The 72,089-nt window shown below is 36.8% G+C and overlaps 4 protein-coding genes and 1 pseudogene across 8 annotated transcripts in view; 1 reads left to right on the top strand and 4 right to left on the bottom strand.

Annotated features, from left to right (window-relative positions):
• LOC105053796 (uncharacterized) overlaps window positions 1-1,651 on the bottom strand; it is a 5,873-nt gene extending 4,222 nt beyond the window's left edge. The window contains exon 1 of the mRNA XM_010935085.4: window positions 1,099-1,651. Within this exon, the coding sequence (XP_010933387.1) occupies window positions 1,144-1,596 (453 nt within the window). The 5' untranslated portion in view covers window positions 1,597-1,651 and the 3' untranslated portion in view covers window positions 1,099-1,143. The remainder of the gene's footprint in view (window positions 1-1,098) is intronic.
• Window positions 1,652-3,338: 1,687 nt separating this feature from the next.
• Window positions 3,339-29,820, bottom strand: LOC105053797 (uncharacterized). Of its 5 annotated transcripts, none has more exons than XM_010935087.4 (7): window positions 29,554-29,820; window positions 15,134-15,224; window positions 11,397-11,512; window positions 10,681-10,740; window positions 10,523-10,588; window positions 3,715-3,918; window positions 3,339-3,624 (listed from the first exon to the last, which is right to left on the bottom strand). In XM_010935087.4, exons 1-6 carry the CDS (start codon window positions 29,608-29,610, stop codon window positions 3,724-3,726), a joined length of 585 nt encoding a protein of 194 aa, XP_010933389.1. In that variant the 5' UTR covers window positions 29,611-29,820; the 3' UTR covers window positions 3,339-3,624; window positions 3,715-3,723. The 5 variants fall into 5 exon arrangements, with proteins under 5 accessions (XP_010933389.1, XP_010933390.1, XP_073101395.1 ...); XM_073245294.1 differs by lacking the exon at window positions 3,339-3,624 and adding an exon at window positions 6,713-6,841 and having other exon boundaries at window positions 3,780-3,918; XM_010935089.4 differs by lacking the exon at window positions 3,339-3,624 and adding an exon at window positions 4,024-4,154 and having other exon boundaries at window positions 3,780-3,918.
• Window positions 29,821-32,547: 2,727 nt separating this feature from the next.
• On the bottom strand, window positions 32,548-37,397 carry LOC105054304 (protein NRT1/ PTR FAMILY 8.3-like; annotated as a pseudogene).
• Window positions 37,398-42,516: 5,119 nt separating this feature from the next.
• LOC105053798 (uncharacterized) lies at window positions 42,517-46,441 on the top strand. The gene is made up of 5 exons (XM_010935090.4): window positions 42,517-42,674; window positions 43,342-43,455; window positions 45,389-45,468; window positions 45,623-45,747; window positions 46,107-46,441. The coding sequence occupies exons 1-5, from the start codon at window positions 42,622-42,624 to the stop codon at window positions 46,176-46,178; spliced, it is 444 nt and encodes a 147-aa protein (XP_010933392.1). The 5' UTR covers window positions 42,517-42,621; the 3' UTR covers window positions 46,179-46,441.
• A 17,336-nt stretch (window positions 46,442-63,777) lies between these two features.
• On the bottom strand, window positions 63,778-68,910 carry LOC105053799 (probable WRKY transcription factor 14). Its single transcript, XM_010935091.4, has 4 exons — window positions 68,033-68,910; window positions 67,112-67,252; window positions 65,463-66,141; window positions 63,778-64,116 (listed from the first exon to the last, which is right to left on the bottom strand). The coding sequence occupies exons 1-3, from the start codon at window positions 68,599-68,601 to the stop codon at window positions 65,586-65,588; spliced, it is 1,266 nt and encodes a 421-aa protein (XP_010933393.1). The 5' UTR covers window positions 68,602-68,910; the 3' UTR covers window positions 63,778-64,116; window positions 65,463-65,585.
• Window positions 68,911-72,089: the final 3,179 nt, after the last annotated feature.

Here is a 72,089-nt window from a genome sequence, read left to right as displayed (position 1 = left end):
ATGAATTATTATTGAAATTAATTGTTATGGATGTTAAGGTTGTAATGTTTTATTATGGCCTTGCATATTCTTTAGGGCTTGCTCTAAGGAGTGTGCGGCCATCACGTATCCGACCCGGATATTGGGTTCGAGGCGTGACAGAATACTATTGGGAATGGAAGCAGTGTATCATAGGCATGATGCCAATCCAATTCTTAGAAGAACAAATATCACAAGTTTCTCGATGACAACAATTGTGAAATGAGGCTGGGAGCATGCATCCATAAATATTACAATAAACAACAGTTATTTTCCTTTTTTGACAGAAAGTACGGGCAGATTAAAAAAAATTCCTGTCATGTTCGCTGGACATGCTTTAAAAGTATGCTTAATCTTTTCCATAAAATGTTTTAGAACCAATGATGGCATCGGGGGATAACACTTGCTCTTTTGTGATTTGTATAGGAAACGGAATCGACATCTTGATGGATCTGGTGTCAAATAGGTGCTATGCCAGCAAATGATATCTTTTGACAGTACCATGGTGGAGAAAAGCCTGATCAATTGGTGATATACTTTCGAAAAGCCCCTGGGAACATCTTCTTGAACGATATAATGTGAAGTTGGTGTTCAACAGGATGTGGGATTACCTCAAGAACATGAGGGGAGGTCTTGGTTCAACTATTAAAGAAATCTTCCTCAAAGAGAACAAAATCATTTAAATTTAGCAATCACAGGTCCCTTTTCTTGCCCAACTGATGAAATGGAGAAAAATCATTATCATGGTGATATCTTCGCTATAGCCCTTTCTCAAACTCAGACTCTCTAATATCCATTATATCCTTCCAAAAATTGCAACTTATTGCCCTTCACATGATTAGCCAACCCTTACATCATCAATGCTACCAATCTTGAAGGCAAAATGCCTTCTAACACAATCCCTACCAATGCTTCACATCAATGCAAATCATGTTCCAAGGTAGTGCATTATTGTTAAAGAAAAAGAAATAAAAGCTGACTTATTTGAATCAATGAACATCCAAGGTCGTGGATGCATCAAGGTCAACAAAGAGCAAAATTCCATTACAATTGATCAAAGACTAGGATTTGATTTGTTACCTCAAGAAGGGAAGGGCGGAAGTCATTCAGTAGCGGGAATGGGGATCAATCATCACCGTAGGCACGGAATCGGTAGCGCTCCTCGTAGGGCCCGTCGAAGAAGAGGTCGGCCTCGAACCACTTGGGATAGCGGACGAGGTCGCCGGCAACGAAGCGCATGAAGCGGTCGCCGGACTTGGCGCCCTCCGGAACAACGCGGACCTCGCCGGAGACGATGTAGACCTGCTGGTCGACGTGCCAGTCCCAGGGTAGGCAGCAGCGGCCGGTCTTCCACGTCGACCACCGCTCGACGCTCAGCTCCTCCAGCCGCTCCTTGGACACCCTGCGCTCCACCCGCACGTTGTACACCTCCTCCAGCGGCCGCTCGAACCGCCCGTAAATCCCCTTCGACGGAGTTCCGCGTCCGCGCCGGATTCGCGGCAGCATCATGGTCCTGGCGGGAGGGCCAAGGGAGGTGGAAAAGCTGAGGGAACCGATGATGCCCGTGGCCGCCGGCATCTAGTTTTCCCTCTCCGTCGGTTCGGTCGGGCTAGATCTGACCCTTTATCGCCTTCGTTCAACATGGATATGAATATCTAACTATTCTATCTCTCTAAAAAATAAATATGCATTTATGTTATTTATTTTAAATAAGTAAAAGAGGTGGATATGTACGGATAAGCTTTTATCTGGTTAAAGCTATATAGCGCTTGGAGATGCGGCTGTTATTTTGTTAACAAACCTTATCATCTAATCCTCTTTACAAACTATCCATGGTTTGCATTCTTGCACGGCGGAGAATTGGAAAATAGTCCTCTCCCACAATCTCTCTCTTGCTGTGCATCTCAGGTCCCTAGTTTGTGAAGAACATCTAGAACTACACCGTTATACCTTGATCCTAACAGCGTTATACCTTGATCCTTTCCCACAATCTCTCTTTTACTGAGCGTAGTTTGTGAAGAGCATCTACAACTACACCGTTATATCTTGATCCTAACAGCGCATTTTTATAGGCTTTGCAGTCTTTCCTAGAGGGTAGCAAAAAGAAAACTTTGAGCGTGTTGTCACCAACGTTACAAATGAAAAACCACGTTGTTGCCACCATCAATTGCTCTGTTTTTCAGTGACATCAAATCTCTGTCTTCAATTTGATAACATGAGCATATTTTGTCCGCAATACTCTTCATGGAAATTTCATAAAATGAATGTTAGTACTCTGTTTATTTGGCAATAGCCGTTAGCTACACCAAAGGGCCTTCTTTCTCGTTTGATTGGTTGGGTGAGGTTTAAGGATTATCATATTTGAATGGTTTACAAGGTGCGGAAAAACAAGTGCCCGCATGTAAAATAAAGTCAGACAAAAGGATTGAAATAGAATGTTAACTTGGTGGACCATTGAGATTTGGCCGTAACATCAAAACATCAGAGGCTCATTGCATGCACCATATGAGAAATTCTTTATATACTACAGACGGTGTAGAAAATCCAACATAAAGAGCACCATCTTATTTAATTGATCTACGTGATCATTACTTTCAAAAATACATTTATTATCTATAATTTTATCTTTTAATTTAAAATTTTGAATGACAAAAATACATATACTTTTTAAAAAAATTTATGATATCTTATATCCATATTATAACTTCTTGCACGATATTATGATATCTTATGCATAAAAAAAATCATAATTTGATATAAAATATCATAATATATCACAAGATGTTATAATTTTTTTCAAAAAATAAGAATATTTTCATCATTCAAAATTTTCAAATAAAAAAAATATAACTACAGACATTAAATCCATGTTAGAAAGTGATTGAACAAAACTACCTCTCCCATATGATGACATCTTTGATCATATTATGATATTCTATATGCAAGAAGTCATAATTTAACGTAAAATATCATAATATATCATATGATGTCATAATTTTCTAGACCGTATGACATCTTAGATGCAAGAAGCCATAATTTGATACAGAATATTATAATATATCACAGAATATCATATTTTTTTTAAAAAAATATTTTTATTATTTAAAATTTTAAACGAAAAAATAAAACCGTAAATATTAAATGGCCACGTGGACCAATTGGACAAGACAATATACTTCAAAATTTTTTACACGATCTCCGATGCACAAAGAATTTTTACTGCATCATGCACCAGTTACCAAGTGTGCTCTTTGCTGATACCCGACGAGGCCAATAAAAAATGCAGTAGCACCCCTCGCTCATGGCACGTCAATCCAGGCTTCTACCCAAAATATTGCAACTTTCTTTTATATATATCTGTATACTCAACGAATAGGCAGTGGGAAAATCCCAAGCCATGTATCCCACCAGATACAATATTTACATGAAGTATGTCTCCCCAGAAGCGAATGTTTTAAGCTGGCAGCAAGAGATTACTGGATATTAACAGCTGTTAAAACAATGTGGAGTAATCAGATCTTGCCGATAATACAGATTGTGAACGTTTGCAACATAACTAAATGAACACCAGCAATTCATAGGTCTGAGGCCCTACTAACCGAAAACCTGAAAAAGGAAACAGATTATTAACAACGAAATTAAAGAAAACAACAGAGCCTTGAAAAAGAAAAATCTTAGACATTTTAAGGCATAAACCTTTTGAGATCAGAATGATGAGGTGCCAACGGAGGTAGCCCGTCCTGAAGCTTGCAGTTCCTTCAGAGTACCGGCCAGCCAATCCAAACCCTCATAGAGGCCATCACCTCTGAGAGCACAACTCCCTTGGATATGCCATATCCGGTTCCGCAGATCATACAGACCAAGCCCCTCACACACTTCCATCGGGGTCATTGCACCTCTCTGCGTGAAAGAAAATTTATGCATTAGATTTGAGAACTGATATAACCATGGCACACATTTTTACACCCTTTCTATTCCTTTCTGAGAGATGATGCTCATACATACGTCAAATTTTCAACTTGCCTGGGTCAACGCAAGAAGCTATTCAAAGATGGGTACAACACAGTGCACGTCCAAAAGTTGGTCGACACGCAAGTCCATGCAAGTACCCTCTCTAAGTAAAAACTATACAGTACCTTCCAACATATCATAAAATATACATGATGTCAGAGCCCATGCCTCATCACAAATTCTTGGCCAGTGGAGTCAGCAGATTATAAACAAGAGAAAAATCAAATATCGCTGGTCAGCCATGATCTTAAAATGGGACATGCTGAATAGCATGAATCTGTGAATGGAAATTACCACCAAGCAAAACTTATGGAGATCGGGAGGGATATCCTACCTGCCTGTTGGAGAAAAGAAGCACCTGGGCTGGTCTAAGATGCAAAACCAGGGTTTGCACCCTGGAAATCCTGGAAAAAATTGCTTGGAGGCAAAATCTTGAGAGGTAACACCACTCAAGCTCGAACCTTTTTGAGTCCCACCTGGGAGCAGGAGGGTATGACCACTGAGCTGACTAACACTCTGGTCATAACATGTTTAAAATTAACATGGACATCTCCTTGAAACGTCACTGACATATGACCATCACATACATAAGTTTAACCCTTATCAGAAAGAAACTATTCACCTGATAAATTTCAATTTGTTAGCTTACCAAATGAAATATACTCCAACAGAGGTCTAAACTTACTAGTTAAAACCACTTTGCAGACACCTGTTTCAGGAGGAGGGGAAAAAAAGATAGGTTTAATTCATGACATATAAATTTAAACAGAATCAACAAAATCAGCTAGATTCTGTTTAAAATGTGAAGCACGAAAATCTGGGAATTAACTAATTATGACCATAGGAAATTTAACTACCAAATACAGCTAGCCACAATAACTAGGAAATGGAACCTTCATTTAAAAAAAATAAAAAAAAAAATGTCCTGCTGCATGGATGTTACTTTTATAGATGGGGACCAATGCTATAAAACTCAATCTCCAAGGTTGCATGTTTCGAAGCAGGGATGCTTTGACTTTGAGGAAGCTGGCCTTGAGAGGCCAAGGAACAAGCCAAAGAAATAGTAAGGGTCACTCGGCAACGAGAAGTCCTGGAGAAAAGTGAAGAGATGGAAAAAAAGGTTAGGGTGGAAGAGACCACAAGGCTTATATGGGTCTTCATGGAATCAGTAGTGTTTTCTAAGGATGAGTTGGAAGAGATTAGACAGCACCAGATGTATTCACTGATAAGGAATCTAAATGAAAGAAACTAGTGCCAGAGTTCATCCATAATGAACTGAAAAGGAGATAGACAGAAGAACCAGAAGCCAGAGAAGATTGGCAATTTAAAGGAGTTATATATTATTCATTTTGAGAGGCCAAGATAGTTATATTTCTGAACAATGGACCATGAATTGCTTTAAACACCAAGTTTTGCATTAAAGGTCAAGTCCCTGCCTCAAATCATCCACTAAGATGATTCCTAGGATAATCAATTATGTTTTGGAACCAAAAATGCTAGATGACAAACTACAACTACACAAATTTTCATTAGCCAATAAATTGACCTAAGCTTGAAATATAAAGAGTTTCAATTATTGACTAACCTGGATCTGATTGTTTCTGATAACCTCCCCAAAATTGATATTTCTATACACAACAGGCGAAAACAAAGGTCGGAAAAAAATAGGTTATTAGCCTAATTTTATAATAATATAGTCCTCCATACCCTTTATGAACAACAAAGAAACCAATCACCACGCTATGCAAAAACTGATAACATGGGAAGATGTGGCATACTTCAATATATTAGCTGTTACTTTAGAGATTATAGATATATGCTCCTATGATAACAGATGCCCTGACCATGTCCTTCCCCACAAGACACGTACAAAGAAAATGGGGATAGCTACTAGACAAAGTGGAGTGTTCATCTTCCCCCTTAATATAATATTTTATATAATTGAATATAAATGAGAATTGCTGAATTCCCTTGTTAGAGTATGCAAATTCTTTTTCCATCTCCTCCTTTCTTTTTAACCAGCAACCCATGAGCTTCGTGCAAGGACAATGTGCAAGGTCAAAGCAAAAACTAATCAAAGTTTAAGGCCCTCCTCAGGTTTACCATGATTGCAGTACAGCAGACTGTCTAACCAAATGTGAACATCAACTAGGTCAGGTGAACAAGTGCCACATGAATTGCTCCAAGTGAAAGAGAAAGATTCATCAGAGAGATACCACATGCCTGCACAATGGTATAATGATTGTCCATAATCCCTTCGAACATCGTTCTTTAAATCAATAGGCTAGTTCCCCAGCAAAGTAAGGTTCATTTTGTCAAACTACTGAACATCTGTACAACCTTTTTTGTCACTTTTACAAGCACTCTCCAACTGGCCAACTATATCTGTTTTCTACCTTTTGTACAACCAACTCAGAAAAAAATGAATTCTAAGGATCAAATCTAGTGTTCCATTCTAGAGGAACTAAGAAAAATGCACAAAAATATAGCACAATGTAACATCAACATGACCATACAAGAGAACAACACCAAACCCCAATCAAAATAAGCTCTCTTTATTATCCAGAATATCTTCGTAAATGCTCTCACAAGGTACATTCTAGTTAGAAATGCATCATATACCAAGAACGCTGGGCCAAGTCTTAAATATATGACAGTGAACAGCAAAAACTCATGAGCTCACCAGCATGTAACATATTTGACATGCATTTTGTCATAAACTCTCTGAGTTTGCAAACTCTGCGATGAGTGCTCCTTCGTTAAGGATCAGCATGCTATTAGTTTCCCAGACTGGCATGCAAACATGATTACGCTACAAAGATAGGGCAAAAGCTTGAATAAGCTCTGCATCAGATTTCTTCTCCTATGTTTTAAATTTAAAGGTTTATATGTATAAAAATCAGATAATAAAAGAATGAAGATAGAAGAGAACATGCTAAATTTTGACAATGAAGTTCCGCAATATACAACATGGGGAAGAACAAATGGTAAACTACAAGTTCTGTAATATACAATATCTAAACTACTACAGTATGGAAAACAATACAACAAAATGGCTAAGGGTTGTAAAGCACTGAAAGAGAGATCTTACAAAGGGCCCAAATGAAACTTCAGGCAACTCAAACAAAGTGCAAATCTGATGATGCGACTAAAAAACAAAATTATGTTCAATATTGGAAGGGGATTGATCTTTGTTGCCCAAACCTTCACCTTAACTGCCACACCTGCTCTAAAAACTGTCTTGCACCCAACTGTACACTTTTGAGCATTTTTTTAGCTTTTTATTTTGGTAGTGATATTTTTTTTACTTAAAGCAAAAGCCATATTCACAATTTATCTCATTAAAATTAGTTATTAACTAACACATACTGTGCTTCATTTTTATATGGTTCCCTTTGGAATATAAGATATTACAATTCAATTATTTAAAGAATTAAAAAAAAAATCTTGGCCAAAACTTTTACCTATCTATTAAGCATATTATGAATCTCTGACACATGTTCATCATATGCATCTGCTTCCAGCTGAATTTTGGAACTACTGCAAACTAGCTCATTCTTGTGAAACCATATCAGCAAGCATGGACAGAAGGGTTTTTCAATGAAGGCCCATGGCCAAGTCTCCTACATCAATGATAGATTAAAGAATTGTGGAGCCATCATGCTCCAATGCAACATTTGATGTCTTGGTATTGGACCTCATAGTGGTAACTTATTGAAGCAGGTCAATCGGTAACCCCCACACCCACACATGATTTGGTGTTGGGGTAGAAACAGCACTGGTGTAGGTCCTGTACCATGCGTCATTATGGGGGCATACCAAGCCCCTGTACCATATTGTTACCAAGTCAGATCAATACAGTAAATTCCATATCGGTTGGTAAGAGTTGATACATGAAACCATGCTCCAAAAACTAATGACAACTTTCTTCCTAGATAATAGATTTATAAAAATGAATGCAGTAGAAGGGATAACCCTTTTACGTCTAAGCATGATCCACGGAAAGATAAACCATAAAGAAACAAAAAGCATACTTTATAAGCTGGAAATCAGTTTTTGACAATAGAAAGAGCAACATAGTAAGAGGCAGAAAGATGAAGCTAAACAAATGATCCTTAAAAAGCTTAGTGGCATTAATCATTAAGTTATGATGTCAAACCTGTTCCAAGCCATGTTCTGACTCTCTCCCTTATGCTACATTAAACTTAAATAAAGACATTCATCTATCCCTCGAATGAACCTTAATCCCACTTCCACTCCTAACCTCACTCTTGGATTCTAAGCTCTGGGAGCAGACGGGAATCACAGAAATTACTCTGCGCACCAGAGGATTTAATAACTTGCCTGGACAGCAGCCAAAACAAAGAGAGCAGATTTCAGACCCATTAGTTGCATGGAGTTGGATTCCAGTCCTACCAACTAATGGGGAATAGATCAGAGATCAGGTTAAATGGTTCCATTAGAATATATTCAAATTCAATGGCAGATAAATTAACTTTTAGTGTCCTTAGGTTTTTATAGGTGCATTCTTTGCCAATCATAGAGATACAGTGTTTTGGAGTTTTTCTCTGATTTGATAAGAAAGTTCTTGTGCATAGTAGTTCCACAAAGACTTGGAAAAAGAAAGCAAGAGGAGAGAGATGGAGACCATACATGAATACTCTAGATGAAAAGGTTAGTTAATCAAAAGTATCAATGCAGGTGATTCAGTGAACCAAGGTTTCTTTGTACTAACTTTGATTATATCAAAAGGCAGATTTTTGGCCAGAGATGAGAACTTAAGGGCTATTCTTTTGATATTTTCTGCATGACAATCAAAAGCCAGCACTTCTCAGGTTAAGAATTCATCAGTGAATCAAGATTTCTTTGTGGTGGTCTGACGGGACAACTGCCTCTTCTTGTATTCAAACCACCATAAATTCATCTAAAAGAAAATGTTTCACTAAAACTTAAATGACTATTCTTTTTACTTTATCAAGACCCAAAAGTTGTACTTGGCCAACATTCATTCCAGAATCGTAAATTTGAGCCTTCCACATCACAGATTCCACATTTTTACAAAACCAGATTAAAGCAAGGAGTAAAAGTTCACCTTAAAATCTGCTCCCCAGATCTGGAATTACATATCATATGTGAAAGAATGAGGCTTAAACCTCATTCCGGAATCAGGTAGCAACTTTGGAAAAGCCTAAGCGCCACTAGGTAATTTAGTGGAAACTTTGAAAGGCATGATAAGAGACAATCGTAAGAAATTAAAAATATGTATGAGGTAGCAGCGAAGGTTTGTTGCTAAAGGAGAAAAACTAAATACAAGGATTCTAAATTGTGTCAGTTCATCCTTGGGTCAACCTCAAGGCCTTGAACTAAGCAATGATGTTGCTAATGTGGTGGTGCTGATCGACCGAATTAGTAGATCAAGCCCTAAAAATCAAGTAGATTCCCCACCCCCCAACCCCCAAAAAAAAAAAGAAAGAAAAAAGAAAAAGAAAAACATGTAATGATTGCAAGCCAAATGTGAACACAAATATAAATGAAGCTAAACCAAAAGCGACAACAAGGACATGCTAAATAAAAAAAACAGATAGAAATGACATTTGCAAAGAGAATAGACAGAGACAAACAATTGGAGATATGCATGCATAATGGCACGATTTAGTTGATCAAGGAATCTACAAACTTAAGCCAATATTTACAGGTCATGCCACATATAAAATGTTATATAGGTCAGAGCTCTAGGCAACATGGAAGACGTGTGAAAGTAAGATGAGCACAGAAAATATCACATCATTAAGGTGCTTGTACTGGAAAGGTTGAGCAAATTAGGCAATACTGTGAAGGTCCAAGAATTTAATACATAAGTCAAAACCTACTTGTTGTACCAACAACAGAGTAGAACAAAACCAAAAGACAGGATGGTCATGAGAAGACTAATAAATACGGATGAGATTGTAAGGAAAGGACCTTATATTACCAAGTACCAATGCATTTAGCTACGGTAGGAAAGATGACAAATGCGGACCCACAAAGCTAACTTAGTCTTAGGAAAAAGATTCATAGGACACCACAATATTGCATGTTTGTCTACAATACATCAACCTGCGTACGTTTTATATTGACCACTCCAAAGAAGCCCTTCTCTGAAATTTTTTTGGAGCAGAACCCACCAACTTGATTCAAAATGATTTGGTCTAACTTTTAAGCATCTTCTCACTTCATGATTGCTTGAAGCAAAATTGGGGCACGCATCAACTGAGCAACAAAATTTGAGCAAGTTCCATTCAGTCCCTCACAATGCTAATGAATTATGAAGGAAACATGGCAGAATGCAATACCAGTCTTCCAAAGAAGAAAAAGAAAGAAAAAGGTAAGCCCTTGAAGTGTTATGAAACTAGCATGAAATGTTAGATGTTAGGATGGCATGGCAAATGCATCGAATGTTATTTTATACAAGCAACATGCTCTTGTGATTCTTTGAGTTGCCAGTTTAACTTACCATATCCTGTTTGTTTGCAAATACCAATATGACACTGTTAAGCATGAAGGGATCGTTGATGATGGCCTGATAAAAAATATGAAGCTGTAACCTACATAAAACAAACAAAGAAAAATTTATTTATGCAGCAATAAATGCTCAAAAACTAAGATTGAAACCTGAAACTCTGCTTTGGCTTTCCCAATTCTTTCTCTGTCCAAGGAATCAACTACATAAATCTGCAAGGAAGAAAATGAACAGGAAATTTCATTATTTACCAACAGAGGGACCTGCTTAATTGCACAAGCACCATATCTATGTAATATCCCCCCAAAAGGCAGGAAAGGCTGAAGAGAACAGGCTGAATCAGAGTGATTGGATGCTGTCATCCCGCGATGACACGATATTGAAATACCAGGGATCACTTTTTAGATGGATCTTGGCATTTCAATAACATGAAATGTGGGAGATTGAAGCTAACTTCCCCTGATCCCTCCCATCTCTCTCTATTAGCCTTTATTCAGCGACTCCCACTCATGTAGGAGATAAAACAGGGGCATCCAACCAGGGCTAGAATATATTCCAGCTTTGGTGACAGTGACAACCTTCATGTAACACATTTTAAAAGGTGACTGGTTACTAACCTATACAGTTACTCTCACACAGGACTAGATTTTACGTGATGCAAACAACTTCATTTTCAAGAATGTATCTTAGTTTACTAATATGCTTGTAAAGTTTATGCCAAAAGGATTCAAACTGAAGATACAAAATTCTTTCAGGAAGGAAGATTTCCAGAATTTTGAATGCAAAATAGAAGTATCTAGATTCCTAGAAGTACTAGAGGACAAACGGTAATTATAATTCATCTGTGACATGCAACTAGATTATTTACCAGACCATCAGTGTTGTTAAAGTAATGCCTCCACAATGGCCTCAGTTTCTCTTGCCCACCAACATCCCACACTGTAAATATCACATTTTTATACTGAACTTTCTCTACATTGAAACCTACATAACAATAAGACAAAAGAATGAACCATAAGTCCACTTTGAAGTCTATAGATGAGTCAGAAAGCAGTCATAAAAGAAACTACGAAGCACAATACAATTATAATGAACTAAGTTTAATGACTCATTAAGAACCATATGATTTCAGCGGTGTATAAGAATCAAAGAAATAGATAGATAAATGCTCATGTCCATATATTACATATTAAAATGATCACCATTATTCTTGATTGACAAAGTTATAAAGATAAAAAAAAAATAGGTATGAGAGAGAATTGGGCATGCAATGGTCACATGTTCCACATACTACGTTACCAGAAGCGAACAAATGCATATCTCAAAACCTCTTTTCTGGTCCATAAATGAAATGCTGTGACTAAAGCTGCATTATTCTTAAAAACATAAATAGTTTGCAGTGATTCAGAGATTTAATAATTCCTAAATGGAAAACAACTCCTGCCAATAAAAGTAAAAACGGAGTGACCATAAGGTGGGAGACTGGAGCAGAAGGAAATTTTATATGCTGGGGAATTTTTAACAGAAGCATGGTAAGTCCATGTTTCTACAAGATTTTGAAGGATATTGCCAACTCGCTACAATTACAGCGCAAACCAAGAGTCTTTTAAAACAAGATGTTTTGAAGGCATCCACTAAAATGTTCTCTGCATAAAGATTAAGTTTAGAGGTGAGGAACAAGAAATTACTCAGATGTAAGTAATACAACTGGTTAACAACTATCCCATAAAAAAATCAATGTACACTAGCAATTCATGGGTTTACCAGAAACAAATATACTTCAATAGAAGATTTTTTTGAGAAATAAGTATAGAAAAACTGACAGAAGGTTAACTGATAATGAGAAGAAAACCAGAAAAAAAAAAAAAAAAGACCTCTTTAAGTCTATACACACAAAGTGGAGATTGACATTGGCACTAAAAAGCAATCTGCATATATGCTTCCAGGATAAGGTTAACCATTTATTCAGTTGGAATACCAGTTTAGGCACACCATCCCTTCTATTGGTTCTTTAGGCATTGTCCTGCAACATGAGACAGTGCATATATGAGCAAGCATTAAAGCTATTGAAAGACATTCCTGCCTACCCTCTTCAATGTGATTCAAACTGGTTCCCTTTCATGTGCTTTGGAAACATTCAATGTGATAAGAGAAGTGCTTAACGGTTTTTGCTTAGCATTGACACCAAATTTTCTAGAGTAGGTGTCCACTACTTTCTGGATTTGGGATTTGAGGGAGCTCAAATCGGCAGATCGAACCATTTATTGCACTCCAAACTGGTACACAGATACTGTCATCCAATAACTCTAGCTCTGGGTTGGGCCATTGTCTTGTTGTAAACCCTTTGGATTTCAAAAAGTACAGTTGGATTAACTCTATAAGAATGATGTTGATGGAAGTAGATTGGCCCAGAAGCTCATGCAAACTAACCAATACTTATGTGAGGAAATTCTTACTAAACTACCAATCTCTTAAGAAGAACCACTTATTTCCAGGAAGTCAATCATGAGCTTGTTCAAAGATGTAAGAGGTCAAATTAGAGGAGAGAAGATAAGTATAAAAAAAAAGTGATTGACCATAACAATTGTGCAGCTGACTTTTATCAGTCTAATTTGTTTATCTCGTAAATTTTATTTAAAGGTTGTACATCCCTACAATGATGCCTTTTTCTACAAAGAAAAAGAAAAAAGAAGAGATACTCTATCTCTACTTGGATACTTGATTATACTAGCTAACAGTTAGGCTACAAACAAACCCCATATGCTATCATAATCATACAGCCTACTTTATAAAAGCATGGAGGCCAGTGATTTTAGGGATTTGATTTGTTCATGTTTCTTAATATTAAGTAATGGCTCACTAATCAATATAACGATATTATTTTAAAAAAATTGATCTATAGTATATATCCATAATAGGAAAACAAAAAATGATAATTGCCATCCATAAGGCCATGAAAAGGCCCTAGATGTTGTAAAATTGAAATTTAAGAAGATTATTACAAATCCTAGGTTTTTCCTTTCTGTTCTAATACATGATAGATGGACAAGATTCTATGTATATTTATATAGAACAATGAAATGAGATTGCTGAAATTTTAAATAGGTGTCTATCATGTATAGACCCATATAAACAGGTACCAACTTGCATCGGAATGATGCAAAATTATACAAGTCAACATTGATAACACAGCTAGGTGATTAGCAAAATATACGATGGAATATCTCCAAACTCCCTACAAGTACCATGTGCATGAGAAAGAAGCATGGATGGTTGTGATCATAATGACTTGATAAACACACTAAAACTGTTAGCTGGTGCTTTCCTCCATTTCTCTACCCAAGAGCGCAATAAGTGAATAGAAGGTATAATTACCAAAGATGGAGATGCCCATAAAGGAGGGAAGATGTGTGCATTTAATTTTGTCTCAAGGCACATGGAAGCACATGATTAGATATCATCTCCCACAGTTATGGGCATCCATGGTCACCATGGCCAGATGCTAAATAGTAGACAATTTTAATTTTTCTCATTAAAAACTAATATATAAGTAAATAGTTTTTTATTTAAAATTTGTGCTTCTTGATTATATTTCGAATTTCTCAAACCTATATTCTGCTAATACCTGTTTGTTTGTAGGTTTGATCTCCCTAGAAAAGGTGACATAATTTTAGACTGTGTTCATTCATGATTATTTATGTAATTAAATTGCTTAAGAGATAAGAATACTAAGTCTGAATTCTTATTCATATGTTTAAATCATGTATATCTCAATATGGAGTCCAACTAAAAGAAGATGAAATGCCAAAAACATGAGTTTTTTTCTGTGTCTGCTGGCGTATCGATAGGATAAAAATATCAGCCCCTAACTAATACAACCATGGTATACAATACTAATCCTTAAGGACAACATGCTGTAAGACTGGGAACCTTGATTTCAAGAAGATAACAACACCCCCCACCCTCTTCCCAAAAGACACAAGAATCTTTTTCTTAACCATCCAACATACAGATTAGTCATCACATCATGAGGTTTGTCAAAATTAAGCCTTTATGAACTGTGACGCAAGAGAAATAAGCCCCTGAATTTAGACACATTCAAATAAACTGTTAAGTTTATTAGCTGTTGATTTTCTTATTTTAGTTTTATATTCTCTTTCTAGTATCCTTTATAGTTTATTATCAGTTGATTTTCCTAGTTTAGTTTTATATTCTCTTTCAAGTCATCATGTCATGAAGCTGTCAAAATTAAGCCTTTATGAATAGTGACGCAAAAGAAATGAGACCCTGAATTTAGATGCATTCAAATTAACCGTTATCAATTGATTTTCCTATGTCTAGATCTGTAGCCCCCTTATCATCTTAAAAGAAGATATTGACTCTTCCTATTTCATATAAATTACTTTGAACTTATAATATACCTTCGTACTGCTAAGAAGTCTAAACATTTTTTTCTTCATTAAGTTAAAAGTTCTTAGAACAGAAATGTCATAGATGCCCAAAAATAAGATTCTGGCAACAAATTTCATTAGCTTATTTTATGATCACTGAACTAGATAAGAGAATCTGCATAGAAGATTCATGTTATCATTCTAAAATGCATACCAATTGTTGGCACTGTTGATAAAACTTCTCCAATGTGCAGCTTGTACAAAATAGTAGTTTTACCCGCTGCATCCAGTCCCAGCATCACAACCTAAGGCATATTATTTCAGAGTCATAATAAACAAAATGAGAAATACGTAATTCACTTCATTAAATTAATACATAGTTCACTTTATTAAATTTTAAATAACAAAATTATGGCAACAAAAGAAATTTGTTTTTAGATCCTATCTACAAAAGCAAGAAAAGTTGAGCATCAAGATTTAGGCATCATCAGATATGAGAAGTGATAAATGTGCATAAAATATAACTGATACTCCCTTCTTATTTTGGCATTTAATCTAATAAGACCCAAAAACATAATCAGTACATACAAGTATCTATGCAATGCATGATATCAGAAGGAAATTTTTTCATACCAAAATTCACTGAGACAGAGTTAAAAACTACATAATCTGAAATTCAAAATGCATAACTCCCTAGCCTATGAAAAAACAGGAAATTAAAGTTGAAAATAATATTTATTTGATAGACAATGACAGAACCCGAGTACAACAAGGACTAAGGTTTGCGACGTTGCAGCATGGCATATTCCAGGCTGTAATAACAAAGAAAGAATCGAAAATACAAGCAAAGATTATACAAAGATGGTATGTGACCATTACATAGCACCCCAACTGGCCTGAATCAACCCTGTATTGTAGCTGCGGGTGATATGGGCCTAGCACAGTACATACCATATCAATCTGTGACCATTGCAGGCCCGCATCGTGGTTTTTAGGACCTTGAATAAAAGCAAGGGACAGAAAAATGAAATGTAAGATCAAATAAAAGGTATTTAAGAAACATTTAGATTACAAAAATAATATCCAGTATAATTAGACAAGTTCAAATACTAATTCATGTATCATCCATAAGCTTTGTTATAAATGAGCATAAAATTTACATCTTTAATAAATTTGAGGCAAGATCAAAAGGAAAATTCTGATGAGTTACTTGAGAGCTACAGGAGAATCTATTATTTAGAAAGAATGTATATCACAGTGATAAAGCTAGACTGGCAATTAGAGTTGCTGGTAGATTGATAAGTCAAAGCATCTGCCACAATACACCTCTCTCTGATGAGTGAATGAATCAGTTAACTTCAAATCGAGAATCAGATGAACTTCAAAATATTATAGAATGAGTTTGGGTCAAGAATCAAGTGATCATCAGTGGTACATAGATGACCCTTGAAGACTGGAACATTTATTATTCTGATTTACCTAGCACATTGTACAGGGCAAGAAACGTATGATTTTTAAACTTTCTTGCTACTTTATACGATTATTCCATCTCAGCTACAACGAAACCCGAACTTAAAGCCATGAATAGATATTTAAAATCACATAAATTACAAGAAGATGAGGAACCAAGAAAATGTCACAGGTTTACCAACAAAAAGAAAATGTCCGATACTCAGGCATTTCCAAAGTTAGGATGTTGGTTCTACCATCTTATACAACATACTATGCCCTAATATATGAGATTGAAGGTTGAGAAAAAAAAAAAACTATCTATTGAATATCTGGATTAATTAACAGAATTAAAGAATTTCCAATCTTTCAAGAACAGATAGGATAAAATTGTGCCAAAAAATAACCTTATAAAAGAGCACATATTCATGTTTATTCTACATTTTTAATCTTCACACTGTAGATGTGACTTTAAAAACCACCCAAGCAGTACTCGACCCAAATTGACCATAAGAGCTTCCATGATATGTATCATGTTGAAAATGCCCCCACCAACACCACAACTACGATGACTCAAAGTCCTAGAGCATCTGCTTTGGAATCCTAATTGCTTCCTCTTAGATAAATGTTACAACTATGACATACAATCCACATAAATTCTCATGAACATCATCCTTAAGCAATACCTCCAAATTATGAGCTTATCCTGTAGAAATTCAAGATTTTTCACTATGATGTTTGCGGCACCCCCCACTTCTTGCCTGATTACCTACAACTCCATGGTTCCTACAATACCCAAGTGCTCCAACAATAAACTGAATTTGAAAGGTTCAGGCCCCACATTTACCTTTTAACATATAGGAATGTGAATTAAGTTGTGGTTGAAACAAATAGTGTAATACCTGCATAAAAAAAAGATGCATCTGATTCTGGTCCAAAAGAACTAATGTAGATAGTAAAGCATATCCATAAGCTAAATGCCACCTTGTGAAATCAAATGAATGTTTAGTGCTTTTATTTAGAGTACTCCCATCACCTTTAATTTTTCTATTTCAAGGTGAAGCTTATAGTATTAAGATCTATGTTAATTTAGTCTATTTTCCTAATTGAAAATTTATGACTATCCTGTTGTCATATGCAACCTTGCTCCATGAATCACTTGATTCATTAACCATAGTAAGAACCCAAGAAAATGTTAGAAGTCTCTTAAATGCCAAGGCAATATCTTTGTCGACCACCATCTCCACATGGTATAACTTGTGTCTTCTTTATTCATTAACCATCCCTATATTAAACCAAAAAACTTTAAGCTTGACTATTTACGGCCAATCACACCAACCATCAATGTACAAAGAACAAATCCAGCTTGATCTTCCCAAACAACCTTATGATTGCTGTTTCGTTTGAAGCCATCCAGACCTAATTCTAGATCTTCAAAATTCACCTTTGGGCATTCATGTCCTCCACCTTTTGTTTCTCCCTGATATATGGGTTTTTGAAATTCTTGTTCTTCCAAGTCCTATCCAACTCTCATACAAAAGATCTTCCTGATTCTCATTTTATTATGCTACCTGAAATTCTAGGTTTTATCTACTAAAATGGCCTCGTTACATATGTTCTTAGTTAAATCTATACATATATTCTTTAAAATTCAAACCAACTAGCAGGGAATAATCTCCCTCTAGATATGAGAAATATTATGTCAGAAACAAGATTAGAGGGCAACAGGACAACTCTGTTAGATGAGTGCCCTAAAAGCCAATTGTTGGCTGACACATTTTATATTTTTAAGACTTACCTTTATACTTGTAATACTTTTCTTATTAATAAAGGATATTTTTATTTCCAATCATGTTTATATGTCAATGATTTGTCCTAGAAATTAACAAAGATGATTTTTGTATATTCTCAGGATGTTGAGAATTTAAGACATACATTAATTAGTGGTTAGTTTCTAAATGCTCCCAATCAAAGGATCATCATGAAAGACAGTGATCAATCCATTTAAGATCGGTGAACCGTTCACCTCTCTTATGGGCAAATGAGTCTCGAGTCTGCAGTATAGAAACACTAGAGTGAGAGTGCGGATGGTTGTTAGAGAACAACTTGTACTGAACGTGACCAACACGAGAAACCACTTGGATGTTTACTCACTCGTTAGTGGTTATCTCGATGCTGCAGTGGTATGAGTGATCCTTTAACCTACGGTGTCATCGACTATTCGCAGTGAGGCTACTGAGTTTGACTGCACGTTCCCTTGGTCCCTAACCATTCATATCCTTGTTATATATGTTGGCTACAGTAGGTTCAGGTTCGCTGTTAGGAGTAGGATGCACCTAAAAAGAATCTATCGATCTGGATAGAAAAAAAGAAGTCCTATGCAATTTGCAAGACTGAGTTCAAAAAGTCTTTGACCAAAGCAAGTGTGAATATTGAAAAAGAGTTTCCACGAAATTCACAAGTGAACTCGAGTCGAGCCAATCTAGCATATAACTGACGATAAAATTTGACGAGTTCTCCATGACCTCTGTTAAGTCAGGACTCACGATAGAAAGACTGAATAATACGATAACTGTACCTAAGAGTTCACACTTTCATTCTACTGAATTGCCACTACATACTGCTAGGTGTCATTGGTGGATTATAGGACTCATCAGACGTCGTCTTGATGATAGATGATCCTCGACGGGTAGAGCTGAAAATGTTTCTACCCATCGAAAGGAGTTTCGATGATATTATGATGGAGATCACAATATATCTCAATACCAGATAGAATGAAACTTATGGGGTCACACATTAAGGGATTAATCTTGAATTAACCAATTAAACTTATGAAGTTCTAATTGGATTAGGATTTAGTAAAATCCTATTGGGTTTAAGAGAACCATGCTAGCACATGGTTAAACCCAATTCTTCTCGAAACTTCGATTCCTTATTAGATAAAAATTGGATCAAATCCATAGCCTTGAATCTAATTTTAATCCATTTTGATTTGGATTTAGCTAGGCACCTATTTGTGGACCCAAAAAGATTAGATCAAATCAATTAGTTGGCAAACAAATCTCCTTATCTTCTTTCTTGATTCTTCTTTTATGGCGAGAATTAATTGAAAAGAAAGAGGAGGCGCATGCCTCCCTTTTTGGAAAGACCAAGGGCGCATACCTTGGAGTGGGCGGATGAAAGAAAGAGGGGCCCACCCCTCCTTTGTTTAGGCGTGAAAGGAGAGAGAGAGAGGGGGAGCACTTAAAATCCTAAGGGGGCGTCAAGAGTTGGCGCCCTAACTACCTGCCTTATAAATTAAGTGGCGCCCCTTATCTTGCCTTATAAGATGAAGGCACCACATCCACTTGACATTTGAGGCAAGAGCCTTTCCAATTGGATCTGATTTTTTTGAGAAGAAAATCAGATTAAAAGGCAAGTGACCTTATGAGATAAGGACTAACATTTTTAGCCTGATTGGACAATGATTTGGAATCAAGAAAATACCTATTTAAGGAGATAGTCTCCTAGGATTTTAGGCAATTGAATTTTTGAGATTTCAAACCTCTCTCCTCCATGCCATCTCCTTTTCTTCCTCTCCTTCCAATGCCCAAGAGTTGGGCATCCCATCTTCTCACACGTCCAAGTTGAAAAAGGTGATTGCTTCTACATCAAGAACGAAGAGAAAGGCTGCTGTTCAAGTATTGAGTTCGCGGTCAAAGATTAAAGCTTGATCAAAGATGCAAAAGGTTGAGATCCTACTTGGAGAAGAAGCATCTACAACGAAAAGAAAGGTTCAAGGTTGATTCTAGTGAATACCTATGGAGGCCGGACACATATGCGACTTAAGAACCTTCAAATCCAAGATCATCAGTTATGCAATCCGCACAAGATATTGAGATCCGATCTCAATTTTAATTTTTAATTTTCAAATTATATGCATGTCTTAAATCCAGGACTCTGATAGATATAAATTAAATGTATAGCATGTGGGGTTAAAGGGTTTAATCTAGATCTGTTTCCGCTGCTGTTTCAAAATATTTTGAAATCTATGCGTGCTAGTCTACTCAATTTTCTAACAATGGTATCAGAGCCACTGATTCTTTAAAACATGTATAATCTGATTTTCATGTTAGATCTGAAAGTTTAGTTGATTTAATATTGATTTTGTGCTGATATAAGGTTGTCCTAGTATAGGGTTTACCCCCTATATTGAAAAGATTTTTCTAGCACAAGATTGATCGATTTTGAGAACTATTTTTGAAATATTTAAATCAATTTTTTAGATCTGAAAGTTGATGTATATGATATATCTTTATTCATGCTAGATCTGAAATTAGAATGATTAAATATTCGCATCGAACTGGTATAAGGTTGTCCTGGTATAGGATTTACCTCCTATATTGAAAAAGTTGTTCTAATTTGATGCAAACAAATTTTTTGAAAAATATTTTCAAAGTATTTTAATCATTGTTTTAGATCTGATTATGCATATAATTGATATGTGTAAATTTAATTTTAGATCTGAAAATTTATATATATATATATATATATATATATGATATATGTTTATAGTTTAGATCTAAAACTTCATATATATAATATATGATATTAGGTTTAGATCTAAACTGTTTCAAGATCATAAGCCATTAATGCATGCAATGAAACATAATCTAAAAAATATTTTTAGAATCTGAAAATTATATTATTGCATGTGAATATGAGTTGAACAAATTAGGTTTAGTGATCTAACTATAATTAGGATCAATTGATTAGATCAGGCTAGAATTTATTGTCGATTTTAAGCAGTTGATTGAACCAAATCAATTGTTGGTTAGGATTAGATTAAAAGGGCTCAAAGTCGGTTTTAGTTGTAGTTGGTCGCATCGATTCACATTTTGATGTGAATTGATTAATTTAAGACCTAATTTGGCTCAGTGATTAGGACCCATTTCAATAGATTAACCTGAACGATTCTAATCCACTAATTTGGTGTCTAAGACAAGTATCTAGATGGTGGTTATTTAATTGGTTCCGTTATCTGAACTGGCCAATTCGTTGGTGTCTAAAAAAAGCAACGGAGAGACCCCCCCTCATCTTAACTTACCTGACCATTTTGGAAGATTTAGTTTCGTACTAGGTTACTTGTTGACTCAAGTTCACCCATACCAACTAGGATGGTCAGACATATGGATATACTGACCTAAACTTGATCAGTCGGATATTATATCTGCTGATTTAGAAGAGACCTAACCTAAATCTCCTCACTAAATATTAAGTCTAGGTGTCTTCCATCGTTGTAGAGATGCAGGTGCCTTTCTGATGTTGATCGTTCTCGGCTGGTTACGGTGATTCAGTTGCATCGAAAAAGTACAACCACTTTATTGACATTTGATGCCTCAAGGTAAAAATGGGGTTGGGCCCAATAATTGTTAGGTGAGGATTTCAATGACGGCTTTGCGCCCACTGGTGAACGATGGATCTAACTTAACTAAGAAATATACCAATAACTGTTAGATGAGGCCACAAGACTTAAAGATCAAATCCGCTGCATCTTGCTTAGTGAAGCAATGGACAAGATTTTGTCCACTCATTGGTCTATGCTCATCAATAACTGTTAGGTAAGCTACGTATAGATCAGTGGGACCACAATACCCACTAGAAACCGATCGCATATAGATTTTCGTTTCTCCATCTGAGAAGCGTGGGAGATTCGAAAAAAATAATGGGAGCTGATTTATTTTTTAAAATTTCTAAAATAAATATTTAATAAATACAAACATCTAACTAAAAACTGTTCTCTCTACAGATAACCATGTCGAGTTCCAATCCTTTAGCTCATATTTTTGACACAAATAGATTGATCGGAACAAACTACAAAGACTGACTCCAGAATTTGAAAATCGTTCTCAGTTTCGAGAAACTAACCAATCTCCTAGACTAGAATGCGCCTGTGTTACCAGCTCGTCCATCCCCTAATCAACGAGCCGCACTTAAAAAGTAGGTGAATGAGGACAATAAGACGAAGTGTTACATTCTAGCGTCCATGTCCAATGATCTTCAGCGATAGAATGAAGACACGAGGACTGCAAAGGAGATGCTGACTTATCTGCAAGAGTTGTACAGTGAGCAAAGTCGCACAGCTTGCTTTAAGATCTCTCAAAGACTATTCAAAGCGAAAATGTGTGATGGACAGTCCGTCAATGATAATGGTTTGACAATGATCAAGAACATCGAAGAACTTCAAAAGCTCGGGATGAACATGGATAAGAAATTGTAGGTGGATTTGATTTTTCAGTCTCTTTCTGATTCGTACGGACAATTCATTATAAACTACCATATGAATAAGATTGATAACACTTTATCCGAATTGCTGAACATATTGGTAACAGCTGAGGGCACCTTGAAAGGTTCAAGGAATATGATTCTGACTATGGAGCAGGCTTCCTCTAAGAGAAAATCTTCTTTCAAAAAAAAGAAGCAGCCTGCGAAAAAGCAAAAGAACGAGGTCAACCCTAAGAAGCAGGTTCCAAAGAAGCTGACGACAAGGGAAAGTGTTTCCATTGCAATATCAAAGATCACTGGAGAAGAAACTGTCCGACATACCTGACGACTGTGGAGAACAGGAAGAAAGATGGACCTTCTGAAGGTACGTCTGACTTGCTCGTAAGTGAAACTAATCTAACGATTTTCTCTTCTTCTAATTGGGTTCTAGATTCTGGTTCAAGTACTCATTTGTGTACTTCTATGCAGGATCTTGAAGAAGTTAGAGGATTGAGAGAAGACGAGATCATTCTCTGGGTCGGCAATGAAACAAGAATTGCTGCTATGACCGTCGGAACCTACTCTCTGTGATTACCATTAGGAATTAGGTTAATTTTGAATGACTGCTATTATGTACATGTAGCCAGTAAAAATTTAATTTTCATATCTGTGCTTGTACAGGATAACTATAATTTTCATTTCAATAAAGATATGTGTGTAATTTATTTTAAAAATAAAATTATTGTACGTGCTTTCTTAATTGACAGCCTTTATTATTTGCATATGGATGCGAGTGTTAACATTAACGAGTAAACTGTGAATACCGTAAGATCTAAGAGACTTAAAAATAGGATTAGCCAAAAATATCTGACATCTTAGGCTAAGCCATATAAGAGATGATAGACTCAACAAACTGAAAAAAGATGATCTTCTTAGGCCATTGACTTTCGAGTCTTATCCAATTTGTGAGTCATGTCTTCAAAGAAAAATGGCTAAGCTGTCTTTTATGGGATAAGAAGAAAGGACCACTAAGATATTAGTCCTGGTACACACTAACGTATGCGGTCCATTCGATGTACAAGCTAGGAATAGCTATGTCTACTTCATAACTTTTATCGATAATTACTCATGGTATGGTTTTGTATATTTAATGCATCGTAAGTCTGAAGTCTTTGAAAAGTTCATAGAGTTTAAACATGAAATAGAAAAACAGACCAAAAAATCCATAAAAGTTCTTCGATCAAATTGAAGAAAAAAATATCTTAGTGGAGAATTTCGAGTCTATCTCAAGAATAACGGTATAATCTCACAGTGGACACCTCCAAGAATGCCTCAGCTCAACGGGGTATCCAAAAGGAGGAATCGGACCTTATTAAATATGGTCCGATCCATGATGAGCTTCACAGACCTTCCTGTCTTTTTTTGGGGACATACACTACTTTCTGCAATTCATCTTTTAAATCGGATTCCCTCTAAATCCGTTCCTACCACTCCATATGAGTTATGACATGGTAAGAAACCAACTTTTGGATACATTAAGATTTGGGGATGTCCGGCCCATGTCAAGTGACAGTAGGCAGACAAGTTAAAAGGCTAAGTCTTTTAGGACTCGCTTTATAAGGTATCTTAAGAAAATCATAAGATACTATTTCTATTTTCCTGAGGATCACAATGTGATTGTGAGCCGTCATGCCATCTTCTTGAAAAAAAATTTATCCAAGATAGAGGCAGTAGTAGGAGGATTGAGCTCAAAGAGAAGGTCTCTGAAGAGCATTGAGTCCAAGAACCTGAACCTAGTAGTGAGCCCGTAGATGTGGTACCTCCTCTACCTCATAGATCAAGTAGGATCTTCCATCCTTCTGAAAGGTACTTGGATATTCTTACAGAGGATCTAGAGGAACCGTTCTTTATGGGAGATAGGGACATTAAGAATAATCCCAAGACCTACGATGAAGCAATGTTAGATATTGACTCCGAGATATGGATGGAAAAGATGAAGTCAGAAATTAACTCCATGCATTCCAACCAGATTTGATCCTTAGTAGATCCACCTGAAGATATTGTATCTATTGGGTATAAATGAATTTATAAAAGAAAAATTGGATCGAATGGTGAGATAGAGACCTATAAAGTAAGGCTAGTTGCGAAAGGTTATAGTCAACGCAAAGGCATTAACTATTATGAAATCTTTTTGCCCATGACCTTGCTGAAATCTATCCGCACTCTGCTTGCGATTGCAGTTTTTCATGATTATAAAATTTGGCAGATGGATGTGAAAACTATCTTCCTAAATGGATATCTTGAGGAAGATATCTATATGAAGCAGCTTTTGGGTTTCACATCCAATGATAGTGATCACATGATCTGCAAGCTGCAAAAGACCATATATGGACTCAAGCGAGCATCTCGGAGTTGGAACATTCGCTTTAATGATGTGATCAAAACGTTTGATTTCATCAAAAACGAAGAGGAGCCATGTGTATATAAAAATATCAGTGAGAGCACTGTCACATTTCTCGTATTGTACGTAGATGACATCCTCCTGATTGAAAATGATATTCTCATACTGACATCGGTCAAAGTATGGTTGTCAAAAAAATTCGCCATGAAAGATCTAGGAGAAGCTTCCTACATTCTTGATATAAAAGTCTATAGGAATAGATCTAAGAGAATGATGGACTCTCACAGCAAATGTACAAAGAGGAGGTGCTGAAAAGATTCAGCATGAAAAACTCCAAGAGAGATCTCTTGTCCCTTAAGTATGATATTCATTTCTCCAAAAAGATGTGTTCTGACACACCTGAGAAGATCCAGCACATGAGCAAGATCCCTTATGCTTGGTAATAGGGAGCCTCATGTGTGCCATGTTATGTACACGATCTGATATAGCCCTCGTCGTGAGTGTCACGAGTAAATATCAGGCAAATCCAAGTAAATAACACTGGACTGCTGTGAAAAATATCTTTAAGTACTTGAAAGAAACTAAGAATTTGTTATTGATCTTTGATGAAAGATCGAAGCTGAAAGTTAAGGGATACACCGATTCAGACTTTATGACTGATGTCGATGATAGAAAGTCTATATCGGATCTATTTTTGTGTGTAATGATGATGCAGTTAGCTAAAAGAGTTCCAAACAATCGATCATTGCAGATTCGATTATAAAAGCTGAGTACATCGTCGCCTCTAAAGCTGCTAAGGAAGCTTTTTGGTTCAAAAAATTTGTTGCGGAGCTAGATGTGATGCCATCAGATGTCATTGCACTGCATTGCAACAATAACGACGCCATAGTCCTAGTTAAGGAGCTCAGGTCTCATCAGAAGTCCAAGCATATAGAGCGGCAGTTCCACATCATACGCGAATATCTTGAGAAAAAGTTCATCGAGATGCAGAAAGTTGACTCCACGCAAAACATTACGAACCCGCTGATCAAGCCTCTCAACCAGCAGAAGATCGAAGCTCACCTTAAGAAGATGGATCTTAGGTATATGACCAATTAGCTTTAGGTCGAGTGAGAGTTTGTTAAATGAGTGTCCTACAAGCCAATTGTTGGCTAACACATTTTGTATTTTCCGGACTTACCTTTGTACTTGTAATACTTTTATTATTAATGAAGGATATTTTTATTTTCTATCATATTTATGTATTTATGATTTGTCCTAAAAATTAAAAAAATGATTTTTGTATATTCTCAAGGTGTTGAGAATTTGAAACATATATTAATTAATGGTTAGTTTCTAAATGCCCCAATCAAAAGATCATCACGAAGGACAGTGATCAATCCATTTAAAATCGATGCACTATTCATCTCTCTTATGGACAGATGAGCCTCGGATCTGTAATGTAGGAATACTGGGGTGAGAGTGCAGGTAGTTGTTAGAGAACAACTTTCACTGAGCGTGACTAACACGAAAAATCACTTAGATGTCTACTCATTCGTCAATGATTATCTTGATGCTGCAGTGGTATGAATGGCCTTGTGACCTGTGGTGTCATCAGCTATTCACAGCGAGGCTACTGAATTTGACTGCACGTTTTCTTGGTCCCTATCCATTCGGATCCTTGCTGTATATGTTGGTTACAGTAGATTCAGATTCGCTATTAGAAGTAGGATGCACTTAAAAAGAATTTATCGACCTTGATAGAAAAGAAGAAGTCCTATACGATTTACGAGATTGAATTTAGAAAGTCATTAGCCAAAGTAAATGTGAATACTAGAAAAAAGTTTCTACGAGATTCACAAGTGAACTCGAGTCGAACCAATCTAACATATGACTGATGATGGAGTCTGACGAATTTTTTATGATCTCCATCAAATCAGGACTCACGATAGAAAGACCGAATCATACGATAACTGCACCTAGTGATTCACATTTTCATTCTATTGGGTTGTCACTACATACTGCTAGGTGTCACTGATGGATTGTGAGACTCATCGGACGTCATCTTGATGAACGATGACCCTCAAAGGATAGAGCTGAAATTATTCCAACCCATCGAAAGAAATTTTGATGATATTGTGATGGAGATCACAATATATCTCACTACCAAATAGAAGAAAATCTATGAGGTTACATATTAAAAGATTAACTTTGAATTAACCAATTGAACTTATGAAATTCTAATTGGATTAGGATTTAGTGAAATCCTATTGGGTTTAAGAAAACCATGCTAATACATGGTTAAATCCAATTCTTCTCTGAACTTTAATTCCTTATTAGATAAGGATTGGATCAAGTCCATAGCCTTGAACCTAATCTAAATTCATTTTGATTTGGATTTAGCTGGACGCCTATTTGTGGGCCTAAAAGAATTGGATCAATCCCAATTAGTTGGCAAACAAATCTCCTTATCTTCTTTCTCCCTTGATTTTTCTTTTGTGGTGAGGATTAATTGGAAAGAAAAAAAAGGCGCATGCCTCCCTTTTTGGAAAGACCAAGGGTGCATACCTTGGAGTGGGCGGATGAAAGAAAGAGGGGCTCACCCCTTTTTTGTTTAGGCATGAAAGGAGAGAGAGGGGCCACGCTCCCTCTCTTAAGCACTTAAAACCCTAAGGGGGCGTCAAGAGTTGGCACCCCAACTACCTGCCTTATAAATCAAGTGGTGCCCCTCATCTTGCCTTATAAGATGAGTGCACCACATCCACTTGACATTTGAGGCAAGAGCCTTTCCAATTGGATCTGATTTTCTTGGAAAGAAAATCAAATTAAAAGACAAATGACCTTATGAGATAAGGACTAACCTTTTTATTCTGATTGGATAATAATTTGGAATAAAAAGAAAGCCTATTTAAGAAGATAGTCTCCTAAAATTTTAGGCAATTGAATTTTTGAGATTTCAAACCTCTCTCTCCTTCTCCACGCCATCTCTCCTTCTTCCTCTCTTTCCAACGCCTAAGAGTTGGGCGTCCCATCTTCTCACATGCCCAAGTTGAAGAGGGTGATTGCTTCTACATCAAGAACGAGCAAAAAGACCGCTGTTCAAGTGTTGAGTTCACGGTCAAAGATTAAAAGTTGATCAAAGATTCAAAAGGCTGAGATTCTACTTGAAAAAGAAGGTTCTACAACAAGAAGAAAGATTCAAGATTGATTCCGATGGATACCTATGGAGGCCGGACATGTGTGCAGCTCAAGAACTTTCAGATCCAAGATCATCGGTTGTGATATATTTCAACCCGCGTAAGATATTGAGATCCGATCTCAATTTTAATTTTTAATTTTCAGATTATATGCATGTCTTAGATCCAGGACTCGAGTAGATGTAGATTAGATCTATAGCATATAGGGTTAAAAGGTTTAATCTACATCTGTTTCCGCTACTGTTTCAAAATATTTTGAAATCTATGCATGCTAGTTTATCCGGTTTTCTAACAAACTCAAGTGGTGAGATTTCACATTCAAACCCCAATCCCCGCCCCCGAAACCCATCTTTGACTCTTTCTGCGGTCACTATAATCCTCTTAACTTCTGTTTGGACAGCAAATAGTCGAGGCGATCAGCTAAATTCCCCAGTTCAAACCTCACAAAAAGTTATGATGCTATAGTTTCTGTCTCAGCCTAATTTTCTAAGTATTTTGCATTATTTCCTATCATCTCGACAAAATAAATTAGAACCAATGAATTCATCAAAACAGAACTAAATAAGAACTTTTATAACACAATGAATTCATCAAAACAGACATAATAAGAATTTTTATAACATTTTACTAACAACCCAAAAAGTCTAATCATCCCATCTACATGTTTCGTATATTTTTCGTTAATAAAGATTCATCCATAACCAATGGAGGACAAATAAGATTTACAATGCCACCAAATGCGATGTAAAGTGTTTGTAAATTATGATGATGGATTTGAATATAGAAACTATTGAGTGGAGGAGAACAAAGAATTCTATCTAAAGCAAGAAGCGAAAGTGGTTAAAAGCAATTTCTAGGCAACTAGTGACGATCACTACCATGCCAAGGACTAAGAACACGAGAAATATACATCATGCAGCCGAGCTAAAGCATCTATATACAAAATAATAATGTTTGTGTAGCAGGAAAATTGTTTCCAATTGCATAACAGAGCAGCAATTTGCTGTAGACACCTTTGAAACTCCAATCACTTAAGAGAAATACGCAGAACAAGAAGCCCGCAAAAGATCCCCTCTATATAGAAGAAATCCCTCATCTCACCTCAAAATTTTCTCAGACAATATCCACCTCCCATGATCCCAGAACAAAAAGCTCAAATCTAAACCAAGACCTACTTCGCTTTCCGAATCGCCAAACCCCAACAATTAAACAGCAACATCAAAAATGAAAATCTAAAAAAAGGAACAAACATCTCAGTAACAGCTCGCGACAATGGATGGAATTCAAAGAAACCTTAGACGAATCAACCAACCATGGTAAGAATCAAGACATTAGAAGAAAAGGATCGAAACAAGAAAGACATACCCTCATTTCTTTGTTGCCAAAGAAAGTATCGAAGAGCTTCCGAAAGGCCTGTCCCATCGCCGATCCCAGTCTCTCTCAATCTTTTCCTTCTCCCCCTCCTCGATCTATAGCTCAAATTCTCCAAATCCTTCAAGACTTTCCTGGACAAGTTTGAGGAGCGAGAGACGCCGCAAGGTTCTTTCTGGGTGCAAGAAAAGAAAGTCTCGGAGACTCGCTCTTTCCTCTCCGAGGTTTCAATTTTAGCTCTCTCAATCAGCCAGTCGCTAATGTTGTGTGAGCATCTTACATTCAGGGATTTTGTATGAAAATATCTTGACCGTTCGTTTGTCAGGACGCGAAAATGGACGGTCAGAAAAACGTTATACGGCTGTCCGCATTAATTTCATCTGCAGAAGTTTTTCTTGACCGGTTGACTGAGACCTTCTAGCTCTGGAGATTAATTAATTAGAACCTTTGTGAGGTTCCACGATATTTTAGTGAGCCTTTAAACGAGACATCGAAGAATGCTCAGTTTTGGGTAGCTCTTTGGTTGATTGCTCTCTATCATTCATTTACTCATTCACTTTATGAGGCACCACAATTTGCTCTTATGGAAGATTCTGAGTAGGACTTGCCTTGGATAAGGATCAATTTAGCCAACTCATGAATTGAAAGGAATGAAGCTTTCATGACTAGAGATAAAAATTGGTTTCTTAATCAAATTATATCCAAGCAAAACATATGCCCTGCATGGCAATGCAGATTGATGCCACCAAATGAAGTACATTACTGGTGATGTTAACAACATCCATCAATGGATGTAATGTTCTACTCACCTCAACCAAAAATATCTGCTACTGTATTTAATGATAGTTTGTCCCCTCACCCCCCCTCCCCCACCAAAAAAAAAAAAATTGCTGCTCATTTCAAACTAAACATAAGCCTTGGCTTCTCGCTAATTAGGTTTGTTTAAGCCCCATGTACTAGAGGTGAATGTGGATCGACTATCATTCATTTGAATCCATTTTTATATCTAAATTTATTTGAACATGGATAAAAATTTGAATATTCAATTAATATCTATATCTGTATCCATATCCAAAAAAAAAAACATAAATATGGATAAATAACTATCCGATTTGTATTTAAATATTTGATTCTATTTGTAATCCTATTTTATTTTACATAGCATTTTTGAACTTGTAAGAAAAATATATAACCACACTAGCACCTTATTAGCTTAATTTACTATTCATTTAATAAAATATTTCACTTTATGATCATAAAATTTATTTTTTTAACTTATATTAGTATTTATATCTATACTTCTAGCATCCAATTAGATCCATATTTGTTTAAAACAGATATGAATATAAATTTTTATATCTGACTGATATTCATATTTATATTTATATTTATCAAATAAAATAAATATGGATTTGGATATACTAATATCCAATCCAATTTCAGGCCTACCATATATCATTAATTTGGTGTTTATTTATTGGATAATAGAATAAGTGTATTATGGTGTTGGTTGTAGAATTCTAACAATCGAATATTGATGTTTTCTTTGTTTAATAGAATAACCTTTTTGAGAAAATGGGAGGACGGTACTTGGATCCTTGGAAGGGTAGCATGCTATGCAAATGAACTATCAAATGTCACAAATGGTTATGTAAAGAAACCGCTTGTTACTTTTAAAAAAATACAAAAAAACAAAAACATTGTCTTCTTTCTTCCAGCTAAAAACCAGCTTTAACAAACTTCACCAACTATCACTTGCTGTTTTGGGTCTACATCTTGCATAATGTATCTTTGGTTTCAGTTCAGTTTAATATAATTCCCTTCTTTTTACCACAAAAAAAAAAACTTCACCATCTTAAAAAGATGCCTAAATTATTGGACATCCCTGCAAACTATCTGGTTACATTGACAAGAGCACTTTTATGATGCAATTTCAATTTCCCATATTCCTTGCTTCAACCAGGCAAGGACCTATTACCTGCTGCTGCATCCTTCTTTTAATCAAGGATTCCTAAATCCATGTTACTTAGCTTGTAACATAAAATTAAGGCAAGCTTAACTCCTTTTTTTCTAATACCAAACATAGAATTCTTAACATGTGACTACTGAAGAAGAATTTGTAAGTCTTCCCTTTATCAAGCAAATCAAGAGAAACTTTGATCTATCACTCTCTCTATTAAAATAGGGAAATTAGACTAGTCTGTATTAAAAAACATGCAATTCTTATTATTGTTACAAGTCTCAAAGCTGATGTAGATGAGTTGGCCTTCTACTGATCTAGAGTTCATTGGCATTATGAACTCTGACTCTTCTTAGAAAATCTGAAAAGGAAGCCACACTCATTAAAGATTTTTTGATAAGAGATCCTCTGATTCTTAAGTTAGCTAGAGTTTGAGAATAATGAAAGAAAAAAATTAGAAAAATAGGATGTTCTTGTTCTTTTCGAGAACAACTTACTCAGAGATCCCTTTTATGTCCCTTTATATAGAGGAGGTAGCCGTGCATTAGCTCCAAATTCAGTAATAGAAGTGGAGAATCAATATCCAGAAGCACGAGGATTGCAAGTTATGGGTTATAGATGTTTAATTATATGATTTTAGCTTATGTGGTCGAGGTTGGAGGGAACTACCCAAGTTTCTGATAGATTTCTTCACATTAATATTTCCTTCTTTAACAGCCTGAGCTAGAGCTTGTCTTGTATTGTCGACATGATCATGTCTTAGGGTGGATATGTGTCTGAGTTCGAGATCGGATTATAGTCAATGTCGAAGAATCATCTGGACAAGACAATCTAGTCATCCAATCTTCCTCTTCATCCAAGAAGGTAATCCCATAGCTTCCATATGGATCATCGATATCAGTCTGAGGTGAGTACTCAACCTCAACCCAAGGCATGGGAGGTCTAGATCGAGTGGTCGATTCCCTCCATAACACTCAAACAACTACGTGTAAGCTATAAAAGAATGAAATTTTCTTACCCATCATATTTCAACATTAACATTATACCTTCATTCTTTGTATTTCACCTCTCAGTCCAACATATTCAGCCAATAGTAGATAATATGGTGAATCTATTTTTGACATTCACAAGATTGTTCTCTTTAGCATAAATCTCCAAGCACAAGCAAGATACACTATAAAATTAAAAACACAGTCCTGCCATCAACCAGAAGAAATAATCAAGATGCCCCTCATCCAAATTATATGGTATCCACCCTGGTCAACCTCTGGTGGTTGTCACCGCTGCAACCAATGTGGCTATGATTGAACTCAAAAAATTATCCAGTGAGATTGTGAGCAATGAAACAACAATAGACATGGCCTTCATAGTGTCAGGACTCTGATCATAGAATAACTCAAGCTGTCCACTGTAACAGAAGACCTTAGAGCCACCCATAACAACATACTGAGGAAGCTGCCACAATATGCTAATGGGCTTGGGGTTGTGTGTGCCCTTCAATCTCTTCATCTCCACAAGTTCAACAATTACCATGGCTAAGATTATTAGAAAGTAGCCAATTCCCATTCTTTGTAGCTGAGTGAGTCCATGCCCTCCACCTAAATAACTTTTTGCTATCTTAGCAATCAGCATGTCATAGACTAAGAGCCATAACATGAAACTCAGCACTTCACAAGCAAAGAAAGAAGCAGGAGGGATGGAGAAGCATCCAATCTTACTATTCATTGCCCTCCCTTGTTCAACAAATGTGGTGTACATTTGGGCATATGCAATCGAGTCGACAATGCTAGCCGCCCATATTGGAAATAAAGTTAGAAGCATCTTCAGCTCCTCCACTTGGGTGACCATACATAATCTCCAAGGATTGTAAACACTGCCTTCCTTGCAATCTAATCCAACTTAGTTACAGCTTTGTCTAAGAATCTGCAAGACATGGACAAAAAGATGTAGACATGGATAAAGAGATCTATAAGAGAACAAGCTAATAAGAATGAGAATACTAAAGTTACCTGAACTGCTTAGCATGTGCTAATTTCCTTGTTCCTTGGACATTGAAGTCATTGTCTTGCACATCATACAAGCAACTACTATCTGCAGGGTCTCTTAGGTTGGCCTTGTGCAAGCAAGCAACAAGCACTTGAAGAACTCTCTTTAATGGGCTGCCTCGGGGTTCTCTCATCCTACAAATAGGCAATCAAATTAGAAAGCATCCTGTAGCTAAAGCCATACAAAGAGAAGCAATGCCATAGCCAACTGCCCATCCCACATTCTCCTATATCCACACTATTAGTGTGCTAGAAGTAAGGGGACCAACATTTATGCAGAAGTAGAACCAATTGAAGAAAGAATCTTACTTTATTCTCTCCGCTGGGTTCTCATCATCAAACTGATCTACACCGAGGGGAAGCAGCGACGACTTAACTCCACCACTATTGAAGGCTATTAGATATAAGCCAGAGTAGAAGACAATCTTTTGAACTTGGATAGCTGAGGGTCATGAATTTCCCTCGCATGGAGGAGGCTTCAATGATTGAAGGGAGGCTGAGAGTGTGATAATTACCATCCCCTGTCACAAGAAAAACTTATACCAGTAAGAGGCAAGATAGTGTGATAATTCTTACTGACTTGATTACTAAGGAAAACTGCAGTCATTTCATGAAGTTTGCAGGGCAATGACAGTCTAGTAGAGTGTGTGGCTTCCATCAATTCGCACCAAAGACCAATTAAAAACCAAAGGTTAGCAGGAGATAATCAGACAAGGCCAAAAGGCTAATTTCTAAGCGACTGCAGAACAATAGTTCAGAGATTAACTAGCATTGAAGACTACAAATTAAAAAACATATGAGCATCCTAAGAAGCATGATGCCCATAGCATTCTAAGAGACTACAGCTGAATAGAATACTAGACTCCATTTAACGCTTAAAGGAAGACTAGAATTTAGTACAACATATTGTTTCATAATTAGTTCTAAATATTAACCAACCAAATACAAGAAGTTAATCTGTGGTGATAGATTAAGTCAATAAATAATTTGAAAAATAGAATGCCATAACGGACTGAACCATCCAATACACTCTGTACCCTATCATATCGATCTCATATCAGTACAGTGTCTCATACCATACCGACACTTGGTATGTCATCTTGTACTGTATGGAACTAAATACCAACACTGTAATATGTTGGTACCGGTATGAGATTCGGTACTAAGATGGTGAATCTTGCTGAAAATTACAGGCATGTATTACTTAGCTACTATTTTGCAGTACACTACATTACTGTAAAGAAAAACTTAGAGGTGAAAATAAGTCAAAATGCAAAAGACTTGCATAGAGATATATTAGAGAGGAGAAGACGATCATCCTGTGACATCCCTAATATGAATCAGCTGGAAGTGCTCCCAAGAATGGGGTAAAGTAGCTAGTTCCGGTCCAAGTAGTGATTCTAGTTGTAATCGAGGCATTGCTTTCGTGAAGGACACTGTTAAGATATATTGTCAAATTGGCTGTGATGCCATAGAAATCAAGGCTTTCTAGGTACTAAAATCTTGCATGTCAAAGAAAACCTGCTTCATTGATAAAGAGAATACCGAACTTACTGATTATGTTTAGTCTGGCTGATATTTATATAGCTCAGCAACAAGCCAGACACGGTATGTCTACAAGGATGGGTGCCTGCTCTTATTGATAACTGACACCAGCCTACATCTCCAAAGAGTTCATAATACTTTTGAACCCAAAACCTATAGACAACATGTGATCTGAAGAAAGGAGTGCCAAATGGCAGTCTGAAGTACCATCCACAAGTTCATAAAAATACATTCATCATATATTTTGAAGGGTTTTTTCTCTTAATTTTAATCTATTTTTCTATTTTTTTGAAGGAAAAGAAGGCAAAGTCAACTGATTTATTCAAAGGCAGAGAAAAGGTTGCATAAGAAAGAGGGAGAGAAGAATGGATTAGATGAGGTCTAATTCTCAAGCTTAAACAGCAAGGCTTATACCATAGTATTCTCACAGTTGGTCCTCCTCAACCAATATTCTTAAACATTAATTTCATGCATCTTTTCTTTCTTTCTTTTTCACTCTTGTTAGAATGCATATAAGCAAAGGATAGATTGGCAGCAACCAAGGTAACAAACAATCACCGATGCATTTTTAGCTTTTAACTTGCTTATTGCTACATTGATGTTCTTTATTCATGTCAAATGTCTCCCCCTTTTAGGAATTCGGACACTTCAGTTCCAATTTACATACTAAGTGCCATTACTAAGTCAATTTCTTGGTGATAAATTAATTTTATTTTCCTGTCCTAACTAATTACTAGATATTGGTGGCATAGTAAGTAGGGAGGTCAAGGGTACTTGAAATCTTAATATCAGGACTTTTGAAGAAAATCTTACATGGACTATAGTCCATATTATCTTGTCAAATGAAACAATTATGCTATGGAAATGCCAATTTTCGAAAACACCTTACCTAAAATAATTTCAGGCGCTTGCCAATTAAAGTCTTTCCGGCACGAAATGGATCTTCCTCGACCTTCAAATGTTATATCATCACTGAATTATTTGTTCAAAGGTTCCTGAGAAAGCAGCAAAGAACATCATAATTTTCATCTCTTTAAGACTTACCTTTTTGGATGGTAGTATCAGCCATTCTAGCATAGCATGGCCTATACGACCATGAGAGGACTAAGGCATTGTGTTTCCAATGGGGTGCAGGTTACTTGATTTCCATAAACAACACAAATGCTGCTCTCTAAGCTAGACTTGCTGCATCTGTACCTTGAATACTTAAACTAATTTCCATGTCCCTTCAGTTAAAGTGCATTTTTAAGTGAAGAGAAGGAAAAAGGCTAAACGAAGAATAGGCAATGCAGTTCAATACAATCTCACCGTACAAGTGTAGCAAATCAGCATAAATAGCAACAATGATGTGCTCCAAATGAGGGTGACTGGTGCTTCAACTATTTGACATACTAGTGGTGAAGTACATACCATTAAAGCCCACATATCAAGCCACTTTAACTTGAGACTTGGTTATATATGCGACCTCCAGAGTGACCTTAATGCACTTCCCCCTTTCAAAGTCACTTTAATATCTCACTGGAGACTTGGTCATATGTATTACCTCCAGCATGACCACAAAGAACTTCCCCCTTTCAAAGTCACTTTACCTCACTTGGAACTTGCTGAATTCAGAAGAAGGAACCATGATGGAGAAAATCTTTAGAGCCATGTCAAAATGAATAGTGGTTAAGTCATGATAATCTATCCACTTTCACCCTCGTTTGAGCAAAACAAAGGCTAGCTACTACTTTTTTGGACTTGAGAAATCTTTTCTTTTGTACGTTCCTCAAAAAACAAGCAAACAGGAGTGTTATCCACAGGTCCTCTTTGATTAATACTTAAGAGGGGGATGGGTTTACAGTTTGGCTCGGAAGATGGCACACCTATTATAAAAGTTGTCTCAGTCCCACATCGGATAGATTAAGAATTCTTACAGTACTTATTGGGCCAAAGTTTTGGACTTTTGGACTCATCCATCTTAAAGCTCAAGATTTTAGATAAGATCTTCTTCGAGATCTACATATGAGATGAGATTTTTAGATAGAATCTTGGCACTTGAAAACAAAATAGCTCAATATTCTACCAGTAATCGATTGTATTCTCCTATAAGGCTAGGAAAACATCATCTAGATTAAAATGTATTTCAGTCATTAGCATTAAACTTGGAAACCATTTGAAACATAGAATTTAGAGAACGACAATCTCAAGAGACTTTAGAGGACTTTCTTAACCTGATTTACCAATGGCGCCGTGACTTCTCTTCCTCCATCTGAGAAACTCTCATCCCCCATGTCCCTCCTCCTCCTCCTCCTGGAGATGGAATGTTTGGAAGTTTGAACTCTCTTTGGCTGCTACCTCTGCTTCGGAAGTGCACGTGCCACTCGTTGAGCCCGTCTACCTCCACGTGGCATGCTTTCGAGCTTTTGCCAGCAATAAAGTTTCTCTAAGTGGCAACGGGTTAGGTGAGTTGGTGCCGATGCCTCTTAAGGGCGACGATGGGACTATCCTCTAGCTCGTTTGGTTGCGGAGCAGTGGAGAGTAAAAGTGGCGATTCCTCCCGAACAGAGAAGATCTGTCATTTAGCTGGAGTTTCAAGGGAAGAGATAATAATAATAATAAAAGAATTATAAAAAAATATTTTTTATATTTATAAAAAATAAAAATTTAGAAAAAAAGAAGATGAATTTTGAAATTTTTTATTAGATGAAAATTGATGATATTTTTTTTTCAAAAAATATAAAAAGATTCATTAAGATTTTATAAAATATTAATAGGTGATCAAGATGAAATACTAAATAATGATAATATAATATTATATTCATATTATCTTAATATTTATATGAATATTACTATGGAGGTTATCTACCGTCCAATCCGACATCTTCTCTTTGGATTACAACTAAGCACTCGTTGATAGGACAATCTCATAGATCAATTGAATTTTATTGCTAAACTCTTCAAAGCATTTAATGTTCATAGCAAGTTTATTTTCTGGATCTTAGCTTGTATTTTGCAGCCTCAGCTTGCTCTTCTCATAAATAGATCTTTAACACAATAGTTTTTTTCTATATGTGAATTTCGACAAGGTTGTTCTCTTTCACCTCATCTATTTATTTTTTATTCTGAATTATTATCATCTTATATTCACAGTGCTATTCAATCTAAATTTCTTCGGGCATATCAACCAAAGCCTCAAGATCCTATAATTTCTCATATCTTCTTTGCTGATGATTGTCTTCTTGTGACGAGGGCCACAGTTCGGGATGCCATCACTTTGAAAGCCATTGTGGATACTTATTGCTCTATTTCTGACCAGACTATCAACTTGTCCAAATCTCATATACATTTTAGTTCTTCAGTTGCCACAAATATTAAACATCAGATTCTTCATCTTTTCAATGTTAGGGTTAAAAGTGGAGTTTGGAACTATTTAGGAGTTTCTATATTTGCTTTTTCTCTATCCCCAGCTACTTTGGCTACCTTACAAAAAATTTGGAGAACAAAATTGCTGCATGAAAGTGGAAACCCTTTCTTTTTGCATGCAAAACTACTCTCTTTCATTTAGTGCTTGCATCCATTTCTCTATATATTATGGCTTCCATCCATGTGCCTATTTCTATTTTAAACTATTGGGAAAAGGAATTCCGAGTATTCCTTTGGGGTCATGCATCGGACAAAAAAGATCTCCATCTCTTTTGGGACAAGATTTGTAAACTAAAAAAAGGTGGCGGCCTCGGCTTGCAACCCTTGCGGATCAGACAACTGGCCCTAATCGAAAAAATTGCTATAAATCTCATGCATCCTGTCTCTTTTTGGGCCCAACTTGTCTCCTCAAAGTATAATTTTTCAAACACTTGGTTGGGCTATCGTAGACCTCACAGATCTTCTGTTATCTGATCTAAAATTAGCACTATTGGAGCCCAGCTTCAATAAAATTTAATTTGGATGGTCCACCTCTGTAAATGTTTTTCATGACCCCTGGCTATCAAATGTGCTACTATCCAGATCCCCTACATTTGTGAACGCTGAAATTGATTTGGCTTTCTTTCAAGTAGCTGATTTCATTATCACTGATCGAAAATGGGATGCTCAGGCCCTTGAAGCTTGTTTTAATGCTGAGATGATAAGTGCCATTATGCAAATTCCAATTCTCCTGCATCCATGGCCTGATCAGCTCATTTGGTTTCATACAACATCTTCAAAAGTTTTAGTGTCCGATATTATTACTATTATTTCAGCACATAATTCTATTAATCACAGTACACAAAGCTTTCAATGGATTTGGAAACTTTCGGTTCAAATGCGGATGAAGTGTTTTCTTTGGAAACTTCTTTTGAATTGTTTACCTTGCAAACTTACTCTAAATCAAAGGGGTATCATTCCTGATAATATGCTTTATTGTGACCTGTATGCTGATATGGTGGAAGACTCTGAACATGTCATTATAACGTGCCCTTTTGCTAATCAATGCTGGACACAACTAGCCATGCTTTCTGAGCAACTTTCTACTCCTTTTTCTTTGCTGGCTTTGACTACTCATTTAGCAAATGTCAAGATAAAGATGAGGATCCAAGCGATGATGAGTCACATGGCTTGGCTTATATGGAAATGCAAAAATGAACGCATCTTTTGTCAGCTCATTACCCCTCCTACTCAACTGGTCAGGCAACTTCTTTCTTACTTTATGAGTATTAATGAAATTTTTGCTCCTACTTTTCAGCCAGAGTTCTGGAGCAATTTTCGTGTGCAATCCCAGCACACTTCTCATACCAACTCCTTAAATAGATTGCTCCCTCCCTCTGACAAACTTCTTTTAAATTTCGATGCTTCAGTGCAGTCGGATAAAATTGGAGTTGCTTTCATTATAAGAGACGTCAATGGTTGTCTCTTGCTTGCTAAAGGTAAATGCTTTCCCCATTACTCGATTATCCATGCCGAACTTCTTGCTGCTTGGATGGGCCTTAAAGCTGCTGTTGCTTATCACTCTGATAAAGAATTTTTACTTAAGGGGGATTCCTTAACTGTAATCCACTGGATTACTACCCCTTCTTCATGTGATCTTGCAAATCTTCCTATTTTCAAGGGTCTCATGGTTCTTAAAGATACACTCCCAGCATGCTATATTTCACATATTAAAAGGGACCAAAATCAAGCTGCTGACTGGCTGTCTAAATTTACTTTAAGTGGCGCCTTTTTCTTAGGGTTAGGAGATCCTACTTCTCCTCTCCTGTTACAAATTTTACAGAATGACAGTATTTATATGGAGCATGGCACTACATAGCATTACAGGATCTTCTTCCCTTGTTTGTTGCTATGGTTACATTTACATACAGTCTTTCAGGTATTTCTACTGTTCTACACAGACTTATGCTTTTAGTCGGGCCGTCTCCTTCTTGGCATGCTTCATGGCACGGTGGTCTGGGGTCAGCAGCAGACTTACAACTTTAACAACTACTCTATTCTCTGCTATGTTCCATAGGATACATGCCTTCTTTTAGATTTGGTTCGCATCAGGATCATTCAGACTGTATCAGCTCGGCAGCTCTCTAACCGCTATTTTGGTTCTTAGCATCTTTACTTCTATTTTGTTTATAAATTTTGTCAGCCCCCTTATGGTTCTATGTTACTTCATCTGGCCTGACTCCTTCTTGGCACGCCTCATAGTACTTTGCTCTGGGTTCAGCAGATGTCCTATTACTTTAGTGGCCATTGTGTTTTACGTTATGTTTTGGTTGATATATACCTTCTTCCAGATTTTATTTGCTTCAGTCTGCTTTATAACAATTACTTTCATGAACGCAAGGAATAGAGTGAAGATGATATCCTTCAATCCTTCTCATTTGGGGCATATTTTACCATATCAATGTTACTGTTTTCCAGGATCCTTCAGAATGTATGAGTTCAGAAGGCCTCTCAATGTCATTTTGGTTATTAGCATCCATACTTCCATTTTGTATTTAAACTTTGCCAGTTTGTTTATATTCCTATGCTACTCCATCTGTGTAAGCTGCTATCCTATTTTTATGATCTCATCTTTTGTATTTGCTCTACCAGCCAGTTTGCTTTTTTCTAGTCATGTACAAGGCCAGCTGAGCATTTTGTACATATTCCTGAACTCTTAATATAAGCCTTACCTTATCTTACTAAAAAAAAGAAGATCCAAAGAACCATGATGAAGCCACCGTTCGTCGTTGGCTTTCACTCGATCTCCATAGATATTTACCAACTTTGAGATCGGGACCCATTCGATGACAGGAAATGGTGCTCAATGGACTGGGCAGACATTAATATGCTCAAGATAGAGCCTTAGTTCTCCCCCAATTTGAGGCCATTGGTCTACTCAACCACACAAATGATTTCTAGAATCTCCCAGAAACTTGCAGAATGTGAGCACGACCTATGATTGCCGCCTACGATTAATAAAGCTGATTTGCAGGCACGATTCGTTACTGACACTCTCGACTAATGACCTTGACCTTTGGATGAGGGGGTGTATTTCTCATCCTAATGGTCTGTCATATCATAGCCCGGCAATCTAAGGAGTTAGGGGCCGAGTGATTGATCGAATTCCGATGTAATAATTTATTATACCGCCTCCATATAAAAAAAGATAATAAGGGAACCCTCTCAACTCTAGACAATATTAGGTGTGTTCTCACTTTCTCTTTTTTACACTCTTTTTTCTACTATTTTCAAGTTCTAATTGATTTAAGCATCGAAGAGTCCCTCACGAAAAAAGTTTCGGTGAGAGCGAATTTCTCTTATAGGTTCTATTTTTCGCATCTCAATCCTTGAACAATATCCAACCTCGATCACATTAGTATCCAACTGAAACCTTGCAGCAATAAATATAATATAATATAATATTTAGATTAATATTAATATTATAATATTTATATATTTTAATATTTATACTACTATAATATTTTTATTAATATTAATATAGTATTTATATTAATATATAATATTCATATTAATAAATATATTAAAATATTAAAATTATATTAATATAATATTATAATATATTAGTATTATATTAATTACAATAAATTATTATGATCTAATATTATATTATAATATATTAATATTATATCTAGTATTAATATAAATATATTATTATATTTATATAAAATTTAAGAGTAAAAAGATATGATCTCATATCTATTAAGGATATAATACATATTTTATATATTTTTTATAAAAAATAGATATCTAATTAAATATAAATTATTCTATAATAAATTATTTTTTTATAAATAAATAAATATATTAAAAATTTTATTTTAAAAAATAATTCCTTAGAAAGCAACTTCTTGCTAACTCTCTGCTGCAAAGAAAAATTCTGACGACTAAACGAGTCCCTCGACTCCGTGCCTGACCGCGGACTCCGCTCATGGGCTTGGTTGACCCTCTCACGCTGGCAGGTGCGATGCAGGTGAGATAAAGTAACGGTGGGAGGAATTAGTAGCAGCGTTTCCTTCCTCGGCGGTCGCGGCTGGTAGTGCGGAGGGCGGAGACGGACGTGGAGAGATGATACTGGCTGTGCTTTTCGCCAACACCGACGGCAACATCCTGATCGAGCGGTACGCTCCTCGACTCCCCCTGCAATTTCGTCTCCTCTAATTTTCTCTCTGTTTCCTCTCCATTTTGGTGAATCGACCTGTGCCCTAGGGCTTCGGACCATGCTTAGATTTCCTGATTTCGTTGCGATTTTTTCTCTAGCTCGTAAGCGGTGAATAGATGCAAATGAATTCTTGGTGGAATTTAATATGTGCAGTAGGTAATCAATCTAATTTGAAGCTAACGTCAATCCTCTCGTGATCTTTGGTTATTCACCTGTGTAGATTGGTTGAGAGTCCATCTGTAGAAGACTTAACTAGGGTTGTAGCCGAATTAAAGATATAAAGGTCAAAAATCACGCAATTGAGTACACATACTCGTATATCTGCTAATGGAATCAAAGAAATTATTTTATTGGCCTGATGAGACTTCCATAGATTTGGTTTCAAGCATCTTACTTCAAAACGGCTAGTCTGTGCTCCGAGTTTTTATTGCTGGGGTACACCTCGAAGTGGCATTCTTTCTAGAGCTTTGTTATTTTGTCGTGCAGGATTGCCCGACTAACCTTTCGGTTAGCAAAATGGTAGCTACAACTGAAAACATTATTATTATTATCATTATTTTCCATAGGCATCATCACATGACAGAGTTTGGAAGTACTAATAGCCTATTGATTTTACTGTATTGCAGCTTTCATGGAGTGCCCGCAGAGGAGCGACTGCACTGGCGGTCTTTCCTAGTGAAATTAGGTGCTGATAATCTTAAAGGAGCTAAAAATGAGGAGCTTTTTGTTGCTTCACACAAGTATGTAAAATTCTCCATCAAAAACTTTTGACATTTTGAGTCATGTAGTATACAGGTATTCTGAATAAATTCTTATATGGCTCTGTTGGATGTTTGAAGGGCAATTATTAACAATTCAGATTCTCTTGGAAATTTGAGATTGATTGTGGAAAGAAAACTTAAGAGTTCATTAGGTTGAAGTCCCATAGCTGTTGGCATTTTCATTGTTTAGTTTGTTACCTTAGCTCATTTTACCACTGCTTCATTTTCCAGTTGTTACATTTGCATGTGTTGCCTTGTCTGTAAAATCTCTTCTTCTGAATGAGGATCTAATACCTGATAAACATAGTGCATGTATGTGACTTTATCATGGTTTGTTTGAAATATCTGAGATTTTATTTTGTCGATTAAAAGAAAGAAAGAAAGAAATTATGTTGAAGATGGCTTTGAAGGCATTAAGCCGTATGCATTATCAATAACTTCCTAATATATCATACAGTCTTGTCATTAGATGCAGCAATTGTCTCAAATGCAAAACATATCGTGGGAGAGGCATTTTTACTTTCAATAAGCTAATTTGAAGTATACAAATGGGTTGACCTTCAAAGGCTGCCTTGGCATAGGTTTAAGTATTCATGTTAACATTGAAGAATATTTATGGAGGTTAGTTCTTTTGATTCTGGATGTGGAAGGTGGAAAGGGAATTGAAGTAGAATTTTAGCTTCTGATGTTCTGATTAGAAAATTTGGCCTGTCTTATCATTGATAGGCATGTCACATGTGTCAGCATTTCGATTTCCTCTGAACTTGAGGATTTCTAATGACCAACAAAAAACTAAGAACTACTTAGTTTAGACTCTGATGTTTTTTTGCTTTTTCAATTGTCTAGTGTTTATGTGAGCTTATCCTAGCATCATGGATCATTTTTAGGTGTTTTATGTGTATTTGTTGTCTTGTCCTTGAAGTATCTTGAGTATAGTGGATTTAACACCTCATATACAGCCAATGCATCATGGCCAGTCCATGTGGCTCTTTATGTTATATTTGAAAGATCTAGATTCTGTCTTGGTGATGGGAAAAAGTAGTCCCTTTTCTTACCAGGGATAAAATGCCAATCATATATGGTATGTACAGCTTCCTAATTTTTCACTTGAGTTTCTTTTCATGAAATGTGGTGATTTTCTTAGAGTGATAACATAACTTGAAATTTTTTATTTCTCTTAAAGCTACCATATAATGGGGTTGAATTGTCACGTTAATATTGAAGGATATCATGTTGCATGTCATTTGTTTGGGTATGTTGTATGTCGTTTGACTGGGTTTTCTATAGCTATCTAATTTGTCAGTTGGGTTTCTTTTCATGAATATGGTGATTGACTTAAAGTCATAACATAACTTGAAATATATTATTTCCTTTTTGGTAAACTATATTATTTCTTTAAAAGCTGCCTTATCACGGGGTTGACTTGTCACATTAATATTGAAGGATATCAGGTTATATGTCATTTGATTAATTATGTTTTGTGTTGTTTGATCGGGTATGTTGTATGTCATTTGATTGGGTTTCTCCTTCTTCTATCCTGCTTTTTTCCTCTCTCTCTGTGTGGGTGCGTGTTTGCAGGGTCGGGGGGTGGGGGGGTGGTCACTAGCTCAGGGATATTGGCTCATAACATGCTGTCTAAAAACTGAAACTGGTGGACTCTTCTGCCGGGCAGGATTAAAACTCTTAATTTGTTAATTATTTCTGCATCTTCCAAATAGATAGTATTTTCGGATAGTGGCACGTTATTTCCTTAATTTAGAAGTTTTGCTTTCCATCCTTGATGCTTTATAACATATCTGACACTCTTGGCAGGTACATGGCTGCTAGTTTATAGGATTTACTGAAGTGCATAACAGAGTCTCCTTAATTTTGAACATTTTCCCACCGTAGTTTTATCTTTTTCCACTTTCAGGTCTGTGTATATTGTCTACACCGTGCTTGGAAATGTCTGCATTTATGTCGTGGGCAAGGATGAGTATGATGAGCTTGCTTGTGAGTGTTCAGACTTTGGTTGCTTTATGAAATGCAATCAACCTCTATGGAGTTGACTTTTGTTTTTTGTTTTTCTTTTTTTTTTAAAAAAAAGAGAAACCTCTGCAGTGTGAACTCATGTTTATGTTCTTCCTTGTGTTTGGTTGTGTTCAAGTGGCAGAAGTGATCTTTGTAATCACATCAACAATGAAGGACGTTTGCGGAAAACTCCCAACTGAGCGCCTGTTCCTCGACAAATATGGAAAGATATGCCTGTGTCTTGATGAAATTGTCTGGACGGTATGGCAACTATCAATCATGTTATCTTTCAAATGGCTGATCTAACATTTTTGATTCCAAGATGCCAATAGCCAGAACTTTGCTTTCAAGCATGTAGCTGACCTTTTATGCCATGTTCATTTCAGCTGTCTAACAAACATCTGGCAAAATCCTCTTAAATTTGGCTTAATCGAAAATTGAAACTCCTTAATTAATGAAACAAATTAGTCTTTATTGATCACCAAGTTTTCTACTCGTTCTTTAGGCAGAAATGTGCATCTTTGGAAAAGAAAAACATGATTCTTATTTCAAGTGCCTTTCAGCTTTTACTTGCACGATTGTTCTAACATTTCAGCTCTATTTTGTTTGGTGTTGTGAAGGGCATGCTGGAGAACTCGGACAAGGATAGGGTCCGAAAGGTGATAAGGCTAAAGCCTCCAACTGAGGCATGACGTGGAGATTGTTTTGGGTCTGTATCTGTTATTGGTCACCCGTTATTGTTCTCTATCCATTTCTCCCATGCTGGCTTGATGTTCCACTGTTCCTACGTCGGCCGTTTCTTAGGTTCAACTTATTGTTCTCATATGTAACAGTTGTGAATGGGTTTTACGAAATGTTTGCTCTACTGTGTCAACATTACCTTACTGATATCCAACAGTCGACAAGGAGAATTGTTATGGTGAAATTTCAGAGATTTCTTGATTACTTTCTTTTATGGCAGAAAGTGTGCTTTCTCTCACTTGGTATTGGAAGTAAATAACATGCTAAATGATGTCGTCTCACCAACAGCTCGGTTCTGCAGGAAGTTGTGAAGCTGGAGCTTCCTTCCAGGTATCATCAAGATCTATTTTTATTTGGATGAAGATTGATTATGGTAAGTTTGGTAAGGGTGGTATGGAGTTTCATGATTGAGTCTAAATTAAATACCATTAAAGTAGTATTATTAGAAAGTAGCTATCATGTCGCACTATGTGCACTTGTGGAGGAGAAGATATTGTGCATTTCAAGTTCTGAAGAGTTCTTGGTAATATTTGGTGAGGCCAGATCAAGGATCACATACATGGTAATGACCTGATGGCTCCCCGGACACTTCATCTTCCATTCTGATGTTGCCTGAAAATGCCTTCCCGTTTAACATGACCATCGCTTGTGGCCTGATGTTTTGTAGCTGGCAGCTTCCATGATTGCAATGCAGTATCACCCATCTTCGCATGGATGGGAGAAGGGAGAAGCAGCAGTGCAAGATGCCGAGGAGGTTTGTGTTGTTTAAGAATGGGGAGGTGGATGCATGGATTGATGATGGCTACCTTGGGTGGTCAGGTGGTGGTGGATGGGGTGGAGAGGGATATGCGAGTGGAGTGGTATGCTTTGAGAAGGCCGTGGTGATGAGCAGAGCTTTGGGTGGGATGGAAGGGAAGAAGAGGCATGGACTATCTGAGATGCTGAGATGCAAGGCTTGGAAGTTCTGTGGGGTGGACACGAGGGAAAGGGTGGTTATAAGGAGGGAAGAAAAAAAGGGGTGGTAGGGTACTATTCTACCACCAGACCATTCGTGCGTGTGCCCACTCTGTTGGCAAATAAGAAATAACATGATCCATTGCTTGAACTTCCTCATATAAGCTGCAGTTTTTCATTTAAAAAAATTGCCTTTTGATCAATGTGCTCACATCCATTGATGCCGCCTAATTGAGAAGGATGTTGTTCAAGACTAAAGAAACTAGTATCATGGAGATGTTCCCTGTTTGATGGCTCAAAGGGGCAATCTGTGATGGTTTGCAAGCTGGTTTGAAATACTTGGAGGGATCGAAATGATTTAAAATATTAGAAGCTACTTAAGCAACGACTGTAACTGCTTTCCCAAAAGGATCAACAAGCAGGTTATACACGTCGCAGAAAGGAAAAGCTATCCGAGTTCTCCAACGTTGTTAGACAATGCATGTCCGTTTAATCGTAAATAAACAATCATAAATCATGTATAGTAAATTGAGTTGCGATATAATATACTTTTTGCATTTTATATAAATAAAATCATCGATCAAAAATTATCAAAATATATCACTTTAGTATCGGGTCCTTATCAAAATATGTCATTTTAGTAGCGGGTTGAGCATGGATTAGATTCGGTCGGATTGAGCGAAAATTTTTATTCGATCGAATATAATCGGATTGAAAAAAATTCTACTCGCTACTAGCCGTTTATCATATATAAACTATTTGAAACCAAAGTGAATGGCTTGCAGCGAGTTCGGATGGATGGTATCGATTTGAATTTCAATGTTGATCCAATGTTGATTTTAAATCTAATATTGATCTATTTAAATTTATTTATTTTTTTATCCATTTAATACAAAAAAAAATCTAAATTTTTAGAATGTAGTCTAAATGAAATATTGAAGTCTAAAAATGCTATCCAAAATAAAACTGAGTTTGTGAAATACTACATCGATTGTGTTTGGTTTCATACGGATTAAAAATATAGAAATCGAATCCGACCGTAAATAACTAATTTTTTATAAATTTCAATCCGATTTCACCTAATTTATGTTTTTCAACTAACCAAAACCAATGTTTATTGGATTGGATTGGATGGCTTTCTTCGGGTTTCGGTTATTTGCTCAGCCCTAGATCCCATACTGGTGTCACTTTATTATTGTATCGATATATCTAATATATAGGCCGGTTCAATGTATCAAATATTGATATACCCTTCATATTGTATATTGGTACTGTCACGCCCCAAATCCAGCACCTGAGTTGGGCATGTGACACGGCCACACAAACCCTAGAGCAGCGCCCTGAGGATCATGTAAGGCCTAAATAATTTAACATTTCAAAATTTTAAAATAACCAAGTAAATACCAAATCAATCAACCGAGTCACAACTTCAAATCAAATGTAAACTTGTTCAATACAATTATTCAAATGTTCATTGGTATCAGAGAATTTAAGCTAACTGAATTACTAAAGGCTTCAGTTCTTATTTGCTCTCGTCCAAACCATCCAAACTAAGCATCCTGTGAGTCTGAAAAAAAATAAGAAAGAAATATGAGCTTCTCCAGCTCAGTAAGAATCACTACACATGTACATCAAGCCAGTAGATAAAAGTAATATTTCTGAAATCAATACAATTTGTGAAAACTCATATGTATATAATAACTGAAATATTGTCATAAATATACATTTAATAATATGGATCATTATATATCATCAAGTGAAGTCTTCATTCATTGTTGAATTACATATTATATGTTGCATCTTTTCATATTTTCGGTTTGTCAATCTTTTATCTCTTTTTGGCTTTGGACTAACTCAGACCATATCTCAATCTCTTTCCAATCCAATTTTTCTTTCATATAAGCCTTTCAAGGCTGTCCCAGGATGAGCTCCTGGCCGGTTGTCCTACGTACGAAAGTCCGTGAGAGGCTGTCCCAGGCATAAGCTCTTGGCGGACTGTCCCAGACATGAGCTCCTGACCGGCTGATCCACCTGTAAGCCAGTTGGGGCTATCCCAGACATAAGCTTCTGACGGACTGTCCCAGGCATGAGCTCCTGACCGGCTGATCCATATATCGAGACTAGTCCAAACCGTATCTTTTTCATTTAATTCTTGATTTTATCGAATTATTTCAAATTACAGAATGATGAAATTGATAAGTCATATCCATAAGACTCATACCATCAATCATAAAAATCTTTTCATAACATACTCATATTTAAAAAGATTCATATAAGCCATATATCAATATCTCAAGCATAGAAAACTCATCGATTATAAATTTAGTATTGCAAATTCAACATATAGACTAACAAATAAATAACATATATACAGTGATGATCATGTACAGGATTCTTACCTCGATCAATGAGAAATCAAATTCACAGCCTTATAGTCTGAAAATCAAAACCCTACTCGTTGTCTCCCTGATCGTTGGACTGTTCTCCTATCAAACAAATTAATTTAATCAAATTAATTTTTTAAAAAAATTATATATTGAGGTTTATCGAAACTCTTACCTATGTCCCCTTTTTTTTTAATTTATTTATTATATATATATAATTAATTTTTATTTAGAGAAGAGAGAAGAAATTTCTTCTCCTCTTCCTCACGCTCAAAAACAGGGGACCCGAGCCCTTTCCGAGCGCCTCCCCTTAATCCGGCTAGGTAGGTCATCTTCGGCCACCCTCCCCGGCAACTCCAACGACGGCGAGGCTACCGTCCCGGTGGCAGCCCCACCCCTCCTTGCTGCCGGCGACGGAAGGAGAAAATCAACGCAAATAGGGGTGTCCCTGTTTGAGCCCGAATCGGCATCTCGTCGGCTTCAAAGCACACCGATGATCGGAGGATCAATTCAAAAAGAAAGGAGAAGAAGAATACCTTGTTTCGACATCCAAAGACAGCTCCGACGGCCCCCCTCTCTTCCGATCAACCACCCACGGTGTTTCCTTTGAGAAAATCCCTCAAATCCCTCAAATTTCTTCGAAATTTTTGTTGTAAGATCCTAAGGGAGGAAGAGGGGTCTTTATAGGGAAGGTTTTCTACCCTAGCTGGACTCTTTGAGTCCGATTTCATCGAAAATGGGAAGGAAGAAGACTCCGATTAGGAGTCTTCCTCCTTCTGTAATTTTTTTTTTTTTACTGGGCCGTCACAGGTTTACAGGCCCAAAACCTGGGCCGTTACAATCTCCCCTCCTTAAAATAATTTTGTCCTCGAAATTTACATACCTGAGTTTTCGAAGAGTTGTGGATACTTGATCTTCATTTCTGTCTTGAGTTCCCATGTAGCCTCTCTCTCACTATGATTGCTCCATTGGATCTTCACATAAGGAATACTTTGATGCCGTAACACCTGATCCTTCTTGTCAATAATCCGTACTGGATATTCTTCATAAGTCAGATCCTTCTGAAGATGCAAAGGTTCATAACTCACCACATGACTTGGATCTGGAATATACTTTCTCAATATTGATACATGAAACACATTATGTACACTAGATAAAGCCGACGGTAATGCTAACCGATATGCAACCTCTCCAATCCTGTCTAAAATTTCAAAAGGACCAATATACTTTGGACTCAACTTACCATGAACTCCAAATCTCATTACACCTTTAGTGGGAGAAACTCTTAGAAAAACATGATCGCCTACTTGAAATTCCAGCTCCCTTCTTCTATTATCAGCATAACTCTTTTGCCTGCTCTGAGCTGTACGAAGTCGTTCTTGGATCATGTATACTTTTTCTACTGTCTGTTGCACTATTTCTGATCCCAACAGTTTTCTTTCTCCCACCTCATCCCAACAAATGGGCGATCTACACTTCCTTCCATATAATACCTCGAAAGGAGCCATCTGAATGCTTGCTTGGTAACTATTATTATAAGCGAACTCAATCAATAATAAGTGATTATCCCATGCTCCACCTAAGTCCATAACACAAGCCTTTAACATATCCTCTAGGATCTGTATGGTTCGTTCTGATTGTCCGTCAGTTTGAGGATGAAAAGCTGTACTGAAATTTAACTTGGTACCAAGGGCTTTATGAAGGCTCTTCCAAAACTGAGAAATAAATCTACTATCTCGCTCTGACACAATAGTAACTGGTACTCCATGCAGTCGTATTATCTGCTTTATATACAAGCCTGCCAATATTTTTAAGGAAAGACCAATTCGAAAGGGTAAGAAATGCACTGATTTTGTCAATCGGTCAATAATTACTCATACAGTATTATTATTCCGAAGTGTTTTAGGTAACCCAGTCACAAAATCCATAGTAATATGCTCCCATTTTTACTGAGGAATAAGAAGAGACTGCAATGGTCCTGCTGGTCTTTGATGTTCGGCTTTTACTTATTGACATACCAAACATTGAGCTACAAATTGTGCAATATCCCTTTTCATACCAGACCACCAAAAATTTCTTTTCAAATTTTGATACATTTTTGTGCTTCCAGGATGCATGGTGTAAGCCGAACAGTGAGCCTCCTCCAGGATCTCATCCCTTAATCCTGGAATCTTGGGAACACATAGTCTATTATCGAACCTCAATGACCCATCCTCATGTGTCCAAAATTTTGTCTGTATACCGGATTCCACTACTTCTATGACCTTTTGTAACTCTGAATCCTCCTTTTAAGTTGTCTTAATCCTTTCAATCAAAGTAGGCTGTAGTATAAGATTTGCAAGTTGAACTTGAGAATCATGTAGTCGTATTTCAATTCCTGATTTCTCCAAATCTAGCAATATAGGCTTTTGTGAGGTAATTAGAGCAGCCAATTCACCAGAAAATTTTCTACTTAGAGTATCGGCTGCAACATTCGCCTTCCTGGGATGATAATTATTATCAAGTCATAGTCTTTCAATAGCTCCAACCATCTTCTTTGTCTCAAATTTAACTTCTTCTGAGTAAAGATATATTTTAAACTTTTATGATCTGTGAAAATCTCGCAATGCTCTCCATATAAATAATACCTCCATATTTTTAAAGCAAAAACCACAGCTGCTAATTCTAAGTCATGAGTTGGATAATTTTGCTCATATGACTTCAATTGTCGAGAGGCATAAGCTATCACCTTTCCTTTTTGCATCAAAATACAACCGAGACCTTTACGAGAAGCATCGCTATAGATAGTGAAACCTTCTGTCCCGAATGGAATGGTTAAGATTGGAGCAGTCACTAATCATCTTTTTAACTCTTGAAAGCTTTGCTCGCATTCATCTGTCCATTCAAACTTTACTTGTTTCTTTGTTAGACGAGATAGAGGCATAGCAATACAAGAGAAACCTTCCACAAACCTTCGAAAGTAGCCAGTCAACCCCAAAAAGCTACGTACCTTCGATATATTAGTAGGTTGGCTCCAGTCAACTACTGCCTCCACTTTCCTTGGGTCAACTGAAATACCATCCTTGGAGATGACATGCCCGAGAAAAGTAACACTGTTCATCCAAAATTCACATTTTTGTAGCTTTGCATACAGCTTCTTTTTCCTTGGAGTTTGTAATACAATCCTCAAATATTCTTCATGCTCGAGTGAGCTTTTTGAGTAAATCAAAATATCATCAATAAATACAACTACAAATCGATCCAAGTATGATGCAAACACTCGATTCAAAAGATCCATGAAGGCTGTTGGTGCATTGGTCAAACCAAATGGCATGACTAAAAACTCATAATGCCCATATCTAGTTTGAAAGGTTGTTTTTGATATATCTCCAGACTGTATCTTCAACTGATGGTAGCCAGAATGAAGATCAATGTTTGAGAAGACCTGTGCCCCTTGCAACTGATCAAACAAATCATCGATTCATGGTAAAGGATATTTGTTTCACACTGTTACCTTGTTTTATTCTCGATAGTCTATGCAAAGCCGAAGGCTACCATCTTTCTTCTTCACAAAAAGTACTGGAGCTCCCCAAGGTGATACACTAGGTCTAATGAATCCTTTGTCCAACAACTCTTATAATTGCTTTTATAATTCCTTCAATTCTGCTGGAGCCATTCGATAAGAGGTTTTAGAAACTGAACTCATACCAGGGATCAAGTCAATAGAAAACTCAATCTCTCGATCAGGAGGTAGTCCAGGCAGGTCATCTGGAAAAACATCAGAAAATTCCTTCACAATAGGAATATCCTGTAACTTGAGCTTATTATCTTGAGTGTCTAATACAGTGGCTAGAAATCCTTCACATCCTTTTTTAAAAAATTTATGGGCATGGATAGCTGAGATGAACTTCTGGTGAAAGAAGGATTTAGTACTCATGAAACTAAACTCTGACTGATCTGGAATTTGAAACCTTATTGTCTTTTTGAAGCAATCAACTGTAGCATGATATGCTGCTAACCAATCCATCCCCAGGATTAGGTCAAAGTCCTTCATCTCTAAGACTAATAAGTCTGCTTTCATCTTCCTATCTTCAATACTCAGTATATAATCTTTGCAAATTGAATTAACCAAGATCACCTCTCCACTTAGTGTGCAGACACAAAGATCATTTTCTAAAGGTGTAGGAGATATCTCATTGGTCTTCTTAATAAAACTAGTTGCTATAAAAGAGTGGGTAGCTCCAAGGTCAAATAGAGCATAGACATCATTGGATGCTATTTTAATCATACCTGTTAGATATTTACATAATATTTATTTATCATTTAGGGCTATATGTCCATATATATCTAAGCATATAATATTTCATGACATATATATAAAATAATTTTTAGGAGATCGGTTCAGTACCTATCACCACTGAGTTAGAAGCATTAGCATCCTGTTGTGTAAGTGCATAGACTCGTCCTTGGGTCTTTGATTTTTGTTATCGCGCATCTTGTCTTTGTACATCTTGGGGTGCTCGATTTACGGGGGTATTTTGAAAATTTTGGGGCATCTGCTATCTCTGTGATTCTCCTCTACTGCGGCATACAACTGCTTTGTGGCCATCTCGTCCACATTTGTAACATTGTCCCCCAAGCCATGTGCAATCTCGTTTAAGATGGGATCCTCCACATCTATAACATATAATGCTCTCCTGAAATTGTACTTTACTTTCAATGGCAGTCTGGTTTGATTTTGGGGTCTTTGGTTTGAAGGCTCTGATACTTTGACCTTGAGAATCAATTGCTGGACCTCTTTTCTTCATACATTTCTCTTTTGCTACTTGAGCATCATTGAGTCGTTTTTCTATTATTAAGCATTTGTTTACAACTTCTTTATAAGTGGGCAGCTCAAAAACAGTCACTAGCTGTTGGATTCTCTCCCTTAATCCATTCTCAAATTTTCTAGCTCGAACATTTTCTTCAGCTATCAATGCAGGGGCATATCTCGATAATTCTTCAAATTTGGCTGCATATTGAGCAACTGTCATGTGGTCCTGTACCAGTAGATCGAACTCTCGAAATTTCTGAAGTTGGATACTCTGAAAAAAATACTTCTCATAGAAGACCTTTCTAAATTCTTTCCATATAAAAAGTACATCATTTGGCCCTAACTTTTCAATTTTCATCTCCCACCAATCAGCTGCCTCACCTTGTAACATAAAAGTGACAAAAGTGACCTTATCTTCAGCAGGACATCTCAAAGCATGAAAAATTTTCTCTATTGCTTTTAGCCAGCTTTCAGCTTCCATAGGATCTGAGGTCCCTGAGAATGCCGGTGGTGCATACTTTTTGAAATCTAATAAATTGATTTGACGTTCATACTGATTTTCAGCTCCTTGTTGCTGCTAGGACTGTCGCTCCTGAAATATTTGTTGTATGATTTGCTGTTGTTGTCCTTGCTGCACCTCTAATATCCTCCTCATATCTTCCCTCGCAGCCACTTGTTGTTGAACCAGTACTTGCATTAACTGAGCTGCAGTAACTTGTTCCCCAAATTGAATTTCAGGTTCTCCTGGAGTTTCTTCCTCGGGAGTGACCTCTGTAGGCTCAGTAGGATGTTCTTGTTATGGTGCATCATCATCCGGTGAGGGTGGAGCATTTTCTTATTGCATACCTGGCTCCCAAGCATTAGAGCCATCCGCAAATTGAGAAGGTCTTCGATTTTGCCCACGCTCAGTCCCTCGTGCCATGTCAACCTACATAGTTTCACTTTAGTCAGGAACTTAAGAAAAATATCTCATATTAGTCAATTTCCATCTAAAAGTCTATCCATATACTCTTTCTTTGAAATGAACCTTAGGATTCCTAAATCTAGGCTCTGATACCACTCTGTCACGCCCCAAACCCAGCACCTGAGTTGGGCACGTGACACGGCCACACAAACCCTAGAGCAGCACCCTGAAGATCATGTAAGGCCTAAATAATTTAACACTTCAAAATTTTAAAATAACCAAGTAAATACCAAATCAATCAACTGAGTCACAACTTCAAATCAAATGTAAACTTGTTCAATACAATTATTCAAATGTTCATTGGTATTAGAGAATTTAAGCTAATTGAATTACTAAAGGCTTCAGTTCTTATTTGCTCTCGCCCAAACCATCCAAACTAAGCATCCTGTGAGTCTGAAAAAAAATAAGAAGGAAATATGAGCTTCTCCAGCTCAGTAAGAATCACTACACATGTACATCAAGCCAGTAGATAAAAGTAATATTTCTGAAATCAATACAATTTGTGAAAACTCATATGTATATAATAACTGAAATATTATCATAAATATGTATTTAATAATATGGATCATCATATATCATCAAGTGAAGTCTTCATTCATTGTTGAATTACATATTATATGTTGCATCTTTTCACATTTTCAGTTTGTCAATCTTTTATCCCTTTTTGGCTTTGGACTAACCCAGACCATACCTCAATATCTTTTCAATCCAATTTTTCTTTCATATAAGCCTTTCAAGACTGTCCCAGGATGAGCTCCTGGCCGGCTATCCCACGTACGAAAGCTCGTGAGAGGCTGTCCTAAGCATAAGCTCCTGGCGGGCTGTCCCAGGCATGAGCTCCTGACCGGCTGATCCACCTGTAAGCCAGTGAGGGCTGTCCCAGGTATAAGCTCCTGACGGACTGTCCCAGGCATGAGCTCCTGACCGGCTGATCCATATGTCGAGGCTAGTCCAAACCATATCCTTTTCATTTAATTCTTGATTTTATCGAATTATTTCAAATTATAGAATGATGAAATTGATAAGTCATATCCATAAGACTCATACCATCAATCATAAAAATTTTTTCATAACATACTCATATTTAAAAAGATTCATATAAGTCATATATCAATATCTTGAGCATAGAAAACTCATCGATTATAAATTCAGTATTGCAAATTCAACATATAAGACTAACAAATAAATAACATATATATAGTGATGATCATGTACAGGATTCTTACCTCGATCAATGAGAAATCAAATTCACAGCCTTATAATCTAAAAATCAAAACCCTACTCATTGTCCCCCTGATCGTTGGACTGTTCTCCTATCAAACAAATTAATTTAACCAAATTAATTTTCTAAAAAAATTATATATTGAGGTTTATTTAAACTCTTACCTATGTCTCTTTTTTTTTATTTATTATATATATATATATATTTATGTATATATATAATTAATTTTTATTTAGAGAAGAGAGAAGAAATTTCTTCTCCTCTTCCTCCCGCTCAAAAACAGGGGACCTGAGCCCTTTCCGAGCGCCTCCCCTTAATCCAGCCAGGTAGGCCATTTTCGGCCACCCTCCCCGGCAACTCCAACGACGGCGAGGCTACCGTCCCGGTGGCAGCCCCACCCCTCCTTGCTGCCGGCGATGGAAGGAGAAAATCAACGCAAACAGGGGTGTCCCTGTTTGAGCCCGAACCGGCATCTCGCTAGCTTCTAAGCACACCGATGACCGGAGGATCAATTCGAAAAGAAAGGAGAAGAAGAATACCTTGTTCCGACGTCCAAAGACAGCTTTGACGTCCCCCCTCTCTTCCGATCAACCACCCACAGTGTTTCCTTTGAGAAAATCCCTCAAGTCCCTCAAATTTCTTTGAAATTTTTGTTGTAAGATCCTAAAGGAGGAAGAGGGGTCTTTATAGGGAATGTTTTCTACCCTAGTCGGACTCTTTGAGTCCGATTTCATCGAAAATGGGAAGGAAGAAGACTCCGATTAGGAGTCTTCCTCCTGTAAATTTTTTTTTTTTTTTGCTGTGCCGTCACAGGTTTACAGACCGAAAACCTGGGCGTTACAGGTACTGTACCAGCATGCAAAGGTGCATCCTGTATCATTTGATTTGATATAGTATGGGATACCTTATTACTAATATTCTATTGATATAGTCGATGATTTACCCATATACGTCTCACGAGCTAAGACCATCCATTAAGGCACATGCATTGATCTTTATCAGGTTGGCTGTTGGCAAGAATAATCATTTTTGATATAATGGATGATTTACCCTTCTATGTCATGACAATATCACGAGCAAAGACCATTCATTGAGGCACATGTATTGATCTTTATCAGGTTGGCTGTTGACAAGAATAATCATTTTTCTTACAAGCTCTTCACTCTTGATGTGCTAATCATCACATTGTCTTCGACTTCTCTTGGCTGTTGACAAGATTTAGGTGCTTTTGTCAAGCTCACATAGCATATATTGGTCCAAAGTTTTTGACCAGGCTAATGCGTATATAAATCAGATCAAGTTATCAATGTGAGAGTCCACGAAGGCTCCTCATTTAAAGATATAAGTTCAGTATCAAAGTTGACAGACACGATTACAATGTTTAAGAAAATTATCCCTTACATTAGTCTGCATACCATGCGTGTCCAAAGAACCCAACCAGCATAAAAACCGAATTCAAACAAAATTCTGCCGCCAACAGGATCTGTGTACAAATCTACTCCAACAATTTCGGACATCAAACTTCAGCAGCCATCCAAAACAACCAAGCCCAATTATAATTGGCAGATAATACAAAATCCGCAGAGCTCCGATTCACTCCAATTTTTTTTCCCAAGTTTTGCCCCTACGGTCTTCCTGCAAAATAACAGCCAATTCAAATGGAATAGCTTAATTAGTGCTCCAAAGACAATCTGTTTGCTAAGTTAATTTGGCAATGAGATCAGCAGCTCTATTTGCTTCCCTATAAATATGAGAAGATCCCCTTAGATTAGATCTTTATCCAAATCCTTATTTGGCAGTAAGTTTGGACCTCATCTAACCCACTCCAGTTATAACTTCTAGAAGTATGTGCCATTTATGAAATTTCTTTGCTAAGTCTGCGGGGTCATTTTCAAGAGTAATCAAAGTCCTATGAAAGCTTCATTTGTCCTCCTTTTTTTTCTGGCATATTGTACCATTTGCTACTCTTTTTAATATGCCCTCTGATATTACTTTTTGTAGAACTTGTTAAGTTGATGAATGCTGGATTTTTCTATTGCTCACTTCTTTTTGCACTAACTTTCATGCAAGACATGCAAGCATCCAGCCTGAGCTGTGTCATATCTCCATTTAAGGGAAGTTTTCTCTAATTCGTATATCCAGCCTTAATCATTTGATTGATGTGTTAGGCTAATCTTAGGGTTGATAAATGGAGCTAGCTCAAGTTTGGCTCAAGCCTGTCTCGCTCCATGAGGAAACGAGCAAAGCTAGAGCTAGGCTTAGATTAATTTAAAATATGAATATATAAATTACACACACATAAGTTTAATTATTAGTTTCATATAAATATATTTTTTAATTATATCTTATATTAATATAGATTATATAGAATAACTTATATTTTAATTATAAAAAAAGAATATTTTACGTGTATATCTTTATAAATATTCAAAGTTACATGAATATCTTTATAAAATTATTATTTACATATATATCTTTATAAATTTTTCTTTTTGTACATCTATACATAGGAATATTTTAGTTATTTTAATTTTAAATCTTAATTTTTTAACGATGATAGGAGATGTGGGTACATATACAAAATATACGGACAAAGAAGGACATACATACAAAATAAGTATTTTATGAGAATATATATGTAAATATCAATTTAAAAAAATATTCAAGTAAATTTAAATTATTTTTTTTTTCAATCTTTGGATTTGATGAAGAAAAGGTATGCAAATTAATGACATGTAAATTGAGGAATCAGCAAATGATACCTCCCAGCAGCCTTGTGAATTCTATAGACTTTTATTTGTTCTTAGGGACTAATACAAGTTTCAAACGTGCTTCAGAAGGATGGCTATTTTCAGAAAAGTTAACCATCAGTGCTGTTTAGGGAATCTATGATCTTAAGTAAAAAACGGAGAAAGTGTTGTGGCAAAGGTAAGTGGTAAATGACCTATTAAAGGTTAGTGTTTGATCGCCACTAAAAATTATTTTTTCAAGTTATTCAAAAAAAAAAAAAGGATTGCTATGGTTAACCAAGATGCACCACCATGACTGAAACCAAGGACTCGGATGTGAAGAGTAAAGCAATATCCAGTTTACTTGGTTTTTTTTTTTTTATTGTAAAAAAGGAAGAGGGGCAACTCGTGTAGCAACTTCCTCTGGGCGTAACCATAAGAGCCTCCTTTCACTGAGGAATGTTCGATTCGAATGGCTTTCGTTCCATGACCAACTCATCCGAGTCACAAGATCCCACCACAAAACACTCAAAGTGGGCGGTTCTTCCCATCCAGAGAGAGAGAATTCCTCTTCCTCGTGCGAGTACGTCACTCCAGTGCCAAACGGTTCACTTGGTTTTCACCAATGAAGTAGCTATAGAGATTATCCTTGCTGCTCTAGTAATTGCAGGTGGCTGGTGGAACAAATTACCGAGTTAGCATGGGATCACCAATTGAGGAGGGTTTTTGTTGATATATAGTCACTTGCTCAATTTGTCTTTTTTCTTTTTTTGAGGGGGGAGGGGGTCGGGTCCGATCTACCTATTCTTGGTTAACTCTTTGTTATAACTTGCAAGACGGATTGATCCCTTGAATCATCATTACGTGGAAAGATTAGAAATCATGTACACCATACTAAATTATGCATCACATGCATGTGACCATATTTTAAACCAATTCGAATATGGCTACCAAGAAGAGGCAAGTAGATCAGAAAGTCCTCAACCATAAAAAGGTCAAGCTTTTGGTTTCGATCTTTGCATGCTTTTTTAGGAGGTGCTTGGTTGGAAAAAATCAAGGTTTGGAATGAAAATCAGAATGGATGACTTCGATTCCAACCGCTTGATTAGAGGGAGTTCCATTCAGATTCTGATTTCGAGATGGAATGAGGATGACCCGATCTATCTAAAGGGGTGCTTGGTTCACGATTGTAATCGAAATCGGAATGGTCAAATCTTCCAAAATGCTTAGTTCATGACCGAAATCAAAATTGGAATAGAAATTTGAATCCATTGAGAAGAGTAGGGATTGAGTTTTATGTAAATTGGACTATTTTCATTCCATCCTAGAATCGAAATCGGAGTAGGACTCCTACCAACCAAATGATTAGAATAGAAGTCATACATTCTCATTCCGATTCCTGACCCCCACTCCCCACAACTAAGCATCTTCTAAAACTCAATTCCTACTCTCTCCTATGGATTTAAATTTTCATTATGATTCTAATTCCGATCATAAACCAAATATTTTGAAGGATTTGGTCATTTCAATTTTTATTCTAATCCATTCCAAGTTTCATTTTGATTCCGATTCTAGATATAAACCAAGCACCCTCTTAAGGTCCACTTGACTTGCATGTATTAAGTGCAATCTCGATTGCATGTGATTTGATCTGGTCCGGAGATGCATCAACGTAAAATTGGGATGGATGAGAGTAGAGGTAATAGCTGTTTCGAAACACTTAGTGTAGAGGTCTAATTATTAGATGGACCGATCCCGTGGGCCGATCCAATAGTAACTTGCCACCTTACTCTCTTATATTTAAACAATTTTAGATCTGATGAGGAGTGCCTGTCATCTATCGGCTGTGTACATGCTTTAAATTGAGATTTGGATTGGTCCACAGGACTTGGTTCATATAATAGTTTTTAACAAGGATTTAAATTGTATAGAATAGAACTGTCTCAGTTTTCTCATAAAATAGGATGCATCATCGTCTCATCCTATTCTGATATTTGAGATAAAAGATATCTTAAAATATTTTGATTGAAATATTAAAATGCTAGTGGGATGATTCTGCCTCGATACATAAGATGATATTCCATCTCGTTGGCCCGTTTGCATTTGAATACTTGATTTGCAGGTGCGGAGAAAGATGACTACTGCAGGTTAATGCATGCAGGCAAATTGCACCTACGCTGTGAGCAGCATGATTGGCTTCACTCGTACGTGAATCAGACGAGACCGCCGCATCAGCGAACCTGAGACGCTGACATCACATGCTTGGCCATATGCCCTGCATTCCTCTCGTTTTATATGTAATGAAGATATAATTTGGACGGAGTAGGGTTCGTTACTTGTGATGCACGTATCCCGAGTGAAGCACCGTGCTATTATATTTGTGCTATATTTTATGAGAGAGATTAGTTTGCCCTTTCTAAGTGCATGAGAACAGTAACGAGTTGATCCAATATGCCTTTTCCTATCCATATGATATCCCTTGTATGATGGAAAGAGTTGAACACAGTGCAGATTTGAGATACTGAAGAGGAACCAGATGAAACCCAACCTTGTTCCAAATTTTTGTCTGATTAGGCTGGGTTAGTTAGGTAATCTCTCTCTCTCTCTCTCTTCTTTCTAATTTAAAAAAGCGAGGAAGACCTATTCAGACCTGAGCAATTAATTCCAAATTGTCGAGGATGCATTGACAAAAATTTGAATCCAAAACCTCTTGAATAGGCTATACAACAAAGATGCCTGCAGGCAATAGGCTATACAACAAAGCTTAGCACTTTCACAACACCCTGATGGAGGAAGGAATCAAGATAGTCTTTACTTCTAGAATAGAGATTATAACAAGATGTTGAGTTGAAATCTTCAATTTTCAAGCTTTCTTGCTTGTATTATTAGCTATTCTCTTGTTAAACAAAATAATTGTCAGAGAAAAGAGCAGATATACTATGACCAAAGTTATAACTGACTTTGAATATAGAGCCATATTTGTAAACTTACAAGTTACTACCCTTTTTTTATTTGCTCCCATTTTCTGTAAGAATGGTTTTCCATCGGTCTTTCGCTTTTTCTCAGTCATCAACTAATAAAGAAAGAGCTAGATAAAGACCTTTAGTTTCCTAGCTGTCTTCAAAGTCCAATATAAGAAGAACTTGATCCAGCATTGGAGGATTTGGAGGCCCAGTTCGTGAATTAGGTAACCTAACCCCCTCCACTGGAACTATTCCTAATATAAATTGAGTATTATATTTGTTTGTCATCTACCTTAGAGCTCCATGTTATGGCTTAGCTATTGTTTAACCGGTTATATAAACATATAATATTAAGCACATATTATCTGATAGACATATGTCCTATGAAGCCAAATGCACAAACCCATCCCACCAACAGCTATCAACACGTGAGATTGCAATCTTTAACATAAGTTCCACCATATTCTGGATATATGATTAGTTTAAACCTTTTGTTGGACTTCGGCAAAGATAATACCACCCATCTTGAGGCTAGCTACCTTCCGATGGTGCTTTGACAGACTCGATAGCTCATGGTAATACTAATTAATATGCCACTTTTGATGCCGGATTATCAGACAAGATCACGAAGATCAATCAACAAGTCTACCATGATGTATAATAAATTAAGTAGAGCTTATTATATTCCTTCTACACAACTGTCAAGATAAGTATCATAAGATGAATGATTGGATATATGAGATAAGAAGTATGGTCTTTCCAGCAAGGGCTTCTACTAGCTAGTCTAGAAGTCATGGGTCCCCTTTCTTTTGCATGGTAATAAATCAAGCACCACAACTTCCATTTCCTAGCAAAGTAATGGCTACAGTTGCTCCCATGATATATTATAATTGTTCATTGTTCATGATGGCTCATACTGCCCATCAAACAAAACAGATGGTCACGGAAATTAGAAAGCTTTGGACCCTTGGTTTCAAATGGAAGTGACTTGAGTAATAATGAGTGGAGCAAATCACCAAAGTGGGGGAATATCATGTTTCTTTTCTCCTTGAATGATTGATGGAGGAATTCTCTCTCTAAAGCAAACAATGGCTTCTAGGGTTCCAACATTTTAGTGCATACAATATTCAAGAAATAACCAATGCAATCATTTCTAGAAGCCAGTTTTTGTTGCTTTACTAGCAGCAAATAGGACAGGAGGGGGCCAGACCATTTGAAAGGTTCTCATGTATGGTTTAAAGAAGGGGATCAAAAGAATGCCAAAAAAAGAAAAAAGTTTTCAGGAAAGTTCATCCATTATGAGCATCAAAGTTTCATTTTTTTCCCATTCAAGCGTCCAAAAGCTGGTTTTAATATTTTTGTTGCTAGCATTAGTAACAAAGAGGAGAGATGAAAGAGAAAACCACCCCACGGGGGGCCGTAACAACTGCTAAAAAGTTGTACCAAGAACAGAAAAGTTCCAATTGGTTCGATCTTCCTCATAATTTCTCAGCTGAAATGCAATAGAGGACAATGCCCCCCCACCTGCTAAAAGCTCAACCATTCAACAAAAGCTGTCCATATGCAATGAGATCACTGTTTTCAAGTATTAACTTAATACATACATATGTGTAATGAATTTGAGAGAGGAAAGAAAGGAAAGAAAATAAGTCTTGGTTTAATCATATTAAGAAACTTGATATTGCAATTAATACATGAATGAACAAACAACCAGCCATCTGATATTTGTATGCTATCGGGCACGCACTTTTGGTGGATCCACATGTATGCATGCAAGTGTTTGAATGCATCGAGGGGCATACATACTCGATGGTCGGAATTATTCTTGACCATCTTTGCTTACTCTCTTCATTTCAGTCTTGCAAGCAGCATCATATGCGTCTGGAAAATGAAAAGTAACACAGGCAATTACTTAATTTGGCGGCATTAACATGATTAAGCAAAATTCCACATAGCAGACTGACTTAAATAAAGGTATACGAATTCACATATTGATCTCTAAAATTCATTAATGTGTATAAATTCCAACAAACAAGAATGTGTGCAGTGCATTGACTGTTGAAGGGATTGGTGTAGAAGTATCTCCATATTGGATGCTGAATAAGAATTCTTAAGACCAAATCACCAAATATGTACCATTTTTAAGTTTATCAACAAATGATCAACATGCTAGTTGCTGCTAAGTTGAAATCATAGGCACGCATGATATATGCATGCTGAAGGCAAAATGTATGGTTGCTTTGCTAAGCTTAGCTCTCTCTCTCTCTCTCTCGCCCCCTCCCCTCCTCCCCCCAGCCCACCCACACCTCACCCTCTCTGCCTTTCCCTCCCCCTCTATCCCTCCCCTCACCCCCCTTAAAAAGGGGAAGTAAGCACTCATAGCTTAGTTTAGCCAGTTGAACAGACATGCTCTACAAGTCATGCATGAATACACAGATTGAAAGATATCTCCAAGTATAGAATTAGCTAGATTGGTTATATTCGCATGAAACAAGGACTTCGGAGGCATACACATGCTCCCCTAATAATATGTGACATAAATTATAGAACCGCATGAATAGAGGAAAGATCACGCTTTAAGGGGGAAATCAAGACTGAAATGTGGTGGTGCAAGCGTTGTTTTCAAGAACAATCTTTAATGGCTAATACACTGAAAGTAGAATTCCGATGTTTGAAAGAATTGAAGGGTATAGGAAAGAGAGCTGAAGAACAAAAGAGCCATAATAATATCACTTCGTTCCAAGTCTTAACCAAATGCAAGCTCATCTCCTCCCAGCACAATATTTATTAGAAGAAAAATAGATCCTTTCATGCCCATCTCTTTTTCTTCCAATTTCTTTAGCTACCTTTCTTTATGACATCTCAAAGAAAGTCAAGCCACGGTGGGTCCTCCATTTGAAATCCTCAGCAGACTTCAATTATTTTCCCCACTTCGAAAGAAGAGAAGGAGGAAGACAGAAGTGAAAAGAAAAGCTCATCCCTATATCAGCACTATCTCAACTTCCTTATGTGAAGGCTTTTCCAGTCACATCTAAGACGTGTACTCGCTCACACTGTTGAAAGCTTCTGTTCCCCAGCTTTCTGTCCCATCCTTCAATATCCCAAGGATGTGTTTCTAGCATGGGCCTGCTCCCAATTCACCAACACCTCTCTTGTTTTTCTTCTAATCTAAAGGTTGTTTTGTTAAATAACAAGAAAAAGGAACAATATCAGAAAGAGATCCTTACCCCCACCACAAGATTCTAACTTGTACTTCAAGGTTTATACCGAGGCCTTGGACACAACTGCACCTCCATCAAACAAACCAAGGGTTGTTTTTCCTATTGGTGTTTTGCTGTACCCAGGTCTTGCTATAAACCTTTCTTAGCTTCTTCAAATGAGTTCCCAGTCCAATCAAAAAAGTTGAATGGATCCAAAGCTCTCTCTCCCCTCTCCTCATCTGGCTTGGTTTCCATTGATCCTTTTGAGAAGATGAGGCTCATTGGGTCAGGCTCGAGCTCTGCCAAATCTGCGAAAAAGTCATTGGGTTGATTCGATTCTGGGATCATGGACTTGTAGCTCTGCTGGAACAATTGATCGAATTCATTATTTTCCACTGAATCTATGGCCTTCCCCATCTCTCTCGCTTCTCCTTTGACTGCAGGAGCGCTCGAGCTTGTCATCACCTTTGACTCCTCTCCATGGCTTGTGGGTGGTTTTCGCTTATGAGGAGAGTTCTTTGAACCTGAAGAGCTATTCTTTGATGATTGGGATCTTGAAGATCCGGCAAGTGCGTTCCTTTGAGTTGGCCATGGGTGATTGTGCTCGGATGTGTAAGTGATGACCAACATGTTGGGATCAGTTCGGCTTCGCTCGACTTGCTTCCTTGCTGAGCATCCCTTCGAACTGCTACATCTGTAATAACCCCTGAATTGCATTGAGCTCATCAGCCATCTAGAATCTAAATCATGAATTCACCATCCAAACTATTGGAAAAAAAAAGAGGTTAAAAGACTTAAGCAGTTTTCTAGATACATCAAAAAAAAGGTTCTCTACCAATTTTGATTCATGCTAATAGACAATGGTAACAATGTTTATCAGTAAAATGAGCAACTCCTGTGACTAATAAACAACTACTCTTCCATTTATTAGTTAAACAAATCATTATATGTAATGCAAAGTCCCTTTGCTTTAGTTCATTGAAAACATAATGTATGAGCAACAGGGAAATAAGTAATAAGTTTAATGGAAGCAAGATTAATAACACCTTGATAGTGGTGGTCATGACTTAGCAATGTTCATTTCATAACTCGAAAACTTCTACAAAAAACAAACCATGTTTTCTGGTGGAAGCCTGAGGCTTCTTCCATTTTCATCAAAAAAAAAAAGAAAGAAAAACAAACCGTGTTATCCTCCTTTTAAGATAGAAAATGCATCAGGTGTGATCTTATCTTTAATGCTAAAATTAATGTTGCCCCAAACAGCAATGGGCATATCGTTTCAAAAAGTCATGATTTGCAATAGTTCAATAACTGCACTCATTTAAGAGAGACAATAACAAAAATCGTTTTCCCTACTCATGCTTTTCCTTTGTGCAAAGGATGATGAGAGGATGCAAGATGATACTTGGAGCTATGACATCATCCACCCTTGAGAAAGAAAGAGTAGAAAAATTGAGAGAGAAATTGTATTATCCCCAGAAGAATAGAAGAGAAATGCTAGTTTTAATTTCCTTACTATAATCATAAAAGCCTTATTCTATTCTTATCCTTTGACTTCTACCATTAGCAACTCATGTGATTCCACCAAACATCAGGATCGGATGGAAGAAGAAAATATGACTCCTTTCGGTCAAGAAGAATCTGGGGTTTCAGCACGTGATGATGGGATGGTTTACCTCGGATATGGGGAACCCTTGATGGGTTTCTGGCCATACTTCCTCCAAGCCCATAGATCAGAAGGAACAACCTCTCCGCTAGATCTGCTGCTTGTTGCTGCCGGTGCTGGAATGCAGACCACTTTCTTTGCCAGACTTTTTCTATGTAATTTAAGAAGAAGAAGGCAAGTTAACTCTCTTAGTCTAAATTCTAGCGGAAGGATGAAAAGAAATGAAGAAAGAAAGAAAGAATAATTAATTTCTAGCAACCATGCCTAGTTACGTTAATTTTAATCTGTTCATGAAAGAGAAAAAGGAGGGCATCAACATAGGGATGATCCTTTTGGTGAGTTTGCCAGCAAAAGTTTCAGATAGCAAGAATGAAAGGTAAACCTGTGCTTGGAATCATGACATAAACTAGTCCATGGGCATCTGTATGTCTGCGTGTTTGTGTGCTCTTTTTAGCTATGTGGCTTGTGACCACCTGAAAACCAGGTCTACGGTTGGTATCATAAAAGAGAAAAGATAAAAGGCCCATCTTTTATTACCCTAATCCTCGGATTTCCATCAAGTTCTACTGTCAATTCAGACAAGATAACTCCTTTTACATCATTCCCATCAAGATCCACCTCTTAGAGTGCCTTTCCAGCTGAATGTTAGAGTTCTCTCCAATAGGCTCTAACTTCAATTTAAATGAGGTTAAAGTCCTTTCCTATCATTTCCAACAAAACCCACACTTCCAAATTAAGTTATTTCTATGGATCCCTTGGTAGGGAAGAGGGAAAAAGAAAAAGAAATTAAAACAAAACAAACAAGTAAACAAACTATGACACGGAAATTTTTGCTTAAAATGAAAACCAAAGGCTGGATTTCTTGAAAGAAGAACTGAAAAATTGTTCAAAGTTCTTCCATCAAAATGTATAAGAATCGACCAATTCGAACCTTCGCTTGATCCCGGGAGTCCGAGGGGACGAGATCTGCACCCTAATGCTGGGATCCACCGGGCAGCCCAACGAGCCATCAGCCACCTTTATCATGCCACCAGCCACTACTGGAGAAGGCTTGATCACCCTCGGCGAGAGCGGAGAAGTCCTGCCGGTGCCCGGCGAGATCTGAAGCACCCGCGAGAACATATTACAAGGCCGCCTCATCTCCGCACTCGTCATCATGTTCTGCGCCCCAAGACCACTACTTCCACCGCCATCACCACCACCACCACCACCCTCCGAGATCATGCTGACTAGGCCTGATGTTGTGCTCGGGCCATCGAAGAACTCCGAGCCGATCAATTGGTCGAGCAGCGGGTCTCGGAGGCCGGCGAAGGGGTCACCGAAGTCGCAAACGGCCTTCCCCTCGGTCGACGGCGGCGGGAAGGTGATGGGTTCGGAAGGGAGCTGCCAGCTGGTGTTTGGGAACTCGGAGCTCAACGCACTGCCACGACCACCAGCGCGGACTATGTCAGCTAGGTCGCCCTGGTCATTCTCCATCCTTTGCCAGAAGAAGTCACACATAACTTCTCTAATAGCTCAAAAAAGGATGGAAACTATGGAAACCGAAGCTTAGGTTTTCTAAGTCTAATGGACTTTGCACCAAAGAATTAGCTTAGAACACATGCATCTAGATAAGCACCAGAGAGAGACAGAGAGAGAGAGAGAGAGATGGAAAGGAGGGTAGAACTCAAAGATGATCTTAAACCAAACAAAAGGAATAGGCTGTAAGAAGGGGAGACACAGAGAGAGAGAGATGACATTATATTTTATATAAACAAAGACGCTGACTTTTTCACGGTGGAGACTTCCCCATGCGCAACAAGGAGAAAGGAAGGGAAGAGTAGATTATTAAAAGGATTATACAAATGAAAAAGGGGGAGAGAAGCGGAAGAGGGATGTAATATATGGAGAACGGGGTGGTTTTATCATGGAATATGGTAGGACGGAGGGATATGGAAGGGTCCAAATCCATACAACTTTTTGTTTTTGTTTTTTTCTCGTTTAATGGGTTCTTAGGAAAAAAAAAAGTAATTTTTCTTTGGTTATTGTCCAGGAAGGAGACCTTTCCGAAATTCCTTTTTATAATGCATGAAATGAAGGAGAAGAGGTCTTATCAAAAAAAACAAGCAATGAAAGCGAAGAGGCGGCAAGAAGCCGCATTTCTCGGCTTTGGTACTCCCCCTCCCCCCCCCTCCCCCTCCCTCTCCCTAATTTCTTTTATTCTTTAAGAAACACAGCCAAAACTTTGCAACCCTCCTCAATCAGCATAAATCCTCAATTAATTATTCATAAATATCTTAGCAGTCTATAGTCATGCCACTTTTATTCTTTAAGAAACACAGCCAAAACTTTGCAACCCTCCTCAATCAGCATAAATCCTCAATTAATTATTCATAAATATCTTAGCAGTCTATAGTCATGCCTAATATCATGATACTCCAGCTTCTCTCAATATCCCGGTCAAACACAAGATTCAAAAGTATCCCCTCACAACATCATGTCATACTTTCTACAGTGAGCTTGTAGCTAAGTCAGAGATAATTTTTTTTGGATAAATTATATTTTTAATTTCTAAACTAAATCAAATTTTTTTTTAAAATTTTTGAACTGCAAAAAGCTAAAGTTTAGTCCACGAACTTTTGGAATCGATTTAATATTGCTCTTAAGTATGATTCTAATAGTTTTTTGTCATCGAAAATCCGATATGATAAACTCCGGTGCTTAAATAAAATTGCATGATATGAATCAGAGCTGAAGTGACTTAAAATATTTAAAAAAATGATGATGATATAGCTAAATCCCTAATTTTATCTTTTTCTCCATCTATCTTCTTCTCATCCCAAAATCCTAATAAAAAAAAAAAGAGAGAGAGTCCTCTTTCCTCATGGCTCTTGCCTCCTCTTCCTCACTGTGCCATCCCTCTATAGCCCTATCCTCCTTCTCTCTTCCAATTTTTTCTTCTTTATTTCTCACCATTCCATCTCATTGAACTCTCCATACCTATCTCTTCATCAAATTTCTTATCTTCTATCTCTCTTTTTTCATTCCCAAAATTCCAATGAAAAAAAAAAGAGAAAGAAGGAAAATCTCCTTCCCTTTATAATCCCATCCTCCTTCATTCCTTGATTCTTCTCCTTCACTTATCTCCTATTATCTTCTCCCAATGCCTCCCACCAAGCTAATGTCGGTTTCGTCATCTTTCCTTCTATTTCAAACCCCATTTTCTCCATAATCCTATATATCCTCTTCAAATAAGAAAGACTAGAAGATAATCATATATATATATATATATATATATATATATATATATATATATATATATATATATATATATATATATATATATGATTGAAAAAAAAGGAAAGAATCATTGTTTTACTATATCAATGATTTTTTTTAAATTTAATATCACATAAGCACCATATAACCATCAGTGATTATCACATCGGACTTTCAGTGAGAGAAAGCCATCAAATTTACATTTGAGGGCAATATTAAATCGATTTCGATAGTTCGAAAGCTAAACTTTAGCTTTGTGTAGTTGATCGACTATTTTAAAAAATCTTACTTAATTCAGAAACTAGAAATATAATTTATCATCCTTTTTCTTAAAGCATGTATCGTGCTTTTCTTGGTGCGCACAAAAAAAAAAAGTGGTCTTCCTGATGACTCAGGACCTCCTTATCTCTCGTGTTACACAAAAGATCTGCTTTCAATCCTTTTGGCCTCTTTTAGGGTGTTGAAGGCTTGGGACATGGACATGTGACCACATAACATCATGAATTCATGGTGAGAAGAAACACTTCATGGCTTCTTTCTGAGGTTCTTTTGCTTCCCAGGTGACGTACGTTTGCTTTTTTACTACTAGAACAATGAAGTGAAAATTTGTGAGTTTAATTGTAGGGGGGGAATGTTTGACTGCTAATTGTTATTAAAGAGAAAAAAAAAAAAAGGGAAAACATGAGCTGCAAAAGGAAACATGGGACAAATGAGAAAAACTTGTGTGACAAATTTTTTAACAGATAGGGTAAATTCAGATTGTCAGATTGAGGAGTATTTTGTTTTGAATTTTAGAAATATGAAAATCGGACTATACCCTCGTTATAGCACACTCTTGCATTTGGGATGAGAAATGCTGAGGATCAACTATGTGCACATGAAAAGTTGCCGATAAAGAGTTCCTCTCTTGTGATTTATACAAATTCCTTTTGTGATATTAAATCTCTCATACGATGCATAACCACCTCCAATGGCATCATTCGTTTAGGAGGGGCTCTAACTTTGAATCTTTAAGTGTTAGTCCAGTTATTAGAACCAATGAATTCTTCTAAAGAATTTCTCTCTCTCGATAAAAGAAAAAGAAAAAGAATTCCACATATAAAAATTACAAGAGTAAACTCACATAAAATCATATGAATTTTATGATTTGCGATATGTTGAAGCACTTATTTCATAGTTAATTCGAACTATTAGGTTCACAACATCAATTATGTTATGCCGCATGTAATATCTATGACACAGAGAACATAATCTTAATTAAAACCAAAAGAATGTTGTAGAATATGTATGCATTTTAATGATGGAAAAATTTTGCCCCCCTAAAAGGGATGCCTAAGCCACAAATATACAAACATATGTCTCCCAATTTCTGTAAGCATGCTACATGATCCGTGGTGTGGAACCATAAAGCATTGATGAAACTAGATGATGCAATATATATGTGGTCAGTTTCTTTTCTTCTACATGTGCATGTAGTTCTAAATTAATCGAGGCAAGAATTTAACTAAAATAGTAAGAAAAACATCAAGTAGATTATTTTGCAAGTTCATTTATAGTGGTACAACTTTAATTTGCATCAGTAAGTTGGCTGAGTTGGATAACAAGTATGACGTGTTGGCTTGTTGCAGCCATGACTATTAGTTTTCAAGAACAAATAGCTCTCATGTTTATTAAATGAAGAGTGGAATTTTTTTTTAAAACAAAATTAGTTTCTAAATTTGACACTTGCA

Source organism: Elaeis guineensis, chromosome 11, assembly GCF_000442705.2.
Source record: "Elaeis guineensis isolate ETL-2024a chromosome 11, EG11, whole genome shotgun sequence".
In the NCBI taxonomy this organism is placed as follows: Eukaryota; Viridiplantae; Streptophyta; class Magnoliopsida; order Arecales; family Arecaceae; genus Elaeis; species Elaeis guineensis.
Note: the sequence above shows the minus strand (reverse complement) of the source record. Positions and strands in the feature narration are given on the sequence as shown.

Excerpts from the sequence above, each read along its gene's own strand:
- LOC105053797 (XM_010935087.4), bottom strand. The coding sequence starts at position 29,610 with ATGGGACAGGCCTTTCGGAAGCTCTTCGATACTTTCTTTGGCAACAAA. Across the intron at positions 15,225-29,553 it reads TTGGCAACAAAGAAATGAGG|GTTGTGATGCTGGGACTGGA; the intron begins GTATGTCTTTCT and ends AATATGCCTTAG. Across the intron at positions 10,741-11,396 it reads TTAACAACACTGATGGTCTG|ATTTATGTAGTTGATTCCTT; the intron begins GTAAATAATCTA and ends TCTTCCTTGCAG.
- LOC105053798 (XM_010935090.4), top strand. The coding sequence starts at position 42,622 with ATGATACTGGCTGTGCTTTTCGCCAACACCGACGGCAACATCCTGATC. Across the intron at positions 43,456-45,388 it reads CTTTTTGTTGCTTCACACAA|GTCTGTGTATATTGTCTACA; the intron begins GTATGTAAAATT and ends TTCCACTTTCAG. Across the intron at positions 45,469-45,622 it reads TGAGTATGATGAGCTTGCTT|TGGCAGAAGTGATCTTTGTA; the intron begins GTGAGTGTTCAG and ends GTTGTGTTCAAG.
- LOC105053799 (XM_010935091.4), bottom strand. The coding sequence starts at position 68,601 with ATGTGTGACTTCTTCTGGCAAAGGATGGAGAATGACCAGGGCGACCTA. Across the intron at positions 67,253-68,032 it reads ACTCCCGGGATCAAGCGAAG|AAAAAGTCTGGCAAAGAAAG; the intron begins GTTCGAATTGGT and ends TAAATTACATAG. Across the intron at positions 66,142-67,111 it reads AAGGGTTCCCCATATCCGAG|GGGTTATTACAGATGTAGCA; the intron begins GTAAACCATCCC and ends AATGCAATTCAG.